Source organism: Lepidochelys kempii, chromosome 14 (genome assembly GCF_965140265.1).
Source record: "Lepidochelys kempii isolate rLepKem1 chromosome 14, rLepKem1.hap2, whole genome shotgun sequence".
Classification (NCBI taxonomy): domain Eukaryota; kingdom Metazoa; phylum Chordata; order Testudines; family Cheloniidae; genus Lepidochelys; species Lepidochelys kempii.
The window spans coordinates 24,056,637-24,127,706 of NC_133269.1; the positions used below are offsets into that span (position 1 = coordinate 24,056,637).

The following is a 71,070-nucleotide window of genomic DNA, read 5'->3' on the forward strand; positions in this document are numbered from 1 at the left end:
AGTGCGGCATTGAGGAGACTCTCCTGCTGTCCCAAAGGGTTTCTGTTCTCCTGCACGGTCAGACCGTGGGGCCGGGTGGCAGAATGGGTAAGAGATGGTTGGTGATGAGTTGGAGGATTCACCATAGAGTTGGCAGCAGCTGCAAATTCTGGAGTCCCTGTGGTCGGGTTACCATGCGTCCGGATTTTCCCGGACATGTCCGGCTTTTTGGGTTTTAAATCGCCCTCCGGGAGGAATTTGTAAAACTCTCCAGAGGGCCGGGATTTCCCTCCCAATGCAGCACTCTGGGGGCAGGGGTTGGGGAGCTGTGCGCTCTGCGGGGGAGCACGGCACTGTGTCTGGCTCCGCACCCCAAACACACTGCTCTGAGCAGCAGGGTAAGGGGGCCGGGGGGCTGGAGAAGGGCATGGGGTCCCAAGGGGCAGTCAGGGGACAGGGAGCAGGAGGGGTTGGATGGGTCAGGGGTTCTGGGGGGAGCCTGTCAGGGGGTGGGCATATGGAGAGGGGTCGGGGAGACAAGGGACAGGGAGCAGAGGGGTTAGATGGGTCGGGGGTTCTGTGGGGGCAGTCAGGGGACAGGGAGTGGTTGGATAGGTGTGGGAGACCCAGGGGTCTGTCAGGGGGCGGGGGTGCGGATAGGGGTTGGAGCAGTCAGGGGCCAGTTGGGGGGGAAGTTCTAGGGGGGCATTTAGGGTGGGGGGGGTCTAAGGAGGGGGCAGTTGGAGACAGGGAGAAGGAAGGCTTAGATGGAGAGCAGGGTCCTGTGGGGGGCGATCAGGGGACAAGGAGCTGCGGGGGTTGGATGGGTTGGCAGTTCTGTGGGGGGCAGTCAGGGGGCAGGAAGTGGGAGGGAGTAGATAGGGGGCAGGGCTACAACTCCCCCCCCCGCCCCCAGAGTGTCCTCTTTTTTGAAAGTTCAAACATGGTAACCCTGCCCTATGGGCCAAGCCTCCACTCCTGAGAGTTCAGGCGAACCTCCCCCTGTTCTCAGGGAGTCTTTGGACAGAGGACTCAGTGTTTCCATCAGGCTGCTCAGTTGCAAATGCAGCCATCCAAAGGTGTGAAGAATGGAAGCGAAAGAGCAAAGCTGGACCCTCCGCTGAGCTCTTGCAATCAAGTGAGCCCAGCCTGGGAGAGAGGAGGGAAAGCTCCAAGGTGTCTGCAGGAATCCAGGGGAGGAGAAATAAATTGCGCATGATGAATCCTACAGGCTTTGTCTTGTGTGGTGAAGGGTTTAAAATGGGTCTAGTTACTATCACATTAAACTTTACAATGGCTGTGTCTGATTGAAGGGCAGATCTGGAAAGGTCAGAGGTCACTCGAGGAGCTTCAAGTCTCCGATTCTGTCCCTATTGCCTGCTTTGACCAGCTGAGCTCAGCCCAACACATCCCTCAGGTGGTTGCAGTGATGAGCTCTTTCCCCCTTTTTCTGGATTAGCCACCAACATGGGGACAGGATACATGTGGCCAAGGAAATGGAGGGGCGTGGGGGTCTCTTGCAGAGGCATGCAGAGAACTTGCAGAGTTGCCTGTTTATGCAGCTCCTCTTGGGGGAGCACGGTAGGGTACCGTGCACGCAGGGGCACCATTTCAAATTTTGGTGGTGGCTGGGAGGATAATTTCACCATGATTCAAAGGGCTACTTCGGCACCTGAAAACTCTAGTGTTTTGGCGATAACTTAGCAAAGAGCTGACAGGAACTCTTGCCAGACTGCTTTCCGGGGAAGACAGCTGTAAGAATGGATCCAGGAAATGGTTCTGCATCTCTGAGCTGTTTGGACACTTCCAGGGAACATTCCAGATGCAAGACAGAGATCCCCAAAGTTATCCTGGGTAACCCTGAGAGACTTATGGAAAACTAGCAGATACCTCATCTCTGCTGTCACTTTGCACTCTAAACTTGGACTGTCCCAACCTGTTCATGTATTTTTCCTGCTTTCACCTCTCAATAACTTTCACAAATAAAAGAAAGAAAATTAAATAAATGACGTAGTGACACTGATATAGAGCCGTAGCGCAAACCCGACCTCCGAGTTGTCCCATTGAAATGGAATTATTCACAGCAGTCATTAAAGTTAAACATGCAGGTTAAAGTGTATCCAGGGCTGAGATTAAGGCCACAGCTTATGAGAGGGGCAGACGCAAGAAGAGAAGAGCGGTGCAAAAACTGAAATAGCACGTGGAACGTGGCCCAAACAATGCATCATGAAAAATAAACTCATCTTGTTATATAGTAGTAGAGCTGGTTCAAAACGGTTTAACACTCACAATGCAACCTTTGAATTAAAAATGCCACTTTGGATTACATTGATCATTTGAAAAGAGTTCCCTTTTTAAAAAAAACATTTTGGATTTCCCTGCCCACTTGAGAGAGAACGTGGAGGTTTTCCCACCAAAACTAAACAGAAATGTGTTCATTAAAAACATTTGCAAATAAGTTTGAAGAATATGGGGCGGGGGGGAACTGGTTTCTTCTTCAATTTTCATGACCCTCCCCACCCCTGCTATTTTTGACCAGTTCTAATTATGAATAAATGTCCGTCTGTCCATGAATGATAAATATGTCTGCTCCTGAAACATTTACAAACAATGGCTCTCCTGAGGAGCACTGAGGTCACATTACGCAGAAAAACACCCAGGCCTGCAGGGTTCACATTCTCAAAGACATAAACCGCCCCAGGACGGGAATGTAACACACCACACAGCGTGACTGGCCCGTTTTGTTGTTGCTGGCAAATTGTGCTTTTTTGAGGTGGGGGGGAGTTATATTTGAAATGAGTTCTTCATCCTCTCCCACTCTCATCCAGGGGTGCTGGAACAGGGGAGACCAGGGCCCACCAGTTTTTACTGGCCATAAGTGTGAGCGACTGGATGAGGGGGGAGAGAAGGAGCAGGAGGGGGGCGGTGTTTTGGGGGCAAGGGGCAGTGTGAAGTGGGAGCTCAGGGAGAAAGGCGGCATGAAGGGGGGCCTCGGAAAGGGACGTTTTGAGGGGGCCGGACTTCGAGGAGAAGGGGTGGCACAGGGGCTGGGCCACAGTTTGGGTGCCAGCAGCCCTCCCACACTTTTAGGAAGCTTTTGTCCATCTTGCCCTCATCTCAAATCAATTTGTTACAGTAAGAAAACTTTGAGCAACAAGGAGACTCAGAGACCCACAATATAACCACTAAAATCCTCACCCGCCCCAAGAGCTGGGCAAACAGAATGTTTTGGTCGCTGACAATTCCAAAAAAAGAGATGGAAAAAAACTGGTTTCAGGTTGAACAAAACTAATTTTTTTCCAAATTTTTGATGAACCAAAAAGCTTTAAAGAAAAAACAAAAACAAAAAACAAAAAAAAACACAGGAACATTTCAAGGGTTGTAACTTTTTGAATTTTTAAAATAAAACTGAAGGACACTTTTTAACAAAAGATTGTTTCAAACTGAAAAATCAAAATGGATTGTTTGGAAAGTGTCTAAACTAAATGCTTCGACTTTTTAAGAACTCGGGGGAGGGTCTGGACATGAACAATTCAGCAGACCGGATATGAATTCGCAAACTGCTGAATCTAAAATAGGTTTAGATGAAAAGTTTTGCCTAGTCTAGTCCCCACTGTTGAGGGGCATCGTAAGAGGGATCAGCTCTTCTAGCTGGTTCCCCAGCCCAAGTCTGTCTCCATTTAATGGGTCCCTCCCCCCACTCCGGTTTAGGGTTGCCAATTTTAATTGGACATATTCCTGAAGATTTTATCACATGACAATTAATCTTTAATTCCTGCAGTCTCCCGGTCATCCTGGAGGATTGGCAATGCTACTCCAGTTTCCTGGGCCACACCCGTGTCCCCACCTAATGGATCCCTTTCTCTGGGTTCCTGGGTCAAGCGTCTGTCCTCCATTAGCAGGTCTCCCTCCCCATTCTCCAGGGCTGGGTCTCGATTCCTGTTTCTGGTTCCCTGGGCCTGGTCCCCATCCCTGTCACGCACTGCGGGGAGCTCAGATTCCTGTGAATCCTGCGGACTTCTAGGCTATTGGGAGGGATGAGTCAGCAGCTTCCTGAAGACGAGTCGCGAGTAGGCAAACACTTTCCCTCTACCTTTCCAAAGCCCACATTCGTATAGTGAGACTAGCACCCCCACCACTGCCACCACTCCACGCACCGTGAGACGATTCCAGGATGCTGGCTCTGAAACTAAAGAGAGAGAGAAAGGCCCCATGACTAAGGGACTCCGTTAAATCATCCCACTGCTGCCATGATTCTCCCAGAAGATGAAGACGTTCCTGGGACACAGTAAGAGCTGAGTTGGGTCGTGTGCACATGGTCACCACTCAGAGCAGCGGGAATGAGATCTCCAGGCTCATTATCCTCAACGGCCAACGTGACGGAGGGAGAAAGGTGAGCCCGGCAAAGCAGCCCCTGTTCCAAAGTCTGGGAACTGTGATTTTTAAGATGCTCCAGGACGGGGTCCCTCAGGTCTTAAGGTTAGAGGGGACGGTTAGGATCATTTACTCCAGCGTCTCCTGAAGCGTGGAGAAGGGCTTGCCATGGTGGGAAGGGTGGGGTTTGAAGATGTATACAAGAAAATGGGGGGTGGGGTCGCTAACACATTGCTGACGGGTGAGGGGCACGATTGGTTTCTTTGCCTTGAGGAGGGGGCTCAGCTTTTAAAAGTTTTGGGAAGAATAATTTAGTCTGAGCCCTGGCATAACCCAGGCAAGAGAACATCGCCTACTGATTTCTGCACCCAGTCCAGTGATTTATGGCACTGACTTGGCATTGAGAGGGATTTTATCATATGCTGAAATCCAGCTGCAGAAGGGAAAGGGCATTAGAAGCTGAAAGACCCCAGAAGTGGCTCTGGTTTTCTACTCAAAATAACCACCCAGGGCTGATTTTCCCCAGCCCAGCACCTTGCAGTCATGCACCCAGCGCCTAGTGAGTGTGGTGTGCAGGCAGGCCCTGAGCGCCCGTCCTGCAAACACATACACACCTGAGCCCTCCCACTGCCATCCAAGGCTACTCCTGCGGATGGAATTAAACACGTGGCTAAAGCGTTTGCAGAGGTTCCAAAGAGCTGAGGCTCTGTGCAAAAGGAACATTACTTCAGTTATTCCAATCTTGGGTTGAGGAGATGCTCCTGCCCTCCCCCTCCCTTCACAGCTGAGTCTCCCACCCAGTGGAATTCTCCAAGGAACTTCGCACTCCAAGAGACAGGGGTGCCTGAAGTGGCCATTAGCCTCTTAAGTCCCTTTGGGAATCCAGCCCTAATCAGGACAAGTCCTCAGCTCCCTGCAGCTCTTCCGTTACCCAGGCCGCACGGTGCAGGTTTCCTCTCACCCATCAGACTTCGTTTTTAAAGGAAAGTTGAGATGCAGGAGATCAAGGTGGTGCTTCCAATGAACAAGTACCAGGTCACCCACCCCATGGGATTCAGCCTCGTATGGTCCTTGCTCCAGACCCCCAACTCTGTGGGTCTCAAGCAGGGGTACATGTATGCCTGGGGCACACAGAGCTTTTCCGAGGAGTAGGTCAACTCATCTAGATATTGGCCTAGTTTTACAACGGGCTACATAAAAAGCACTAGCGAAGTCAGTGCAAACTAAAATTTCAGACAGACACTGACTTGTTCATACTGTTCTGTACGCCACACACGGACATGTAAGTACAATACTTATTTCCAATGGGTTTATTTTATAATTATTTGGTACAAATGAGTCAGCAATTTTTCAGCAATAGTGGCTGTGGCAACATTTGTATTTTCATGTCGGATTTTCTAAGCAAGTCCTTTTTAAGTCAGGAGAAACTTGGGGTACGCAAGACAAATCAGACTCCTGAAAGGGGTGCAGTGGTCTGGAAAGGTTGAGAGCCACTGCCCTAACTCACCTCACAGCCTGGGATGTCTTCTCGACTCACGCTCCGCAGGGAAGTTAGAGATGAAGGACAACACCAGAGCCCAGCTTCCCACTACGGGGAGGGGAAAGAAAGACTCACCCCTGGGCCTTTCCTTGTTACAGGGACCCACAGTGACACGGACTCTCTCTCACTCTGCAGCTTCTCAGGCTCTGCTGATGGGAACAGCTGCAGGTGGATAAAAGGCAGCCAGGTTCTGTCTGAGACGCGTGCCGCGGAGCTCAAATGGATCTGCCAGAAAGAAGCGGCCGTGATAGAAACAGTGCAACTGAGGATCCACATTTGTGTAGCTGTAACGTGAAGTACCCCCTGTTTAGTCTCCTGGGTAGAGCCCTACCAAATTCACCCATCCAGTTTGGTAAATGTCATGGTCATGAGATTTTTAAAAGTCCTTTAAATTTCACAGTTTTAGCTATTTCAATCTGAAATATCACCCTGTTGTAACTGTGTGGATCCCATCCCAGAAGAGGGTCAAGGGGGGGGGGGGTCTCAAGGCTATTGGGGGAGGGGTGTCACGGTATTGTGACCCTGACTTCGGCACTGCTCCTGGCAGTGGAGCTACCTTCAGAGCTGGGCTCCCGGCCGGCAGCCACGGTGCTTTCTGCTGCTGGGGGAGGTTCCTGGAGGTGGCTCTGATCTGGCCCTGGGAGCAGTCCATGCAGGGGACGAGGTCCGGTTCCTCCCCAGCCCAGCCCGAACTTGCAGCTAGAGCCTGGCACAGGGTAGGAGCACCTGCCCAGGACGCTCCCAGCCCTGCCCCTCCCCCGTTTCAGGGTCCAGCACTCAGAGGTTAAAAGGGCCTGGAGCTGGCGGGTGGCGGGGTTCTCTCCTGACCACCGCGCTCGGGGCAGTTGCCCACATCACCCACCCGTAAGATCGGCCCTTCCCCTCCCCCTCCCCCACCATGCCACCCTCAATTCTGCACTGTTGCTGGCAGCAGCGCTGCCTTCAGAGCTGGGCACCAGACCAGCAGCTGCTGCTCTCTGGCCGCCCAGCTCTGAAGGCAGCGTAGACGTAAGGGGGGCAGTACTGGGACATATCTCTCCCTCCCCCCGCAGCCAGATTTCACGGGGGAGACCAGATTTCACAGTCTGTGATGCATTTTTCATGGTCATGAATTTGGTAAAGCCCTACTCACGGGGCGGGACTGGGGCTTTAGGCAGAGCAGAACTCTGGGCGGTGCTGGGACTCAGGTGCCCCACGCAGTCACAGTTCCTCTCCTCGGTCCTCCTCACTGGGCTGGGGCCTTGGGGTGTAATTTTTAACTGCCCCAAACCTGCAGTAAGTTAATACCCTGCAATGCTTCCCAGGGTACCCAGGGCTGGGAGGCACCTCGCCACCACCTGCCCTTTGCCTGAGGGAGCCTTTTCTGTGCCTGCCAGGGGTCAGCTCCAACTCCACTGGCCACACGCACTCGCTGCTGGGCCTGCCGTCACTGCAGGGTAGCAATAGGCCCACTCTGCCCTCAAGCCCTATGAGCATCTCTCTGGAGCGTCCAGTCCCTGGTCCCCTGGCAGGATTCACAGATTCACTATTTCCAAAGGAACAGTAACATCCTCGGCCCCAGTTTACCAGGTCCAGCTCAGATCACTGCTCCACTTAACACACAGCGCTGCCATAGGCTCACAGCGAAATCACACCTCAGTTCAACAAAGCCAAGAGTCAAGTGGAAGTGTTGGAAACAAATGGTTACATATAACAAAGTCATAACATGCGTTCTAGAGCCTAGAGCAAACTAACAAGGTATTCTCCTGTCTAACCAAGTACAGCTCACCCGAAATCCTTGCAGCACTTCATAGCCAGGCAGCCTCGGACCCTTCTTTCTTGAGACATGCGTACTGTCAGTTCGTCTCCGAGGGGACGGATCCAGTAGGTCTCTGCACACCGAGAGAGATCAGGCCGATCCTTTGTCTTTATGCTTAAACACCACAGACAGACACACACACAGCCCCCTGCTGTTAGTTTCTTCCTGTAGATTTCCCTTTTTTGTGGATTTTGCAATCTAATTTTGCACCTGGCTCAGTGCGCAAAGAGACATCCAACATCAGGCACACAATACACAGAGGGCCAGACAGGGAGGTAACTTCAGTTGTCTCCTGTCTGAAAGGAGCATCTGGGGTACATCACCTCCCGTGACCTGCCTTGACTCCAAGACCTTAAGGGCACCATTGTCCGTCTGGAGACACAGCTCCTTACATAGTATCCGTAAAGAGGTCTTGCTCCGATTATGGTGACCATTGGGCTTCTGGCCCTTGATACAGACCTCACATGCCCCCTTTGGTGAACTATTCTGTAGACCACTGGTTCTCAACCAGGGGAAAGTGGGGAACACAAAACCAGGGGAACCAGGGGAACACAAAAAGCATGAGCGAAGTCAGTAGAAACTAAAAATTCAGATTGTGACTTATTTACACTGCTCCTGAAAGAGGTACAGTCATCTGGAAAGGTTTAAAACGACTGATGTAAAGATCACGCCCAGGGGATTCCTGGAAAACCTTCTGTGCTGCCTGCCACTTGGCACCAAGGGGTCCCTGGGTCACATACATCGGTCCCCCAAACTCCATCTCTGGGCAGGCTCAGCTTCTCTCTCCTGCAAGGAGGGAACTGGAGCCAAGGCCGTGCAATAGCACTGTCTGCAGTGTCCTGAGAGAGTGCGCGCCAACCTCAGGGCAGACTGCTGGGAACCAGGGCACAAATACAAACTGACTGAGAATTCTAGACCTAGATTTCACCAACCAAACATGCAGGGTTACCTCCCCCGGCATCCTAACAGCCTAGCCATGCAGTCCCCTTGGGTTCTCCGATCTGTCTCGCAACCCAGGTGAGCCTGCCTTTGAGAGACAGATGGTCTCTCACACTCAGAATCACAACAGTATTCAGGTTACTCCCAGTCCCACAGGCCCAGGCACCGCAGGTGAACTGCACCTTAGACATCACACCAAAGACCACGCACGTAGCCAGTCTTATTATAGGACAATTTATTAAAAAGGAAATAAGATTTCTTTACAAGGCTAAAGCGGGTGAACATACATACGCAACGAAGCTACAAAGTTTCAAAAGGTAACAGAAGCATCTATAGCAGTGATGCTCTGAGCTCGGTGGTTCAGGAGCGAAATTAGTGATCAGCCTTACCCAAAAGAGCCACAGTAGCAGGAATTCATTGTTTCATTTACTATAGTATTACTCATATTTAAACAGAAGGGCAGGGGAAATATTTAGGTTTTTATATAAATGATCGCAGCAAATAACTTAGTGGCTAATAACATAGTAAAAGCATCCTGACTGGTTAACAATGAAATCACAGTGTTTTAATATCAGGTGCTAAAAAGAGCGACAGAAGACTCATTAAAGAGTCACTTGCAGCTCATGAGCCGCAGTCTGTGTATCACTGGTCCATTATAAACTCTGTCCTTTAGGGCTAACCCAGGCTAAGCAGCTGGGGATCTCTTGCTTATGCCTAGAAAACCCTGCCCCCAGCATCAACAAGCTAGATGCAGTTCCTTCTTGTATCCCACCTCCTCCCCTGTGCTCTGAGCTGCTGGAGATCAGCACTTCACACTCCTGAATGCCTTAATTCGCTCTCCTGTCTGCTGATTTACACAGTCACAGAGGCTCCCAAAACAAACGCTCCAATATTACCTCACAAGGTGGGATACAGAGGTCAGAAGAAATGAGATTAATGCTGCAGCAGCTCACAAGCGTTCAATAAAGGCTCAACACACATTCTTATAACGCTAATACCTATCTTAACACACAGATGAGCCAGCCTGATCCCAGCTGTGTATTTCTCAGGGTCCCCTTGAGACATGGGGACTTTAGCATGACCTGGCACCTGGTCTGTCTGTGTCACACTGATCACCTCCCTGCCCTTTTCAAACCCACTGGGCTCCAGGAAGGGAGAGAACAGACATTTCTCCTCTTACGCGTACGTTCCAGGCCCTAGGTGTCACATGAGGAGTGTAACGGGGGTCTACTCCCTTGGCAGGTGCAGCGCTCTTAAAACTAAAAATGGAAAATTAAAACCAGTTTAAAACATTCATGCTTTTATCCAAAGCAATATCTGGAAACAACAACAACAAAAAGGAACTGGAGGTGTAAACCTGTAAACTTCAAAATCAATTGGGTTTCCAAAAGACCCCAAAAACTGACCCATAAAAAAACTTTGTTAAAAAGTTCCTGGGGGGGGGGGGGGAAGGCACGCGGGAATGTAGAACATCCCCCCTCAGCTCTATTCCAGACCACCAAATGGGAATGATGAATATTTTTCAAAGATTCCATAGATAATTTTCTGTAGTGAAAAGCTTCTGTGGGGGAATGTCAGGGCAGTGAAAGCTGAGGCTGGTGCCTTGCCTCAGTTAGGCAGAGCTCCTGGTCCAGCTGAGGGAAGTTGGAAAGGCTGGATTTGAGCCGTTCCACTGGCGGAAAAAGAGACGGCACGGGTTGGGGGACAAGATGTGCAAATAGCATCTCTGGTTTTCACCTGAGTCCACAGTGCTCTGCCCAGTGATGCGCAGAGCATTCCCCGATATTCTGGAAGTGCCCAGATGTGATCTTGTAAAGAGATCAGTCCAGCTTTTCTGGGACTAATTCCACAGTACTCTCCTTACGAGCCCCCTACCACGGCAGCCTCCTGTGCCTGTGTAAATGCATCGGGTTTGGTGCAGATACAGGGTCTCTCACTGGTGCATCGCAAGCTGCTGTCCCCATGCACATCATTCAGATACGCACAGTCTCCTCCTCCTCCTATCGGAAACCTGCAAGACAGAAGCCAGGGAGCTGGTGTCAGGTCAGAGTTGGACATTTCCCTTCAGTCACAGGCAGGGAGAGACGCTCTCGCACAGTGCAGGGAGCTGCTGCACTCACAGCCCCTCACGATTCCCCTTCCTGCACCTGCCACAGGCCCCAACTAGAAAGCGGGCAGTGGGGCAGCAAGGCCAGGAAAGGTTCGAAGATCAACAGATCTCCATAGAGCATATGTGCCGGGTGGGTATTAACCCAGTTCCTACTCCGTCCCCTCCCAGCCCCGCACACCCAGCTGGGTCTGGATGGGCCCCTGCAGGCCCAACCCACCCAAACTGCCCCGGGCGCAGGTTCCAGGTGACTCTCAGCATGGCGAGGAGCAGCAGTAACGCCGCACAGAAGAGCTGGGTCCAGAGCTCCCTGGACAGTTTACATCAGCTCTCGGGCCAGAAGACTGTCAGGACAGGCTGTATTGCAGGGGGTGGCCGGGGTGAAATGCCAGCAGCACAAACCCAGCGGCCATGGGGTGACCCCAGCCACTCACACAGAGCTTCCCGTGAGAGCTGGAGGCCAGCGCTTCCCACCTGGGAACAGGGTGGGATCAAGGCCCACAGGCAAATCCTCCCCCATGGTCCCATCCTGGCTACTCACAGTAGTCATGTGCTGGGCTGGGAGGAGGCCCAGCACTACTCTTTGGGCAGGCCGGGATCTCCCTGCCCTCAGGCCACCAGCCTCTGGCTCGGGGTGAGATCTGTCCCAGAGAAGGGAGAACCCAGCTCACAGCCACCTGAGCAGATGGCTGTGGGTGGCTCCCCCACCAGCATCACCCTGGAAGAGCTCTGAGGGGATGGCAATGATGCACCCAGAGCCTTCTGCTGGGGTGGGCGCCCGCAGGGTGGCAGATTTCAGGGTTAACACCCCACTGAGATGCCTGTTTATGCAGTTTGGTAAATTGGCGTCACATTAGCTATCCTCCAGTCATCGGGTACAGAAGCGGATTTAAATGATAGGTTACAGACTACAGTTCACAGTCCTGCCATTTCACATTTGAGTTCCTGGTCCTGGTGACTTGTTACTGTTTAGTTTCTCAATTTGTTCCAAAACCTCCTCTAATGACACCTCCATCTGGGACAGTTCCTCAGATTTGTCACCTAAAAAGGACGGCTCAGGTTTGGGAATCTCCCTCACATGCTCAGCCGTGAAGACTGCTGCAAAGAATTCATTTAGTTTCTCTGCAATGGCATGGTGCCAGCTGCGGTGTGGACAGACCCCAAACAGGCCTGCTAACAGATGGGCTCATGAGGCAATCACAAAGACAGACTGCTGCTGACATCAGGGCATCCTTGCTGGAATATGTGAAAATATCTGACTGGGATCAAACAACAGGTCATCAACTGACTTGTTTTCTAAGCCTCCTCTGGGCACATTTTCCAGCTTCCCATCAATCGCAAAGGGCTTTTTTAAAAATGCCATTCAGCTGTAAGTACCTAAGACTGGGTCAGACCAATGGCCCATCTAGCCCAGTGTCCTTTCCTCCGATACTGGCCAGCGGTAGGTGCTTCAGAGGGAATGAACAGAACAGGGTCAGTATCGAGTGATCCATCCCATTCACACCCAGCTTCTGGCAGTCAGATGTTTATGGACACTCAGAGCATGGGGTTGCATCCCTGACCATCCTGGCTGATAGGAACTGGTCCAGCTATCCTCTGTGAACTTATCTACTTCTTGTTTGAACAGAGTTATACTATTGGCCTTCACAATATCCCCTGGCAACAAGCTCCACAGGTTGACTGTATGTTGTGTGAAGAAATACTTCCTTTTGTTTGTGTCAGACCTGCTGCCTATTCATTTAATTGTGACAGGTTTCAGAGCAGCAGCCCTGTTAGTCTGTATTCGCAAAGAGAAAAGGAGGACTTGTGGCACCTTAGAGACTAACCAATTTAGTTGAGCAGAAGCTTTCGTAAGCTACAGCTCACTTCATCGGATGCATTCAGTGGAAAATAACAGTGAGTAAATTGATATACACACAGAGCATGTGAGGGAGATCACATCAGAGCTCGTCTGGGGTGATGCTGGTGGGGGAGCCACCCACAGCCATCTGCTCAGGTGGCTGTGAGCTGGGTTCTCCCTTCTCTGGGACAGATCTCACCCCGAGCCAGAGGCTGGTGGCCTGAGGGCAGGGAGATCCCGGCCTGCCCAAAGGGTAGTGCTGGGCCTCCTCCCAGCCCAGCACATGACTACTGTGAGTAGCCAGGATGGGACCATGGGGGAGGATTTGCCTGTGGGCCTTGATCCCACCCTGTTCCCAGGTGGGAAGCGCTGGCCTCCAGCTCTCACGGGAAGCTCTGTGTGAGTGGCTGGGGTCACCCCATGGCCGCTGGGTTTGTGCTGCTGGCATTTCACTCCAGCCGCCCCCTGCAATACAGCCTGTCCTGACAGTCTTCTGGCCCGAGAGCTGATGTAAACTGTCCAGGGAGCGCTGGACCCAGCTCTTCTGTGCGGCGTTACTGCTGCTCCTCGCCACGCTGAGAGTCACCTGGAACCTGCGCCCAGGGCAGTTTGGGTGGGTTGGGCCTGCAGGGGCCCATCCAGACCCAGCTGGGTGTGCGGTGGGGGGGGGGGGGGGGCGGGAGGAGAGTAGGAACTGGATTAATACCCACCCGGCATAAATGCTCCATGGAGGTCTGTTGATCTTCGAACCTTTCCTGGCCTTGCTGCCCCACTGCCCCCTTTCTAGCTGGGGCCTGTAGCAGGTGCAGGAAGGGGAATCGTGAGGGGCTGTGAGTGCAGCAGCTCCCTGCACTGTGCGAGAGCGTCTCTCCCTGCCTGTGACTGGTGGGAAATGTCCAACTCCTACCTGACACCAGCTCCCTGGCTTCTGTCTTGCAGGTTTCCGATCGGAGGAGGAGGAGACTGCGCGTATCTAAACGGTCTGAGTGCGGTCAGCAGCTTGCGATGCACCAGTGAGAGACCCTGGATCTGCACCAAACCCGATGCATTTACACAGGCACAGGAGGCTGCCATGGACGGGGGCTGGTAACAAGAGTATTCTAGAATCTAGCCCTGGAAAAGCCTGACTGTGATTTCTTGTGACCATCACATCTGAGCACTTCCAGAATATCGGGGAATGCTCTGCGCATCACTGGGCAGAGCACTGTGGACTCAGGTGAAAACCAGAGATGCTATTTGCACATCTTGTCCCCCAACCCGTGCCGTCTCTTTTTCCGCCAGTGGAACGGCTCAAATCCAGCCTTTCCTACCCCTCCTCAGCTGGACCAGGAGCTCTGCCTAACTGAGGCAAGGCACCAGCCTCAGCTTTCACTGCCCTGACATTCCCCCACAGAAGCCTTTTACTACAGAAAATTATCTATGGAATCTTTTAAAAATATTCATCATTCCCATTTTATGGTCTGGAATAGAGCTGAGGGGGGATGTTCTCCATTCCCGCCCCCCCCCAGCAACTTTTTAACAAGATTTTTTTATGGTCAGTTTTTGGGGTGTTTTGAAAACCCAACTGATTTTGAAGTTTGCAGGTTTACACCACCAGTTCCTGGTTTTTGTTGCCAGATATTGCTTTGGATGAAAGAATGAACATTTTAAACTTTAATTTAATTTTCCATTTTTAGTTTTAAGAGCGCTGCACCTGCCAAGGGAGTAGGACCCCTGTTACACTCCTCGTGGGACACCTAGGGCCTGGAACGTAGGAGTAAGAGGAAAAATGTCTGTTCTCTCCCTTCCTGAAGCCCAGTGGGTTTGAAAAGGGCAGGGAGGGGGTAGGTGTCACACAGACAGACCAGGTGCCAGGTCATGCCAAAGTCCCCATGTCTGCTATAGATGCTTCTGTTACACAACTAAGCTACAAAGTTTCAAAAGGTATGTATGTTCACCTGCTTTAGCCTTGTAAATAAATCTTATTTCCTTTTTAATAAATTGTCCTATAATAAGACTGGCTACGTGCTCAGTCTTTGGTGTGACATCTAAGGTGCAGTTCACCTGGGATGCCTGGGCCTGTGGGACTGGGAGTAACCTGAATACTGTTGTGATTCTGAGTGTGAGAGATCATCTGTCTCTCAAAGGCAGGCTCACCTGGGTTGCGAGACAGATCGGAGAACCCAAGAGGACTGCATGGCTAGGCTGTTAGAATGCCGGGGAAGGTTACCCTGCATGTTTGGTTGGTGAAATTTAGGTCTAGAATTCTCAGCCAGTTTGGATTTGTGCCCTGGTTCCCAGCAGTCTGCCCTGAGGTTGGCGCGCACTCTCTCAAGACACTGCAGACAGCGCTATTGCACGGCCTTGGCTCCAGTTCCCTCCTTGCAGGAGAGAGAAGCTGAGCCTGCCCAGAGATGGAGTTTGGGGGAAAGATGCATGTGACCCAGGGACCCCTTGGTGCCAAGTGGCAGGCAGCACAGAAGGTTTTCCAGGAATCCCCTGGGTCTGATCTTTACATCAGTCGTTTTAAACCTTTCCAGATGACTGTACCTCTTTCAGGAGCAGTGTAAACAAGTCACGATCTGAAATTTTAGTTTGTACTGACTTCGCTAGTGCTTTTTATGTAGCCTGTTTTAAAACTAGGTAAATATCTGGATGAGTTGATGTATCACCTGGAAGGTCTCTGCATATGGCCAGGAGTACATGTTCCCCTGGTTGAGATGCCTGATAGTCACAGTGGTCTACAGAATAGTTCACAAAGCGGGTTTGCCAGCTCTGTGTCAAGAGCCAGTAGCCCAATGGTCACTATAATCGGAGCAAGACCTCTGTACAGATACTATATAAGAAGCTGTGTCTCAAGACGGACAATGATGCCCTTAAGGTCTCGGAGTTAAGGCAGGTCACAGGAGGTGATGTACCCCAGATGCTCCTTTCAGACAGGAGACAACTGAAGTTACCTCCCTGTCTGACCATCTGTGTATTGTGTGCCTGATGTTGGATGTCTCTTTGCGCAGTGAGCCAGGTGCAAAATTAGATTGCAAAATCCACAAAAAAGGGAAATCTACAGGAAGAAACTTACAGCAGGGGGCTGTGTGTGTGTCCATCTGTGGTGTTTAAGCATAAAGACAAAGGATCGGTCTGATCTCTCTCGGTGTGCAGAGACCTACTGGATCCATCCCCTCGGAGACAAACTGACCGTACGCATGTCTCATGAAAGAAGGGTCCAAACCTGCCTGGCTGTGAAGTGCTGCAAGGATTTCGGGTGAGCTGTACTTGGTTAGACAGGAGAATACCTTGTTAGTTTGCTCTAGGCTCTAGAACACATGTTATGACTTTGTTATATGTAACCATTTGTTTCCAACACTTCTACTTGACGCTTGGCTTTGTTGAACTGAGGGGTGATTTCGCTGTGAGCCTATGGCAGCGCTGTGTGTTAAGTGGAGCAGTGATCTGAGCTGGACCTGGTAAGCTGGGGCCGAGGATGTTACTGTTCCTTTGGAAATAGTGAATCTGTGAATCCTGCCAGTGCCCAGGGGACCAGGGACTGGACGCTCCAGAGAGATGCTCATAGGGCTTGAGGGCAGAGTGGGCCTATTGCTACCCTGCAGTGACGGCAGGCCCAGCAGCGAGTGCGTGTGGCCAGTGGAGTTGGAGCTGACCCCTGGCAGGCACAGAAAAGGCTCCCTCAGGCAAAGGGCAGGTGGTGGCGAGGTGCCTCCCAGCCCTGGGTACCCTGGGAAGTATTGCAGGGTATTAACTTACTGCAGGTTTGGGGCAGTTAAAAATTACACCCCAAGGCCCCAGCCCAGTGAGGAGGACCGAGGAGAGGAACTGTGACTGCGTGGGGCACCTGAGTCCCAGCACCGCCCAGAGTTCTGCTCTGCCTAAAGCCCCAGTCCCGCCCCGTGAGTAGGGCTTTACCAAATTCATGACCATGAAAAATGCATCACAGCCTGTGAAATCTGGCTCGGCGGGGGAGGGGGGGAATATGTCCCAGTACTGCCCCCCTTACGTCTACGCTGCCTTCAGAGCTGGGCGGCCAGAGAGCAGCAGCTGCTGGTCTGGTGCCCAGCTCTGAAGGCAGCGCTGCTGCCAGCAACAGTGCACAAGTGAGGGTGGCATGGTGGGAGAGGTGGAGGGGAAGGGCGGATCTTACGGGTGGGTGATGTGGGCAACTGCCCCGAGCGCAGTGGTCAGGAGGGAACCCCACCACCCGCCAGTTCCAGGCCCTTTTAACCTCTGAGTGCTGGACTCTGGAATGGGGGAGGGGCAGGGCTGGAAGCGTCCCGGGCAGGGGCTCCTACCGTGTGCCAGGCTCTAGCTGCAAGTTCGGGCTGGGCTGGGGAAGAACAGGACCTCGTCCCCTGCATGGGCTGCTCCCAGGGCCAGATCAGAGACACCGCCAGGAACCTCCCCCAGCAGCAGAAAGCTCCGTGGCTGCCGGCCGGGAGCCCAGCTCTGAAGGTAGCACCACTGCCAGGAGCAGTGCCGAAGTCAGGGTCGCAATACCGTGACACCCCTCGCCCAATAGCCTTGAGACCCCGCCCCTTGACCCTCTTCTGGGATGGGATCCACACAGTTAGAACAGGGTGATATTTCAGATTGAAATAGCTAAAACTGTGAAATTTAAAGGACTTTTAAAAATCTCATGACCATGACATTTACCAAACTGGATGGGTGAATTTGGTAGGGCTCTACCCAGGAGACTAAACAGGGGGTACTTCACATTACAGATACACAAATATGGATCCTCAGTTGCACTGTTTCTATCTCGGCCGCTTCTTTTTGGCAGATCCATTTGAGCTCCGCGGCACGCGTCTCAGACAGAACCGTGCTGCCTTTTATCCACCCGCAGCTGCTCCCGGCAGCAGAGCCTGAGAAGCTGCAGAGTGAGAGAGAGTCCGTGTCATTGTGGGTCCGTGTAACAAGGAAAGGCCCAGGGGTGAGTTTTTCCTCCTCCTCCCCGTAGTGGGAAGCTGGGCTCTGTGTTGTCTTTCATCTCTAACTTCCCTGCGGAGTGTCAGTCGAGAAGACGTCCCAGGCTGTGAGGTGAGTTAGGGCAGTGGCTCTCAACCTTTCCAGACCACTGCACCCCTTTCAGGAGTCTGATTTGTCTTGCGTACCCCAAGTTTCTCCTGATTTAAAAAGGACTTGCTTAGAAAATCCGACATGAAAATACAAATGTTGCCACAGCCACTATTGCTGAAAAATTGCTGACTCATTTGTACCAAATAATTATAAAATAAACCCATTGGAAATAAGTATTGTACTTACATGTCCGTGTGTGGCGTACAGAACAGTATGAACAAGTCAGTGTCTGTCTGAAATTTTAGTTTGCACTGACTTCACTTGTGCTTTTTATGTAGCCCGTTGTAAAACTAGGCCAATATCTAGATGAGTTGACATACTCCTCGGAAGAGCTCTGTGTACCCCAGGGATACGTGTACCCCTGCTTGAGACCCACAGAGTTGGGGGTCTGGAGCAAGGACCATACGAGGCTGAATCCCATGGGGTGGGTGACCTGGTACTTGTTCACTGGAAGCACCACCTTGATCTCCTGCATCTCAGCTTTCCTTTAAAAATGAAGTCTAATGGGTGAGAGGAAACCTGCACAGTGCGACCTGGGTAACGGAAGAGCTGCAGGGAGCTGAGGACTTGTCCTGATTAGGGCTGAATTCCCAAAGGGACTTAAGAGGCTAATGGCCACTTCAGGCACCTCTGTCTCTTGGAGTGCGAAGTTCCTTGGAGAATTCCACTGGGTGGGAGACTCAGCTGTGAAGGGAGGGGGCGGGCAGGAGCATTTCATAAACCCAAGATTGGAATAACTGGAGTAATGTTCCTTTTGCACAGAGCCTCAGCTCTTTGGAACCTCTGCAAACGCTTTAGCCACATGTTTAACTCCATCTGTAGGAGTAGCCTTGGATGGCAGTGGGAGGGTTCAGGTGCGTATGTGTTTGCAGGATGGGCGCTCAGGGCAGTCCCTGACGCCAGGGCAATGGGGATATGAAGTGCCGCTGTCTGGATTTGGGAGCCTGCCTGCACACCACACTCACTAGGCGCTGGGTGCATGACTGCAAGGTGCTGGGCCGGGGAAAATCAGCCCTGGGTGGTTATTTTGAGTAGAAAACCAGAGCCACTTCTGGGGTCTTTCAGCTTCTAATGCCCTTTCCCTTCTGCAGCTGGATTTCAGCGTATGATAAAATCCCTCTCAATGCCAAGTCAGTGCCATAAATCACTGGACTGGGTGCAGGAATGAGTAGGCGACGTTCTCTTGCCTGGGTTATGCCAGGGCTCAGACTAAATTATTCTTCCCAAAACTTTTAAAAGCTGAGCCCCCTCCTCAAGGCAAAGAAACCAATCATGCCCCTAACCCGTCAGCAATGTGTTAGCGACCCCACCCCCCATTTTCTTGTATACATCTTCAAACCCCACCCTTCCCACCATGGCTAGCCCTTCCCCACGCTTCAGGAGACGCTGGAGTAGATGATCCTAACCGTCCCCTCTAACCTTAAGAACTGAGGGACCCCATCCCGGAGCATCTTAAAAATCACAGTTCCCAGACTCTGGAACAGGGGCTGCTTTGCCGGGCTCACTTTTTTACCTCCGTCACGTTGGCCATTGAGGACAATGAGCCTGGAGATCTCATTCCCGCTGCTCTGAGTGGTGACCATGTGCACACGACCCAACTCAGCTCTTACTGTGTCCCAGGAACGTCTTCATCTTCTGGGAGCCTCATGGCAGCAGTGGGATGATTTAACGGAGTCCCTTAGTCATGGGGCCTTTCTCTCTCTTTTGTTTCAGAGCCAGCGTCGTGGAATCGTCTCCTGGTGCGTGGAGTGGTGGCAGTGGTGGGGGTGCTAGTCTCACTATACGAATGTGGGTTTTGGAAAGGTAGAGGGAAAGTGTTTGCCTACTCGCGACTCATCTTCAAGAAGCTGCTGACTCATCCCTCCCAGCAGCCTGGAAGTCCGCAGGATTTACAGGAATCTGAGCTCCCCGCAGTGTGTGACAGGCCCAGGGAACCAGAAACAGGAATCGAGACCCAGCCCTGGAGAATGGGGAAGGAGACCTGCTAATGGAGGACACATGCTTGATCCAGGAACCCAGAGGAAGGGATCCATTAGGTGGGGACACGGGTGTGGCCCAGGAAACTGGAGTAGCATTGCCAATCCTCCAGGATGACCGGGAGTCTGCAGGAATTAAAGATTAATTGTCATGTGATAAAATCTTCAGGAATATGTCCAATTAAAATTGGCAACCCTAAACCGGAGTGGGGGGAGGGACCCATTAAATGGAGACAGACTTGGGCTGGGGAACCAGCTAGAAGAGCTGATCCCTCTTACGATGCCCCTCAACGGTGGGGACTAGACTAGGCAAAACTTTTCATCTAAACCTATTTTAGATTCAGCAGTTTGCGAATTCATATCCGGTCTGCTGAATTGTTCACGTCCAGACCCACCCCCGAGTTCTTAAAAAGTCGAAGCATTTAGTTTAGACACTTTCCAAACAATCCATTTTGATTTTTCAGTTTGAAACAATCTTTTGTTTAAAAATGTCCTTCAGTTTTATTTTAAAAATTCAAAAAGTTACAACCCTTGAAATGTTCCTGTGTTTTTTTTGGTTTTTTTTAAGCTTTTTGGTTAAAAAATTTTAGTTTTGTTCAACCTGAAACCAGTTTTTTTCCATCTCTTTTTTTGGAATTGTCAGCGACCAAAAAATTCTGTTTGCCCAGCTCTTGGGGCGGGTGAGGATTTTAGTGGTTATATTGTGGGTCTCTGAGTCTCCTTGTTGCTCAAAGTTTTCTTACTGTAACAAATTGATTTGAGATGAGGGCGAGATGGGCAAAAGCTTCCTAAAAGTGTGTGTGTGGGGGGCTGCTGGCACCCAAACTGTGGCCCAGCCCCTGTGCCACCCCTTCTCCTCGAAGTCCGGCCCCCTCAAAACGTCCCTTTCCGAGGCCCCCCCTCATGCCGTCTTTCTCCCTGAGCTCCCACTTCACACTACCCCTTTCCCCCAAAACACCGCCCCCCTCCCGCTCCTTCTCTCCCCCCTCATCCAGTCGCTCACACTTATGGCCAGTAAAAACTGGTGGGCCCTGGTCTCCCCTGTTCCAGCACCCATGGATGAGAGTGGGAGAGGATGAAGAACTCATTTCAAATATAACTCCCCCCCACCTCAAAAAAGCACAATTTGCCAGCAACAACAAAACGGGCCAGTCACGCTCTGTTGTGTGTTACATTCCCGTCCTGGGGCGGTTTATGTCTTTGAGAATGTGAACCCTGCAGGCCTGGGTGTTTTTCTGCGTAATGTGACCTCAGTGCTCCTCAGAAGAGCCATTGTTGTAAATGTTTCAGGAGCAGACATATTTATCATTCATGGACAGACAGACATTTATTCATAATTAGAACTGATCAAAAATAGCAGGGGTGGGGAGGGTCATGAAAATTGAAGAAGAAACCAATTCCCCCCCCCCGCCCCATATTCTTCAAACTTATTTGCAAATGTTTTTAATGATCAAATTTCTGTTTAGTTTTGGTGGGAAAAACTCCACGTTCTCTCTCAAGTGGGCAGGGAAATCCAAAATGTTTTTTTAAAAAAGGGAACTCTTTTCAAATGATCAAAGTAATCCAAAGTGGCATTTCTAGTTCAAAGGTTGCATTGTCAGTGTAAAACCATTTTGAACCAGCTCTATTACTATATAACAAGATGAGTTTATTTTTCATGATGCATTGTTTGGGCCACGTTCCACGTGGTATTTCAGTTTTTGCACCGCTCTTCTCTTCTTGCGTCTGCCCCTCTCATAAGCTGTGGCCTTAATCTCGGCCCTGGAAACCATTACGTGCATGTTTAACTTTAATGACTGCTGTGAATAATTCCATTTCAATGGGACAACTCGGAGGTCGGGTTTCCGCTACGGCTCTATATCAGTGTCACTACGTCATTTATTTAATTTTCTTTCTTTTATTTGTGAAAGTTATTGAGAGGTGAAAGCAGGTAAAATACATGAACAGGTTGGGACAGTCCAAGTTTATCAGTTCAAAGTGACAGCAGAGATGAGGTATCTGCTAGTTTTCCATCGTTTTCTCTCAGGGTTACCCAGGATAACTTTGGGGAATCTCTCTCTTGCATCTGGAATGTTCCCTGAAATTGTCCAAACAGCTCAGAGATGCAGAACCATTCCCTGGATCCATTCTTACAGCTGTCTTCCCCGGAAAGCAGTCTGGCAAGTGTTCCTGTCAGCTCTTTGCTAAGTTATCTGCCAAAACACTAGAGTTTTCAGGTGCCGAAGTAGCCCTTTGAATCATGGTGAAATTATCCTCCCCCCCACCACCAAAATTTGAAATGGTGCCCCTGCGTGCACGGTACCCTACCGTGCTCCCCCAAGAGGAGCTGCATAAACAGGCAACTCTGCAAGTTCTCTGCATGCCTCTGCAAGAGACCCCCACGCCCCTCCATTTCCTTGGCCACATGTATCCTGTCCCCATGCTGGCGACTAATCCAGAAAAAGGAGGAAACAGCTCATCACTGCGACCACCTGAGGGATGTGTTGGCTGAGCTCAGCTGGTCAAAGCAGGCAATAGGGACAGAATCGGAGACTTGAAGCTCCTCGAGTGACCTCTGACCTTTCCAGACCTGCCCTTCAATCAGACACAGCCATTGTAAAGTTGAATGTGATAGTAATTAGACCCATTTTAAACCCTTCACCACAGAAGAAAAAGCCCTTAGGATTCATCATGAACTATTTATTTCTCCTCCCCTGGCTCCCTGCAGACACCTCGCCTCTCCCAGGCTGGGCTCACTTGATTGCAGGAGCGCAGCGGAGGGTCCAGCTTTGCTCTTTCGCTTCCATTCTTCACGTCTTTGGGTGGCTGCATTTGCAACTGAGAAGCCTGATGGAAACACTGAGTCCTCTGTCCAAAGACTCCCTGAGAACAGGGGGAGGTTCGCCTGAACTCTCAGGAGTGGAGGCTTGGCCCATAGGGTAGGGTTACCATATTTGAACTTTCAAAAAAGAGGACACTCTGGGGGCGGGGGGGGGCAGTTGTAGCCCTGCCCCCTATCTACTCCCTCCCACTTTCTGCCCCCTGACTGCCCCCCACAGAACTGCCAACCCATCCAACCCCCGCAGCTCCTTGTCCCCTGATCGCGCCCCCCCCCAGGACCGCGCCCTCTATCCAAGCCTTCCTTCTCCCTGTCTCCAACTGCACCCTCCTTACACCCCCCCACCCTAACTGCCGCCCTAGAACTTCCCCCCCACCTGTCCCCTGACTGCCCTGCCCCCTATCCGCACCCCTGCCCCCTGACAGACCCCCGGGTCTCCCACACCTATCCAACCACTCCCTGTCCCCTGACTGCCCCCGCAGAACCCCCGACCCATCTAACCCCCCTGCTCCCTGTCCCTTGTCTCCCCCGACCCCTCTCCATATGCCCACCCCCTGACAGGCTCCCCCCAGAACCCCTGACCCATCCAACCCCTCCTGCTCCCTGTCCCCTGACTGCCCCTTGGGACCCCATACCCTTCTCCAGCCACCCGGCCCCCGTACCCTGCTGCTCTGAGCAGTGTGTCTGGGGTGCGGAGCCAGACACAGTGCCGCGCTCCCCCGCAGAGCGCGCAGCTCCCCACCCCCTGCCCCCAGAGTGCTGCATTGGGAGGGAAATCCCGGCCCTTTGGAGAGTTTTACAAATTCCTCCCGGAGGGCGATTTAAAACGCAAAAAGCCGGACATGTCCGGGAAAATCCGGACGCATGGTAACCCGACCACAGGGACCCCAGGATCTGCAGCTGCTGCCACCTCTATGGTGATTCCTCCGACTCATCACCAACCAGCTCTTCCCCATTCTGCCACCCGGCCCCACGGTCTGACCGTGCAGGAGAACAGAAACCCTTTGGGACAGCAGGAGAGTCTCCTCAATGCCGCACTCTTTGCATGGCTTCCCGCGGTCACCGGGAAACACGACTACCCTGCCCCCAGCAGTCTTTCAAGGAGCTGCCGGCGCAGTCACTGGGCACCCACTCGTAATGGTCTCGGGCAGTGGCATTGCAGAGGGAGCTGAGCAGACCGTCCCTTCTGTGACTTCCTGAATTGCGGCCAGGACGGATTCTCCTCTGCGCTAGAGTGAGTCCCTGAGGAAAAGCAGCTGTGGTGGGGGAGGGGGCAAGACAAGCTCTCCCCCTGAGCCCTTGACTAGCAGGCAAGCAGGACTCTGGGAGCCAAGGGATCGGTGTGTGTTGCTGGGAGAGCAGAGCTGGAGAGCAGAAAAGGGTACTGGAGGAATTGTAGAAAAGTCAGTGTCATGGCCGAGTCATGGGCAGCCAGATCTAGTGGGCAGAGGCAGAGTCCACACTCACGAGACAGGAGTCGAGAGTCAGCTGGGTCAGGACACTGGAAGAGCAGAAGCAAAAGACCAAATTGTGTTCAGCACCTCAAGTCAGATGAGTCACCCTGAGTCCGGATGCCGGGAAATCAAGCCTGGGGAGTGGGAGCAGGAACAGCCAACACACGGTCCAGAGGGGGCAGGGAGGAGCTCGGGTGTTCAGACAGCTTCTTGTTCCTGCTGCTGGTTTAAGGAGGTCCTAGGGGCCGATTAGCTGCTCTGGGACTCTGCCAATAGGAGCCTCAAACTGGGTCTGGACTTCGTCAGTCCTAGGTAAGCAGTTTTTCGTAGGCTTCCAGGTGGCGTGCTGGAGGGTGGCTGCTCCCAGGAACCCTGCACACCCGGGTTAATGAGCCATGGTACATGACAGTGAGTGATCTCTCCCCGCTCAAACCTCCTGCACGAAACAGTCTCCAGGGTCCCGGACGCATCCTCTGAGAATAAAAAAACACAGTCATAAGGACAAATAGGCTATGGAACAGGAGCCCCTTCTTTGTTGCAACAGCCCCAAGTGCCCAGAAGAGTGGACAGTTCTTACCTCCAGGACATGCCTGGGATCTTCCATCTAAGCCTCACTGGGACCCCTGTTTCTTGGTCTGACAGGATGAGATCTTCTGTCCCCACTGCTCCGTGCGCTGGGCTCGCTGCAGCACACATCTGTGTAAGAGGCTGGGCCAGAGAGATGTTACAGTCAGGGTCCAGGCAGCCCAGAAGGAGAACAGAGGGTCTGAAACCAGAAGATGAAGCAATCAAAACAGCGGATTCGAGAGAGTGGTTTTGTACCCTACAGGGACATCAAAGAAGGTCTGATAGGAAAGCTGAGATGTTAGTCTGGAAACTGCTAAGGCAAAGATTGTGACTTGTTAAGGTTCAGTTTAAGTCACTACAAAGTATGTTTTGTTTTCTTTGTCTGTTTGAAATTTGTCTCTTTCTCCTGCTTAGTTTCACTTAAATCTCTTCTTTGTTACTGTGCTTCCCAAAGCACCTCAGCGTTGGGTGTTTGAGTGAAGTGTGAGTCTCCAGCCTACCCAACAGGCTGAGCTGTGCCCTGTCTCTCTGAAGGTAGCGAATAATTTCTGAGCGGTGCTGGGCCCAGAGTCCAAGGGCAGTTCACCAGACATCTCCTGTGAAGCCCAAAGAGACCAAAGGAGCAGGAGAGATTCAGGCCCCACTGATCCATGGGAACTTCCCACAGAAGAGGCTACACAGGACTCCAGACACAGCCAGCACGATCCCTCCCACAAGCTGAGCCATGTCCTTCCCCTCCCAGCCCCACAGCTTCCTCCCCACCCCAGCCTCAGGAACCCCTCCCACCTCCCTGCTCTCCCCACCCATTCTCCAATACCAGGCTGTTTCCAGAATGGAAGCAGGTGCGTACCAGAGTTCACTCACTGCTAGATGCTGGCCAGGCCTCGTGTCACCGCTTTCTAGCTGGGCTAGCAACCCCGCTGATACTCACTCTTGCAGTTTGTTGGCTGGGAACTCAGCCCTCCAACCAGGTGACTGGCCTTTACTCCACTCCTTCCTGGGTTGTGCTCCTTCCAAACAAAGTCCAAAAATGTCTTGAACAGAAACAAGGCCTTCCACCCTCGTGGGGAGTTCTGCCTCAGCCTGATTTCGGCTCGGCCTGCCCTTCTTGGGCTTCCATGGTCTTCTGTGTCCCCTTCCTTAGGGACGGTGAGAGAACCCAGTCCTACCCTGGACTCCAAATCCGGTCCAGCCCGGCTGACAGGTTTGCTGAGGGGATGGTGAAACCCTATTGCTGATCAGAAGGAGGTCAGAGTCTGTTCTTTAGGAGCTGAAGGTCCGTTTGTCCTGCTGCGGGAAGTGGAGCTGGAGAGCGGAGATGTTAGGTGAAAGAGACTGCATGATTGAGTTGGAGACTGAGGGATGGGAGCCTCCTCCCAGCAACGCTCCCAGAGAACAGCTTTGAGGAGTTCTCTGGGGAGCCTCCTGCTAGGAAAAAAACAAGGGTGGCACATTGATGGAGATGTCTCTGTCCCAAGGATGGGGGAAGCTCCCAGCCAGGCTATGCAGCAGGGATCCCATTTCTCCCCCAAGAAACCCAGATGCCCAAAGAAGTCAATGGCTCTTACCTCCATGAGGGAATGGGGTCTTCCCTCTCAGCCTCTTTGAGAACTACCACTGCTTGGTTTCCTTGGACAAGGGACCTGCCCCCACTGCTCCCTGAGGTGGTTCAGCTTCTGACTGCACCCATCTGGGAGGCTGTCACACACCCCAGGGCCTAGAAGACACGGGGGGAGGAGGCTCCTCTTCATGTCAGACTCTGAGAGCCCATAGAGGGGCCAAAGGAAGAATAAAGGGCAGGAGATGAAGCTAGCCCTGAGCCTCTGTCCCATCCTCACCTCCGCAAATGTGGAGCTTCCTGAGCTTCAGTTGGGCAGACAGTCTGTCGCCCTGACCCAAAGGTCCTTCTGCGCCATATGCGGCAGGAAGATCTCTGCCTGGGAGCACGGGGAATGGGATGGGGGTGAGATCAAGGAAAGAGGGGAGGGGTATGGGTGGGAGGGAAAGAGCTCCTGCCCCAGATGAAGGAATCTGGGGGGCCGAGGGAAGGACTAGCTCCACAGAGAGGGCAGAGAATTTCTGTGAGTGCTAGTGGCCTCCATATCCGCTTCCACTAGCCCCGCATTTACAGTGAAACAGAGCAGTACCTGCAGCAGGGAGCGGGACTTGCTGAACAGGGAGGGGAACCTTTAAGAGCATCAGACGAGCCACAGCCCTTGCAGCGCCTCAGGCATCTGGTGCAAGTGCCGGATGATGTGAAGCTGGCACATGATCTTGGCTGTGACATCCTCGTGCTGCAGGGGAACGAGAACATGTCAGAGACGGAGACACTCCCCAGGAATCAGGGAGAATTAAGGGCACCTGGAACCAGCACCATCATTTCCACCCAGCAACTGCTCATGTCTGAGTGGTGGATTCACCCTCCTGACGCCCAGGATGGAGGCTTGCTGTCCTCTCCAGTGACCTCCAGTACCAACCCCCCTCCTTGTCGGGTGGGCTCCTGCCACCTCCCCATCCGTGCCCCTGACAGCTGTTCCACCTCCAACCCACCTGGGGAGACTGCTCAAGTTCCTAGAACCCTCTCCTCCACCCCTACCTCCATCCCCACCCAGGTAGCGCAGGGAGGGGGCTCTAGCAGGGTGGCGGGGGCAGAAGGGATTCTGGCAGCAGTGAAGTGGGATGGGGAGAGGTTGAGACTTTTCCCCAAGTCACCCCAGTGACAAAAGCTAAAGCCACAGGATGGCAGCCCTGGTGAACGGGCCAGCGAATGGCGGTAGGATGGGAATGAGGCCCTGGCCCCCACCCCAAGCTCCTGAGTCGATTGCAGCTGCTTACCGTGACCCCCATCAGTTGGTGGGCTTCCCCCAGGAGGGAGTAGACGAGCACCAGCCCAGCCTGGCTGACACGCAACACGGGGTCGTGGATGGCCAGCACTGCTGTCTGCAGGAAGGATCTCTTCTGACCAATGGAGAAGAATTTTCCAAAGACCTAAAACCAAGAGGACACAAGGCTCGAGCAGATTGGCCAGAGCCAGCCTCCAAGTCCTGGCGGTACAATGGCGTCTAGTGCCCCAAAGGGCGGGGAAGAGAGCTGCTGTGGCCAAGGCAGTTCATTCCACAGGAGGCTTTCAGGGTCCCAGGGCTCAGGGAAGCCCCTTTATTAAAAGATCGCAGATGCTTAGGGACCAAAGCCTCCATTGGCTCTTTCGGAAGGCAATTTATGGCAGGGGCCAGGATGGGCTGGAAATAGATCTCTAATGTGTGTGAGCAGGCCCACTCTGCTGTGCAGGGGCGACAGAGACGACAGGGGACCCTGTGTTGCTTCCAGCAGAGAGATCTCCTGCACCTCAGCGGCTAGAGGAGTGTATGTGGGGGGACGTAGGGAGGGGGTTGGAGCTGACAGACCAAAGGTCTCTTCCCCGCAGCTTAGTGATTTCTCTCGTTGCTGGGAATGGCCTCTGCATCTCCTTGGTTTCTTCACAGGGAATCCAACCTGCAGCCTGACAAGGACAAGGAAACTCATGGCCCAGTCCCCATCCCAGACACTCCTCGGAGACTTTTCTTCCGCGACAGCAATTCAGCTTGTGGGAGGCGGGACAAGCTCACACAGTCTCTCTCACGGGGCGTCTGTGGAGCAGCGTTCTGTCGATGCCCTTGTCGATCCAGGAGCCGCTCCAGGGCCTCCTCTGTGATGTTGTGGCAATCACCCATTTCACCTTTGACTCCAGGCTGGGGACACTGTGTTACGGTGTGTTCGAAGGATTGGATATTCTCACCACAGTTGTGAGACGGGGGCGGGAGGGGAGTGTCTTTGATTTTCTACTTGTGCAGCAAGTAGCCGCAACTTGGGTCAGTGACAATGTGCTTCTTTGGAACAGTGGCTGAGGTCCAGATACTCTGCCATTCCCTGGCCGGGTCTGGAGACATGAGGGGGGCGCATGTGGTTCATATTGGCTCTGGAGCTCACTATGTCCCCTACCCAGTTCCCAGGTTGGGGCATTCTGCTTCCTGACCGGCAATGGAATTGGGCAAAGCCCACCTCCTTTCTCTGCTTCTACAGGGTGCAGGGAATTAAACAAGGGTCTGATCAAGCAATCGTGACTGACTGATTCAGGGCTCTCCTCTCAGACACTTGGGGATCAGCCAGGGGGACAAGGAACAGAGAGACACCCAGAGCCATAATCCTATATTAACTCACCCACCCGGGGATCCTCCTTATGCCATGGAGCAATGCAGCCATGTAAGACACTCAAATCACGGCAACTAGCGAGATTCCAATGTGGGACCTTTAGCACCAGCCTGTCCCACTGGTTGCTGGATGAGGAACTCTGAGCTGGAAATAAGGAGTGGGCTCTTTTCCTGTCTCCAGGAGGCATCCACTGCAGGGAACCCAGCCAGCCACACTCCCTGAGCTGTGTCATGCCCTGGCACAGTGCCCTTACCTCCCCCACTCTGGCTGTATTTTTGTAGCCCAAGAGCCTTCTGTCCTGGTGCCAGTCATAGCACCAGAGATCTTCTGCATCATGTATGGTCAGGCCTGGAAGAGAGAGAGAGAGACTTTTCTCCTCATTCTGGTTGCAGTTTCTGTGTCCTTCCAATCCCATTGGTGGCTCCACAGTAGAGTGGAGAAGAACAGAGGCAGAGAGAGACTTGTCCTTCAGCCTGGGTCAGTCTGAGAGAAATGGTCTGGGGTCCCATTATCCACCTGTGGTCACTCTCAGTCCCCTATTGGGTTCTGTGTCCCAGCTGGGTTCCTTACCCCTCTGTTGGAGCAGCAGCTGGTAGAGCCGATAAGTCCCCTCCCTGGCCTGCCGGCTGATGTCCTTGTCTGGATCGCTGACAAACAGAGCCAGCTGGGCCACATGGTGACCCATCCTGGGGAACTCGGCAGAGATCTAATGGAAGAGAGAGGAGAGGGGACTCCATCAGCATGTTCCTGTCAGCTCCCCTGGGCCAGAGGGCTCCTTCCCCTTAGCTCCTCTGCAGGAGATGCTGGGGGAGAGGAGCTTGAGATCGACCCTTCATTTGCTCTGCTGCCAAGGGAGCACAGAGCTGCTTTGGGATGCCAAGCAGGGGCTGGAGCATGGGCCCCTTAAAGGCCCAGGGGCAACACTGAACCAGGACAAGAAGAACTTGACTCAAGCCTAGCTCAGTCCCTGCTCTGACTCTGCCTCCCCATGAAGAACCCTCCTAACCCACAGCCCCGGGAGCAGCAGATCCTGCAGCCCGCTGGAGCCAGCCCGCCTCCGCCTGGAGCCAGCAAGCTGGGTTTGGAGGTCACTTACGTCAAACTCAGGGAGGGTGACTGTGTATCTCAGCAGGGCTGTGCTGCTCCTGATGGCCCTGGCTCGCTCCTGCGACACCCTGGACACAACCCACAAGTTGATATCCTGTGGGGAAAGGAGGCAGGTCAGACTCAGTGGCCAGGTGCACCTGCTTTGCAAATGAGCCCCCCACGCCCCCAGCCCCAGGGGCCTGAGACATTCTGCACAGGGGGGAATATCTGAGGCCTTGATGGCATAGCTTTAGAAAGGGATTCTTTCCCCCAGGACACAGCTTGTACCCTGCAGGTCACAACTTGTCAGCGTCTCTCTAGATTCGGACAATGTTCGGGGTCGGGGCTGGTCCCCTCCTCCCAGAACTCCTGATTCCTGAACAGTTCACCAGAAAGGAGACTGAACCCTCGGCCCTTCCCTGCTACGAAAATCTTTGGGCGGATGGAGGGAGTGACTGAGAACACAATCCCCCCAGGAATTTCAGAGCAGATCAGAGGGAAGGGCTGATTCCCTGGGATCCTCCTGTTTCTCTAGGAAGGAGCGTGTGCCTCTTCTCTGAGAACCATCTCCCAAATCTCATGGGGTGTGTGTGTTGGAGGGGTGGGGGAAAGGTGGGTTTTCAGACTCTCACTCCCCAAGACAGCCAGGAGCCGTGTGGTTAGTGCTCAGCAGAACCAGGCAGAGCTCTGGCTTGAAGTCCCAGCTCCTTCCTTTGTCCCTCAAGAAGGAAGGACCTGATACTGCTTGCACTGACCTCCCCAACCAAGGACGGCCCACTGGGGACCCAGCTAGGAGGACACAGTAGAAAATGGATCTTCCAGTCTCTCCTTACCAGTCCTCCAAAGAGTTCAGGTGAAATGGGGCTCACCTCCAAGATGAAGTGGAGCCTGTCTGTGTCTGGGGACTCTGCCAGCAGGTTCCCCAGCATGGCATCCAGGACCTCTGGGATGACTTTGTGCAGAGCCTGCAAAGCATGGGTCAGAGTTAGGAAACCTGGGCCTACACCTGACACAGGATGGGAAGAGGGGTCTCTGGGAAGCACTGGGGAGACTCCCAAACACATCTCCTGGACTCTCTCCTTCACATCCCACTGCAGGCAATTCGCAAGAATTGATGACCCCTGGACCTTTGATCCATGAGCTTAGCAGGTCTTTGCAGAGGGTCTTGTAGGCAGAAGAGTATGAAACAGCCAAGTTGCTATGGATGGAAGCTGGGCTTCTGGGCAAAACAGGGCTTATGAAAGAAAGAAAGAAAGAAAGAAAGAAAGAAAGAAAGAAAGAAAGAAAGAAAGAAAGAAAGAAAGAAAGAAAGAAAGAAATCCCCCAGGGAGGGGCAATCTCTTTCCTGCTGGAGGCAAGGATCCAACCCTGCAGCTTGTTCCATCTCCGCTACCCCACCCCTAAATCTGGAGCTCCAGCTAATCAAGGGAGCAGGGACCAAGGACCACTCTGGAAAAGTAAGAGGATGGAGGAGGAGGAGGTACCTGGATGTCGGTGGTGTCCTTCTCTGTGCCCAGGGTGAAGACGGAGTGAAGGGCAGCTCGCAAGAGGTGGGTCTCTAGGGCTGGCTCCAGGGCAGGTTTCATGGTGCTGGCAAGAGAGAGGAGCTGGTATTAGACTGTGCAGTACGGGGGTGGGACTGTCTCCAACAAGGACACCAACCCACAGAGATAGAGGCACAGGCTGGCGAGAATGGGAACTGAGGCACTGAGCTTGAGAATGACAAGGCCAAGGCGTCCCAGACAAACAGTGGCAGGACAGGAATAGCTCCTGTTCTCTGGAGCCTGCTGCCCCTCCTGTATCTGAGCCCGGGAGTGAGCCCCTCCCCAAGGCCCCTGTCATGTTATGGGAGTGAAAAGAAGAGCCCCACCAGGAGAGAGTGACCCTTCCCACCCCACCATCTCTGCCAGAGGCACCAGGCACCAGAGTTTCTGTGTTTGGTTTTTGGGAGGGGGGTGAGGGGGTGAGAGAACCTGGATTTGTGCAGGAAATGGCCCAACTTTATTATCATGAACATTGTGTAAAGAGTTGTCACTTTGGATGGGCTATCACCAGCAGGAGAGTGAATTTGTGTGAGGGGGTGGAGGGTGAGAAAACCTGGATTTGTGCTGGAAATGGCCCACCTGATGATCACTTTAGATAAGCTATTACCAGCAGGACAGTGGGGTGGGAGGAGGTATTTTTTCATATTCTCTGTGTATAAATAAAGTCTGCTGCAGTTTCCACGGCATGCATCCGATGAAGTGAGCTGTAGCTCACGAAAGCTTATGCTCAAATAAATTGGTTAGTCTCTAAGGTGCCACAAGTACTCCTTTTCTTTCTGGAAGAGACAGTGACGGTGACTCCCAGCCTTGGGCCTGAGCAGCACTGGGGTGAGGGGAGCCGGCGGGGTGGGGGGGTGGGGCTGTCTTGGTACCAGAGGTTGCCCACTGCAGCCAGGGAGTGGGCGAGGACGGTGCTGGGTGACGAGTCATCGGGTAGCTCCTCGATGAGCTCCTGTGAGACGCGAAGGACACAAAGGAGCATGTGAGATTCAGGCCCGACTGACACCTCCCAGTGAGGAGATGACACAGCCAGTGCCCCACATGGCCAGAAGGATCCCCCACCACCTCCCACTCCTACGATTCCTTCCTGCCCATCCGACTTGCCCCCTTCCCGGATTCCTGCCCAGCTCACTCCCAATCCCCTTCTCTCCTCCTCCCTGTCAAAACTGCCCCCATTCAGCCCCATCCCGACGACCAAGCTGGGACCATGTGATTCCTTGTCCCCCACTCTCAGCTGCCCCCCAGCCCCACAATTCCCCCCCTCCCTCCAGTTGCCGTATGGAGTGTCTCACTCACCACGATCCTCTTCACCACAGCCGCCTTGCAGCAGCGCGGCTCCAGCGTGTCCTCCCCTCTCTCCCGTGCAGCCAGACATGCGGGGTAGATGGCCTGAAGGAACAGGAGCTGCTGCCCCTCATCCTGGACCCACCAGGAGTGGGGTATAGTGACAGAGAACCTGTTAGCGAGGGACCTTCCTGCCCTACCCACACCAGCTCCAGGGCTCAGGCCTCAATGGGGGATTGTGGGGACCCACCTATTCTCCAAATCCCCCACCACTCCTACGCAAGCAGGATCAGGAACTGGGACAGTGCCTGTCGGGGGAGACGACCTCGGCTCTTGTGGGACAAACACCCCAATCTGGGGGTCCCACATAATGGATGTAAAAGGGCCCCATTAGGGGTGGTGGATCAGGAGGGACAAGACCCTCGGTAGGGGGTGGGGATGCTGGGAAGGAACAGGGCAATCTTGGTTCCAGCCCAGGTGGGGAACATTCATACCTTTTCTCTGCACTGGAGCTGCTCTCGGATGACCTTGAGAGCAGCTTCATCTTTGGCCACGTCCACCCCTTCCTCCTGCTCCGAATCCCGGGGGGTCCCTGCACCAGGGAGGGAAGGACAGGGGTGTGGTGGGCAGAGCAGGATTCAAGACCCCCCTTCCCACCTCAGGCCCCCAGGGCAGATCAGGCCCCAAACCCCCCTCTCAGGGATGCCTTCAGCCCCCAACAGCTGCCGAAGCCCACAGCAGAGCCCCCCTCCCCTGCCCAGGACTCCAGGGGAGGTGCCTGTTCCCCCCGCCCGGAGCAGCAAGGACCAACTGGCAGCAGCTCTTCACGCCCCCACCCCCAGGTCCCCGTGCGGAAGGGGCAGCTGTGTGACGGCTGCTGCTGTCCGTGGGGTTCGCAGGGCTCAGGCCAGACATCTGGGCTGGGGACCCCCCCCTGTACCCCTGGGAGAGCGTCTGGGCCCAGGGTGTTCACATCCCGTCCTCAGCCCTCCCGGAGCCCAGCCCGGCTCCTCACCTGGAACAAAGCAGTGGCGCCCGTCGGCCTGGCTGCTGCCAGAGGCCCAGGTGCTGCCGCTGTCCCAGGCTGAGCTGCCGGTGCTGGGACAGGGACCTTCCCCCTCCTGGCCGGCGGGGGCTGGAAGGGCCTCAGAGACCGGGCAGGGCGAGGCCTCCTGATGGGAAGGAGGGCTGGGCTCCTGGGGCCGCTGCTGCCCACACAACCAGCCCCAGAGCCACCCTGCCCGGCGCCCCTCCTGGGCTGGGTCCTGTCTGCCAAACCGCAGCCTGGGCCAGCTCCATTGGGGCCTGGTCGGGGCCTCTCCCAGCTCGGCGCCTGCGCCGGGAGCCGGGGTCCTTTTCCAGAAGGCCGGGCACTTCCGCCGTCTGGCCTGGATGGGACCTGCTTCCCTGCCAGCGGGGACGCAGGGCTTGCTCTGCCCCTTGGGAAGACGGCAGCTGCTTCCCTCAGGCTCTGGGGCCACGTGCAGAGCCTTCCTCCGCAACATCCGCAGGAGCCTGGCCATCCTGGAACCGAGCGGGGAGCAGGGGTGAGTCTGGGCTCAAGGCAGCCTCTCACTCCTGGGCCTTTTCCGTCCCTCCTCCTCCCTGCTCCAACCACAGCCGCACCCTCTGCCCCCACAGGAGTGCAGGGAGTGCCATCTACACACACGGGCAGGAGTTCATTGCATGATCTGCTCCCAACGTTCCCCTCGTAATCCCTGCTCCTGCAATAGCCAGGAAGTCTCATCCTTTTCCAGCAATGGGGTCAGTCCCAAAGACCATTGGTTACTCTGGACAAGCAGCCCCCTCCTGTCGTCCCAGGCCACTCTCCCGCCCAGGCTAGAGAAGGAACAGAACCCAGGAGCCCGGACTTCTCCTGGGAAACCATTCTCCACATCAAAGTCACAAAGACCGTAAGCACAGGAAGACCAGAGCCCTCCTCGTTCCCCATTGATTTCCAGGCTCAGCAGCTCACAGGGTCTGGCCCAGCTCAGAGACTCTCAGCCTGGGGAACAGTGTCCCACAAGGGAAGGGCTGGGAGCCCCTTTGCTGGAACCTTTCCAAACACACTGGAGACGGCTCTGAAGAAGCCCCTGCCTGGCCTAAGAGTGAGGGGCTCTTGGGGGCTGTTTGCAAAGGAAATCCCCCTTTGGAGATAGTCTCTCCCCCTGTTTCTGCCTCTCCCCAGACAGACAGGGGAAGACACCGAGGAACCTGAATGCCACTCACTTGCTCTCAGTGATGGTATGATGGATGGCGGATGTTCAGGGTCAGCAGACGTCCGTCGCCCTCCTCCTCACTCTCCAAGCCCAAGGCAGGCTGGAGAGGGTGGTGACCTCAGGAGTTTCCCTGCCCAGCCAGCAGGCAGGGTGATGACACGAGGGCGATCGACTGGCTGTAAAAACAAGAGTCTGTCTGATTGCCAAGGGACGGAGAAACTCAGCCAGCAGCAGGGGGGTGCAGAACACGGCCCTAGGGCGGAGGTGACAGCGCCTCCAGGATCCTGACATCCCAGCACTTTACCCACCTTCCTGGAGCCTCCCAACCCTGCTGGGCTGTAGCGATGGGACCTCAACCCGACTGATAGCAAACGGGCGTCACCTACCAGCTCAGGGTCACATTGAGTGTCAGAGCCATGGATGGACCCCTTCACTAACCACTGCCGCACACTCCCTCCCACAGCTGGCAATTGCAACCAGGCCCTAATGGCTGGTCCCCCTGACTTTGAGAGGGAGGGTCACTCCTGCTTCCATTGCTGCCTCTTGATCTGTGGGACTTTGGGCAAGTTGCTCCCCCTCTCTATGGCTCTCTGGGACTCACATCCCTGAATGGGCTTTAAAAAAGACAATGGTTAAAGTTTGGCCCCAACTAGTTCTTGTTTCTCGAGACTAGCCATTTTAGCAAAGTTTAGAGTTCTTGACATTCAGCACCTGGAAACATTCCTTTCTCCTTCGCAGACGGCCTTAACATCCCTTATCTCACCCAGGCTCCCTGCTGCCTGGAGTTAGAGAATTGACCCTGTTCCCATTGGACCTACCCAAGGTGTCACACAGCAAAGCGGTCACGGAGCCAGAAAGAGAACACAACAGTCTTGACTCCTGTTCTAACAGACAACAACCCCCCCGGAGGCAGTGATAAAGTCCAGGAAATAAGGTGTGAACATTTGCATGGAAACCGTTTTCTGTCAGAAAATCCATTCAGACGAAACCACTTTGTTTCTTGAAAGCATAACAAGTAGGATGAAAATTCTCTGCAAAAATATTTGTTTGCAAAACAAGAGCATCTCCTCTCCGTCACAGTGCATTAAACTGTCTCGTCGTACACAAAGGGGAGACACTATGCTCTAGAAAATTAGATGAGATGCTTCAGTCTGAGCTAAGTAGTTGCTGCTCTTCACAATTTCAAAACAATAAAATAGAAATGAGATTGAATATTAGGTCATAATCTGCTATGGCTCAGTGTGATAGGACACCCCCTAGTCTGCACTGCTCCAAGTGACACTCTTCAGTGCATCCCCAGCATCCACCCATGGTGAGGTAGGTGGGAGAGGATTGTTATTTGTACTTGACAGAAGGAGAAACGAAGGCTGAGAAAGGAGCGGGGACTTGTCTTAGCTGATGCAGCCAGTCAGCAGCAGAGTTGCTCTCAAATGAGCTACAGACCAACAATTGTTCCTAGTAATTATTCAGCAATTATTTCAGAAGAATTGGAATGTTCGAGAGGATCATGAACTGCTCCGAGACAATGAATGGAGAGCAGCGTCAACATTGGTCAGACATCTAACTGGTTGTGACTTATTTGCTTGGTCATAAAAGAGAACAACAAAGACCAGAGTTTCCTCCCTGTCAATAGCCCCCTCCTCAGCCAATCAAGGTTGATACTTTGAGGAGTGGGAGGCTAAGGGTTCTCATCAAATAGCCCAAAGAATGGCCCTGGTCACCACCAAGGGGATCACTCTCGGAGCACTAGTCCAGTCTCACCTCTCTGTGAGGGCCTCCCACAACCCCCCCCCCCCCAGCCTCCTCTCCACACACAGAGCTCCTGGTGGTGGGAGGAGAACAGAGGAAAAGGACAAAGGAAGCAAGAAGAGAAAGGTAGGAGGGACAGAGGAAAAGGGAAAACAAAAAGGAGAAACCCCAATGTCCCCAGTAATTCTAAGGGACAAAGTCCTAGGTCGGAAATAAAATACTGCCCCCACAAGCTAATGTTTTCCTTTCCTAAAAATCAGCCGGCACCTGATGGATCAGACTGAACAGGTTCCAAACCTCTCCGAGGCTCTTACCTTCTCTACAGGGAGGTCTGTTTTCGAGCAAAACCACAAAAAGAAAAGGAGAAAACTCCGAAGAGGGTCCTCCTTGCGCTCACGTACGTGCAAGTGAATTCTCTCTCAGTCCTCCAGGAGAGACCTCGAGAAGGAGACGTGCTGAAGCAAAGCCACAGGGATCTCCGAGGTTGCCCCTGTCCTGCTCCCCTGTCCTGCCTGGCTGATGTCAAGATCTCTCTGTGAGGTCATCGCCTCCCCACCACCTTTGTCCAATAGGCTGAGGTCCTGCCAAAGGCCCTTGTGATGTCACTGCCACACCCACCCCTCTGCTGCAGTGCTGATGTCCTGCCCCTGTCCAGCCACATTGGATGTTTGAGCTGCTTCCCCTGGATCACCCCTCTCAATGAGCATTCATTGTGGGCTCAAGCCAAACACAGTAAAACATCAGAGGCTTCTCCCTGTGCTACGCTCAGTTTTTCATAAATTAGCAGACTTTATGGACAGAAGAGACAATTAGAGCATGTCTTCTGACCCTCTGCATATCACATGCCTTCTGTAGAGCATAGGAGCTAGTTTTTGACTACACACCTTCCAGAAAGGCATCTTGTCTTCATTAGAAGACATCAAGAGCTGGGGAATTCCCACCACTTCCCTTTCTAGTTTATTCCTTTGGTGATTCATCCTCACGGTTGAATATGTGTGCCCTCTTTCTCATATGAATTGGTCTCTTTTGAGTTTCCAGCCACTGGGTCTTGTTATGCTTTTCTCTGCTAGATTAATGAGCCCTTTAATACCCGATATTTTCTCTCCATGAAGTCACTTCAACACTTCAATGATGTCACCTCCCGATCTTTTTTATAATCTAAACAGGCTGAGCTCTTTCAATAGCTCACTAGCGTCTGCCAGGAAGGGAGTCCCCACAGAGGGACACCGTAATCTCCCAGGGCGGGAAAAGGCTCTCACTGCCATTTCTTAACCTCATGGGGTATTCTCCTGTTCTGCCAACCCCACCCCTATTTAAGCATCTCCAGGTGCCTGAGGGAGCAGGAACCAAAGGCCATCCTGCATCTGGGACAGAGATGGAGGTTGATGACCTACCTGCCCATGGTGACCATGGTGCAGGACAGCCCTCAGGACATGCGAATGCAGCTCCAGATCTGGGAGCAGCTTCCCTTTGCTGGCACGAGACCTTGCAAGTTGAGGGGGTGAGACAGGCACTAACTTTTGGAAACCCTCAGTGGGATCAGAGGGTAATGGTTTGTAGAAAGTGGTGTTGGACAGCTTTACAAAAACTAGACAAGAACGGTGCATGTTCCAGGGCAGCTCCAGTCCTGGTGCTGTCAGTGAGACGTGTCCTCCCAGCCCTGCCTGACGGGTCTTTCTGTTTCAGAATCTCATTGTAACTGCAAGAAAAGCCCAACCTGTGGAGTTGTGGTTGCACTGAGAGTTGTATCGTCTGCTTTGATCGCTGCCATCATTGCTCTGGCAGGTGAGTTCCCAGCTTCCGCCCTGCTCCCTTCCCCTCCATCTACAATCTCCGTGCATCCCATTCCCCGTGACCTGCCACGGTCCCTCTCTCCTCCCGGCCTGTCTGGCTTCTGCCCCTGGGACAGAGGATTCCTGGGGGATGTTCCTCCCCGACCCTCCTCCTGCTCCCTCCCAGACCCCTGCACCTGGGCACTCTCTGTGTCGGGACGATCTGACTGACATTAGCCCCGCCCCCCCCAGCCCATCTCTGAGCACTTTGGGTCCAAGTCACCTTTGCCACGCGCCGTGAAGCAGTCCCTGACCAGGGTGTCCAGTGGGACAGGGTGCAGTGCAACCCTGAGCCCTTTGCCTTCCCTGTGTTGCTCTGAGGTTACCAGCCTGGCCTTCCTGGATCTTCAGGTCACGCTTGTGGCCGGACGGCAGGTGCTGCCGTGTTATTGAAAGGAGCCGTAGAGCTCAGTCTAGACCCCTCCACCAGCGCAGTGTGAAAACCCCCCAATCGCTGAGCTTGGCCATGAAGGGTCCCTTAGCACCATTCACTCCCCCAGGCTGCCCAGACAGCGTGTGCTCGTGCAGAGGGCTTCTGTTTGCCGTGAACATGAACCCTGCTGTATCCCCCCGTCGTCTGGGGCAGGGCGTGCTGGAGGCTGTTGGGGGTGGGATTTCTCTACTGCCCTGGGATCCGATCACTGGGCCCCAGGAGGGTTTAGCAGCTGGCAGAGGGGATTGAATCCAGGTCTGTCTGCATTAGGAATCCTCTGTGCCGATGTCATGACATCCGTGCCGTTGAATTGGGGCAAACCGCTAAAGGAGACTCACCGCACTGGTGCACAAAGCAGCTTGCCTTGGTGCAGTTCGCTGCAGGAAGTTACCAGAGCGAGCCGCACTGCTCCAGCGCATCTCCAGGAGGTGTTTGCCCTGATGTCACTGCGTCACTGTGATTATACGGGTGCAGATTGCTCGGATACAGAGGTGAATTAAGTTCCATCATTCCTGGCCCACAGTGCAACAGGTCACTTCCCGTGGCTGTGGTGTCTGGCGCCCCACTTGTGGCTTTCATGTCCCTGAGTGAAAGTTCCCACCTTCTTCTCAATTGTTCACCTGCTGTTTGTTGCGAGGTTGAACATCCAGCTGTTGATCTTGTGCCTGGGGTGAAATGCTCTGAGCTGTGTCAGTCCCTCCCAGGCTGGGAGTGTCCCTGGAAGCCTTCTTGCCAGGCAAATTTACTGTGACAAACATCTCCCTCACCCTGCGTCTGATTGCCGTGGACCAGCCCCAGCTGGGGGTCCCAGTAGGCTTGGCAGGCCGGTCAATTGACTGCCTGTTTGACCTCAGTCAAATAGTGTCAAATACTCCAGCAAGAGCCCTGGGGGTAGGAGGCAGCGTGATTTTTGATTGCGTCTTGCAGCCTCACTTGTGTTTTTCAGAACTTGGTTTCAATGTTTCACTTTTTAATCTGAGTTAAAATAACTCAGTTCAATAATTTTTTTAAAAATTAGGCATAAGTATCTACCTTAAGCTAAACCTACTGGAGACAATGACGTCTTGCTCTTTTTTTGTTACTGTTCTGATAAATTGGTATTTTAAAATATTTGACCATTGGTTTTTTTTATGACACATTTGAGGTACCAGTCAAATGCCCAATTCTAGGTGCAACTCTTACCCTCCATGTGACTGTCTCATTCTCAGTGCTGGCGTCTAAGCTTTCATCAGCTGATCTGTGCCCCCCTGCTGGACCCTCGTGCCCAGACAGCTGGGTGGGATACCGAGGGAAACGCTACTATTTCTCCGAGAGGGAAGGGAGCTGGACCGACAGCCAGAGCCCTGCTCTGCACCGGGTGCCTCCCTGGCTGGGATCGACAGTGAGCAGGAAATGGTGAGAGACTCTCGAATTGCCAGACACTGGCCTTGGCTCAGCGGCGGCTGCTACAGTAGGACCTGGGCTCTGCCCCCTCCCGTGCTGGGAGGCCGGAGTGAATGAACTTCCAGCGGCTGAACGCCAGCCCTGGCTGGGCCCAGGGCCCTATTGTCTGTGTGTGATCACGAGGATTGGCCATTCTCAGCTTCCCCCTCCCCAAATAGGGAGACAGCCCCTCTCTAGGGCAGGGCTGGCTCAGGCATCTACTGGCTGCGGGAGTGGGACTGAGAACCCAGCCAGTACTCCTGTTTGGGGGAAGGGAAAAGAGCAGCCAGGTGAGGCTGTGGGGGGTGGGGTGGGGTGGGGGTGGGAACCTGTCACATTGACCCCTCCCACTTTAGCTTGACTTGCTCCCTCCTCCTACCCTGCTGTGGTGAGTGGGGGCTGCTCTGTGAGAAGAGACGTCTCTGCAGAGAGTTCAGACCCAGCAGCAGCCCCCAGACCAGGGGGACTTGGGGTGTGGGTGACTGGGAGCACTGGGGCCGGGCTGCTGTGTGCGGTGGGAGCGTTAAGACTGCCCGGGTGGTCTTGTGCTTTGCAAGAGGGAGGGGAAAATCCCCCCCCCCCGAAAATAAACTGAGCGCCCTTCAATATGCGACTGGGATTCTCTGCAGCACAGAGCCCTGGAGGGGCGGTGTGGGGAGCACGGGAGCTGGGGCTGATACCTGCTGTCCCTCGGCTTTCTTTAAGGCGTTCCTGCTGCGCCATAAGGGTGTCTATGACCATTGGATCGGCCTCCGGAGGGAGCAGGGTCAGCCCTGGACATGGGCCAACAGCACCAAATTCAGGGACCTGTGAGTCTCTCTCACCCCTCTGGACTAATTCCCTGGGCTTGGGGATTCTGGTGTCTGAGCGGTTTGAGCTCAGGTAGATCCACCATTCAGTGCTAGTGAAACCACCAGACACGACCCTGGTCCGTTCGCGTCCTGCGTGTATCGGAGACCGATGGGAGCCGGCGTGTCCCTGAACTCTCGGCTCCTCCCCGCAGCACGGTGCTGGGCCGGAGACAGAGCCCGCCATAGCCAGAGGTGCCCTCGCAGCGTGCTGGGATTTCAGCTGGGACACTCGCTGTTCTCCCCCAGCCCTCTTCAGCAAGGTCCCTGGGGTGTCTGACCCCCCCCCCCGGGGAAAGGAGGTAGCAGGGAGCTCAGGTTAACAGTGGCTGCTAGAGAGGGCAGCATGCCGAGCAGTGCATGGCAGGTGCAGGTCCCGCTGGGGATTGCAGCCGGCAGGTTTGAGTGACTTGGCTGATGAGGCCTCTGAATCCGCAGCAGGGCACCGATGTTAAAGGAGCCTGCGGTTCACAGGTGCTGGACGCCTGGGGCTCCCACTGGAATGGGGTACAGTAGTGATGGCTGCCCAGCCAACACCCCGCAATGGGTTTCAGTGGGCTCCAAGTGTGATCACAAAACCTTGAGCCTGGAGCAGGGTTTGAACCCCGGAATTCAGCACTAGAAGCATGAGCCTCTGCCATAGGAGCGAAAGAATCCACTTCTTTAACTGAACCCCCCCCTGATTGATAAAGCTCTTATGCAGGCCAGCCATTAGAGGGGGATGGAGACCCCCCACTTCCCTGGTCTGGTTTACTTCAGTACTTTGAAAACTCAGGCTGTTATGGCGCTGGGTCAGGGCTCCCCAATGGACAGTCCCCATTCTGCTGTATTGGACCCAACCTTTGGATCCCACCTGCTTCCAGCCTCACTGGGTCTGAATAGCCACCAGACACTGTCCTGAGTTCGGGCCTCTGTGGCCCTCTCCTGGGGTACAGACTCCCTGTCTGGTTCCCTCCTTAGGAGGTGGGACCCTGCAGATCAGCTGCTGTAGGACCCAAAACCAGGTCTGAACCCTCCCAAACCTCCCAAGAGGCATGTTGTCCCTAGAGCTCCACCCTCTACTCCAGAGGAACTCTGGGAGGGTCACGGGAGGGTTACAAACAGGGCACACATGCTTTCACAAAGGAACTTCTTCAACACTCTCTTTTTCCCCCATCCCCAATGGAAAGCTCAGGAGTTATAGATCAATGGAAAAGGAAACCCCTGAATGCAATTTCCTCTTTCAGTGTCATCTTGGTTCTGCTCCGTGTGTTTCAAGGAGGGGAGATTCCTCCTACCCCCCGCTTTTCCTGCTCGGTCGTCTGATTCTGGTGATGGTCTACCCCTCTTGTTAGAGGACCGGTCCCTTTTGACAATCAGTCTAAGAAATTCTCTCCATCCTGCTGGGGACTTTCCATTCTCCAGCACCCCTGTGGGCTGCTCAGCATAGAGGGTCACAAACAGTCAGTGGTTCTGCAAAGCCCCCGCTGTCCTGAGCTCTGCTCCTGAGGGGCTGGGAGAGTAGCTGCTCCGCACTCAGGCCTGCACTGTGGAGAATGGCTCCCCTGGCTGGGACTGGTGTGAAATGCCTGGCCTCTGCCTGACTGCAGCTCCCTGGCTTCTGTGTTGCAGGTTTCAGATAAGAGGAGGAGGTGACTGCGCGTATCTGAACGAGGAGAAAGGGGTCAGCAGCTCACGGTGCTACATGGAAAGACGGTGGATCTGTAGCAAACCTGAGGTGTATGTGATGGGAAAAGAGACTGCACTGGAAGGGGGCTCGAAATGAGACTCCTAGAAGTGACACTGATTCAACTCACACCTACTTGAATGAGCCAAGTCCCCATTCGTCAGCCTGGCCAGGATCTCAAAATCAGGCAGCAGGGCCCTCAAGCATTAAGTGTGTCTCGTTTAAACTGTGGATTCTTCGTATGTGCCTTCTGCTTTTGAACCTTTAAACTCAGGGTCACATTGTCAAGCTTTTCTCTGCAGCTGAGAGGGAGTGATCTCATGAGAAGGAGTCTCAGCCACACGCTGGGGAAATGAGAGAAGGGAAGGCCTTGTTCGTTTAGACTCCAGAACAGCATTTCTCAAATGCAGCCACCAGCTGATTGTTTTGCAGCCACAAGAGCCTCCAAAGTGCCCCAACAATCGCTGAGATGTTAGGTATTAAAGGTGCCTTCTAAATGCCATAAATCCTAATGCGCGCTCCCTTTTACATAGTACCATGTCGGCAGAGCTGAGCTACATCGGTGTGGTTTTCTTCGAAGTCGCAAAGTGTATTCTTTGGCTAAGAACATAAGAAGGGCCAGACTGGGTCAGAGCAAAGGTCCATCCAGCCCAGTATCCTGTCTGCCGACAGCGGCCAACACCAGGTGCCCCAGAGGGAGTGAACCTAACAGGCAATGATCAAGTGATCTCTCTCCTGCCATCCATCTCCACCCTCTGACAAACAGAGGCTAGGGGCACCATTCCTTACCCATCCTGGCTAATGGCCATTCATGGACTTAACTTCCATGAGTTTATCCAGTTCTCTTTTAAACCCTGTTATAGTCACAGCCTTCACAACCTCCTCAGGCAAGGAGTTCCACAGGTTGGCTGTGCGCTGTGTAAAGAAGAACTTCCTTTTATTTGTTTTAAACCTGGTGCCCATTAATTTCATTTGGTGGCCCCTAGTTCTTGTGTTATGGAAACAAGTAAATAGCTTTTCCTTAGTCACTTTCTCCTCACCACTCATGATTTTATAGACCTCTAACCACTGTGTTTACATCTCATGTTACTGTAGCTCTGCAAGTGGCTATGGGCCATCTCACTGTGTGGTGTTTGGGTAGGTTGCGATTGTTCATGGAGAGGGGGGGGAGGTGAAAGAGTTAAAAATGTGACTGGGTATCAGAAAGTATTTCAAATAATCTAGTGCCAGAACATGACCTTGAATGTGACAGCAGGTGGCTCCTCTGGGACCTTCTGCGAAGAAAAACAAAACATAGAAAGAAAAAGGAACACTTCAGCACCAGGGGGAAAGGCAGTTTCCTGTGTTTCTGAAGCCACCCGATTCCGTTTCTGAGCAAGTTGCAGTGTGCGAGAGAAATTCATCAAATTGAAACGTATGTCGTGCAACGTCCCTACAGCACTCGTGCAAGGGAAGTTGAACCAAATTACCACGGTGAGTTTCAGAGGCGCAAGCTGTTAAATGATGCAAAAACCAAGCTGAAAAGACAACAGCAACGGCTCAGATTTTGTTGTTCCTATTATCATTATTATTATTACTGGGCTAGGTGGATTGGGTTTTTTTGTCTGTGAAAGAAATTTTGGACATATTGGCAGATACATTCTCTCATTATTATTTGGACTTCTCTTATGTAAAGGATTTTTAAATTTAGTTCAGAATTGTTGTACAGCCCTCCACCTTTGACCAAAAAAGCAAAAGAACAACAAAAAAGACAAGACTGCGCAAAGCACTGGTTTGTTCTGTGTTTAGGTCCAGTAAAGATAGGACACAACTGTACCTTATATTTATTATTGAGTCTGCAAAAAATCCCTATGTAAATATGCACATGTAATTTATTTGTTTGTTTTTCCTACAGTTAGTTAAGTATTGTCAGAGCCGCATGCTGAGGCTGCCAAAAATTTGTGAGAACCCCGGCTCTAGAAAGTGTGAGGATTTGGTTTTCTATGTAACCATTACTTTCCAGTATTTATTCACTCTCGCTTGCATCTCTGTTCTTTGATGATAAACTCGTTCCTGTTTTCTGTATATCTAAGTGCTGGGTTCTCAATAGAGTGGTTGGCCTGAATTGAATCTTACAAGCTGCTGTGGACCGTGCCTGAGGGAATAGAGTCACAGTTCTGCGTGTGCTCAGTGGAACGGGCTGAGCACTCCCGAGGGATGCTCAGAGGCTTTGGGGGTGTCGATCGCAAACCTGTACACAGAGAGCGAGGCCTGCAGGGGGCTGGAAGGTCAGGCCTGCGCTGCCAGGGGTGGTGGTTTGAGAGAGCTGACCCATGGCAGGCCTGGACAAGGCTCCCCCAAAGGTGCCTCGTTTGCCTGCTATGAATCGCTCAAACGGGCACATGTCCCTGCCTCATTCCACCCCTGCACCCCCCAGGTACAACCCGCACAAGGCATTCTGCCAGGGGCGAGGAGAACTCGTGAGCTTCTGCCCTTCCGTCCCATTCCTGCTGCTTGCCCGGAGCTAGGCTGCCTGCGATGGGTTTTCAGTGTTTGCTACTTTCAGGGGGTTTAGCGTGTGAGTGGCTGCGGGAGGGGAAAAGAGAGTCGGAAAGTTGTATCCCGAGGGTTTAGGGAAGCATCAACCTCCACCGTCCCATGAAAGCCATGGCAAATCAAGTATGTGAGGCGGTGCAGGGCGGTAGTTCACACTCCACCACGTATGTCAGCCTGCAATGCAAGGAGGGGGGTGCACCAGACATCTCTCTTTTCCTTGCTCGCCTGGACCCAACCCCAGTGATGATAGGGGGGATTTCTGGTTGGCTGTACCGGGCCTGCTACCCAGCAGTGTCTTGAGCCCACTCCCGGTGAAAATTCTCACCCTTAGTCTCACAAATAGGGTGCAGGCCGTATCAGGCCATACTGGGGTTGGCATTAGCTCCGCTCACCACAGGGCCTTAGGCAGCAGACGGTTCAGATACTCAGTTGGTTTTAAGAGCCATGGCAGGAGAGGGGAGGTAGGAGCCCCTTAAAACTATATTGGGCACAGACAGGCTCTTGGGAAGTTTGATTTGTCCCATGGCCCCATCCCCACTCTGCCCCTTCCCCCAAGGCCTCACCCTCGCGCCCCCTCTTCCTGCGCCCAGGGAGTCAGCGCCCACAGCAGGTGTGCAAGACTAAGTGATGCGCGTGTGTGTGACAGAGAGAGAGAGAGAGAGAGAGGGGTTAGATAATTTCTGTATTGATAAACGCAAGAGTTCAAAATGAGTCGGGCCTCAAAACTGTGAGACCCACTTAAAAATCATGAGACTTAAAATACTAAATGCAGAGTTTTTTATTTCCTGGTTTGCGAGCCTTTGGCGGTCATGGTTTCTAGCATGCTCTGCAAGGATTAAAGACTTTGTTTTGTCTGCCCTCCCTAAGAAAACCATGAGAACTGAGATTCTGGCCTGCTGACAGGACTCTAGGAGCTGGGGTTTTAAGAAAAACACCAGATATCATGAGCCATATAAGGGGAGAATGGGCAGTAAGTTACAGCTGGTTTAGAGAAAGTGCAACTCCCTAGAAGTCAGAAGGAAGCAGACGAGGAACTGTGTGTTGGAGGTGTATCTGAGTCCCGCGCCCTCCTGGTGTAACGTGGATTATACTCTGCTTCTGCCTCCCAGCTCTGGGTCACCTAACCTGGAGGGGAGGGAAGCCCAACCCCAATGGAACAGGGTCGAGCAAGAGAACTTTTGTGATGGTTGGGTGGGTGCAAGACAGGAAATCCCTTTGCAAAGGATTCCTTTGCTCCTCTCCGTGCTCTGCTTTGCCGTGCACGTCTCCTGTGCTCCTTTCCTTTGTGGTTAACTCTCCCCTTCAGGCAGAGGTGAGAACTTTTAATAGAAGTCAGGGTATTTTTGTTCTACTACACAGACTCTGTGCTGGTGAGGGGGAAAGTGTTGCCTCATAGATGTGCCCCCGGGAGTGTTTAGTTTTCTCAGATTACTGGCTGAGGGCTTGAGCCGGTTCTGTTTTGAGTTGTTAAGGGAAACCCCTGGAAACTAAACCACGCCCTTGTTGCTGCCGACACCACCTGGAAGAGGGGTTACGTAGCTACAGCCCAAATCCTTCGCCCAGAGCAAAATTTTCCCTCAAAAAAAGTTGGACACATGTTAACCTCTTGTTAAATGTACCAGGGAACCCCCCTCCCCACATTTCTCCCCAAGTCCAGCCGCAGCCTCAGCCCACCCCCGTTGCACACACTAATGTGCCCCCTGCCTGGCTCCTTTGTGCCCCCGGAGACCCATCGGGGGATCCGCACAGTGCCGGGCAAGCTGCACCGGCCAGGGCTCAGCTCAGCGGGGTCAGCGCCCAGAGATCCTCACTGGTCACAGTCTTTCCTGATCTTGGGGTGGGGGTACTCTTGTGGGGGCAGCTCCATGGCCCAGCCAGTGTGGAACCAGGAAGAGTAGTGTCGTCCCCAGGGGGAGCCAGCAGGGCCGGGGCAGAGAAGGGTGTACAGTTCCGGGGCAGGGCGGCAGGGGGGCCCAGGCCCAGGTGAGTTCAGTTTTGACAGCTGGAGGTGGTGGTGCAGGGTACGGGGAGACTGAGGCACATGTGCCGGGCTGGGCTACCTACACTCAGAGCCCTGGGTATACACAGAGAGGCTCAGCCTAAGCAATTGCTTGGGGCCCCCAGCAGCTCAAGGGGGGGGGGGCCCTAGTCCCTTTTTTTATTATAAGAACTTGTCTGTTTTAGTATTGGGGGAGGGGGCAAAAGACAACTTGGGGGGAGGGAGAGGAAGGGATGGGGTGGGTCAGAGCCTCTCCGCAAGCTGGGGAGAGAAGGAGACAGACAGACAGACACACACCCCTCCCAGCGCCTGTATTCCCACTTCCACATTGTAAGGTGTGGGGGGGGGGGAGGAGAGAGGGGGCAGGGCCTCAGGGGAAAGGGTGGTGCAGGGGGCGGGGCCCCAGTTCGGGCATCAGTGCTCCCCCCCCCCGCCCCCCAACACACACACTTTTAAGTACTTCCACTGCCCCGGAAAGCCGAGTGTGGGGGGGACTGGGCTGCCGCCCCTCCCCAGCCAGGCTCTCCCCAGCAGCTGGCTATGGCCGCTTGCTCCCTGCCTGGGGCCTGGCTGCCCAGTCTCTGTGGCACAATCGGTTAGCGCATTCGGCTGGTGGTTTGAGCCCACCCAGGGACGCGGACCTGCTTTTGGGGGGTAGGGATAGCCATAAGCCCGGGAGGCGGCGACACAAGAGCAGGGAGTGCTGCGGGATCCTGAGCGGCTGGAGCCTCTGCTCTTCGCCCGCTCCCCGGGGGCAGACAGCTGGGTGCGTTGTTGTACCAATAAAATAAAAACCAGCAGGATCTTATTAAAGGGAAAAAGGCAAAATACCACATTTACTGTGAATACAGAAAGAATCATAGTAAGCAGTTAGTTATAGTTATAACATTCCATTCAATCTCATATTTATTCACACATTCATTCATACAAACACACACACACACACACACAGGTTCTGCAAGGTTGTTATCATAGTTACCAGCCTTAGAGTTGCTCATGCCAAGCCACTGGCCAGGTGGCCTGGACATGAGGAGGGAGCAGGGCCTTGTCAGATGCTCATCTGATGCTCCTGGAAGTTGGTTTGCAGAATCAGACCCCCAAAGTTCTCACTTTTTAGAGTCTATTTTTACAGGAATTTCTTCCTATGCCAGTCTATGGGAATTGCTTCATCATGCTGTTGCTGAATCAATCAGCAGATAGCACATTCCTGACAGCTCCAGGATGTTATCTTGTTCTTTGGTTCTCCCATTCCTGAGGCTGTTGGGTGGATTCCAGTCTGCCCTCCGGGGGGGTCCTCTGGTTATTTCCACTTGACGCCTTCTTCAGCTGATGGACACTGGATTCTTAGGCTGGCACCTCCCTGATCATTCAGTTATTATCCACACCAAGCATCCATCCACATACATCCTCTATCTGTATTTTAATCACAATTGTTAATACAACAAAAGGGCGGGGAGTCTCTGGTTGCTGTTTCTGTTGTTAGAGTATTGCTTTGAGTCTCTCTCTCTGTGAATTGCTTTGAGAACAGACTCTGTCTTAGAATGTACTAACACAGTTAGCAGCTTGCAAGTTTCACACATAGAGGGAGAGAAACAGTACCAAAAACCAAGAGACCTCTTAATTAGTAATACCCTGGAATTTAAACTCTGGGGAATCAAACTCATTTGTGATTTTAATACAGAACTTCTTTAATATGATCCAACATAATCCCCCTTTTGACACTAAGATTTATAATCGTCAGTGTCACTTTCTATGTAGCCTATTCAAGAGAAAGTACTGTGAGGCAATTTGAGTTTGTGATTCCAATTCATGCCACATACATGATCCTAGTGATGTATCTTTACTACAAGGTTCTGGGGCAACAGGCAAGGTGAGGCACACCCACTTTTGAGGAGTCCATTCGGTACAACCTCTAGTGTCCAATAGCTTCCCTCCCTCCCCAGCCCACTGGCTCAAGGTCCAGGGTAGCCAAAAGGATCCCATGTGTAATATGGGGAGTGGGTTAACCTTCAATACCTTTGCCTCCAGGGACTGTTGGTGTGCAATTTTGACAACAATTTCTCCCATTAACAAGTCTGGTTTACAATACTGGAAACATATTGCATCCATTCATATTGATAAGTGTCAAACAATGATCTCTTTCTTTTTTAACAAATGCATCAAACCCTTAATATTTCCCAATATGACCCAGAACATTTTGTGTTCCAAAGTAGCTAGTGCAAGTATCTGCATTTCAGTGCATCCCATAGCTATGGCTGTGTAGTTTCCTATTTCTAATATTTTTTTTTCTTATGGATAAGCCATGTGGTAGTATTAAGCCATTACTAAAGATTCCATCGGCCTTTTAGGTTACCCAGACCAATTTGGACCAAGTCTACATTGGCATGTACTTGTTTTTGTATCAGGCTGTCCTGTAGCTGGGACAGAAAGCTTAATTTATTTTTAAGTTCCTGCAGGTCTTCAGCATTCTTTTTTTAAACACACAACAGTGCTAGCAACAAGACAAAACACAAGACAAAACATAGAACACAGAACACAATTTCTATTGTGACAGTAGATTCATGGTATTGGGTTGCTTTTCAGCTGGCATCAGCTTTTCCTGATTTTCTGAAAGACAAAAAGAACATGTTTCTACCCCTTTTGGGGTGGCAGATTATTGCTTAAAATATTTCTTTTACAAATACCCTTGCTGATTGCAGACAAAACAGAGAAATTGCCCCCATATTTTCCTGTTTTTGTTCTATAGGCAGGCCAGGTTTCAATGGCTTTTATCTTTTAAGGGTTATGGGGAAATTATCCGACTGTTTAGTCATTAAATCCCTGAGTTTTCCTTCTTATACAGCAGACCAAGTTTATAATGTTTTTCTTGCTGTGTTAAGCTTTAAGTTTTATTTACAGGTAATAACTGAGAAGCATCATTACCATACGACCTTAAAGGATTTTTCCAAAAATCATACACACTATACGTTGTTACAGGGATACTTATTATCATTAAATTTATTAAAATTATCTTGTTATCCCATGCCTTTTATTTAGACAATTTGTTTGCTGACCAGGTATGTCCTTTATCTGCAGCTCCTTTGTGCTGCTAGTTCTTTCCTTCCTTTATCATTTAGGTAATTTGCATTTTCACAGAAACTTCCTGCTTTTGGATTTAAAGCCATCAGCAGCTCAGAGACTCTATCTTAAAAGGGACACAATCAACTTTCACCAGAGTTTTGATTACTTTTAACTTCTGCTTCCAAAACACACAGCAATCTGAAAAAGAAAACCCAACCTATTGTGGCTCCCTTTGGAGCCCTAATAGCATTTTAATTAAGTAGCATGGTATGTTTGCATTTCTTTTGCCCCTTCTACAATATACCCTGCACATGTTCTGGGGCAAATGCACATTCCTTCCATAGTTTAACTTCTATAACATTATCCAGATCCATTTTTACATAAGGTGTCACTATTTCTTTTTTTGCTTACAGAGTTTTCATGTACCTTTATCAAAGTGACAGTCTGATTACTCAGAGCCATTTTAAGACTCAGTGTTTCTAACATTGCTTCTTTTTGTTTTGTGCACCTCACCCCTGCTGTTGCTTCAGAGAGGCACTGTCTTTTTTTAATTTTTTTTTACTACAACTCTCATCTGCTATTTTGTTACAAAAACAAACAAACAAAAAACAAACAAACAAAAAGAATCCAAATTTTTTTTTTATATTCTCCTGATTTTGACTGCCCTGCTGCAGCCACAACTTTAAAACATTTTAAATTTTGTAAAGCATTGAGTTACCTTTTAAGGGTTAAATGCCAAATCCCAAAGCCAAACAACACTAATTACCTGTGTCTAGCAAAAAGGTCTGTCAGTTTTGCAACTTTGAATTAAAGAGTCAAATGGATTTTTAGTGGCATTATTTAAAACAAAAACAAAACTAACTGGTCCTTAGAACTTTACATATTTACACACACACAGACAGATACATACACGTTTTCTTTTCCTTAACATCCCTTCCACACTGCTCTGTTTTTTACATCTTACATTCCCTTTATACATTTGAGGCAGTTAAGTTCCAATAGAACCCTCTTATGTTCTTTTAGCAAATTTGACTAAATTGTCCAGTCAAATGATTTTAATCAGATAGTTTATTTTTGCCTGGCTAATTTACAGACATTCCTTTGGAAAAGGGCCCATTTTTCTTTCAGAATGGCTGCAACCAAGAATGCTCTTTCTCTAACACTTTTCCTTTTTAACATTTTCATAAAGTTTAGCTGCTTAATTCCCTCCAGCCTCAGCAGAGTTAACTTTTTTTTTTAAACTCTCTTTTCTCTTTGTAATTATGCCTGGGGGTACCGTACATAGGGCCTTCTCCCCCTTTACCTGTGTCCCTCTAGCCTCTGCAGAGTTAACTTTTTCACTCTTTTTGTATTCCTGGAGTGCCTCTTTCACTATTTTCAGTTGGCTTTGGGTATTTGTAGCCAGCACCTTCCAATTGTCTGCTCCCTTTTCCATTTGTGCCTTTTCCTCTTTACATGAAGACAAGCGGAGGGAAGAATCCTTACATGCCTCCCACAACAACCAAATTGCTGCTGCATCTCTTTTGGCAGCACTAGAAGGTTTGTATATGAGGATATACTGAGCCAATCTATCCTCTAGGTCCGAAATAGTGCAGACATCAGCTAGGGCTTGTTTAGTCCAAGGACTGTGCCCAAATTTTTGAAGGATTTGTTTACAAGGTGTAATTTCTTTAACAAAAGGTGAGGTTGCAGTTCCTTCTGACTCCATTCCTCCCTCTGGTACTGGCTTACCCTGTTTTCTTTTAAACATCTTAACATGGATATTTCAATCTCTTTGTCACTGCTGGTATTACTTAGCAAGTGACACAGCCTAGATTCTGAAATCATAGCTTAATCTATGCATTTTTCCCCTGCTACCTTCCCGGAGGCCAGCAGGTCCCCTGCTACCTTCCCAGAGGCCAGCAGGTCCAGTTAACCTATTTCTCCCTGCTACCTTCTCGGAGGCCAGCAGGTCTGGTTTAATCTGTTTTCCCTACTACCTTCTCGGAGGCCATCAGGTCCCCTGCTACCTTCTCGGAGGCCAGCAGGTCTGGTTTAATCTGTTTTCCCTACTACCTTCTCGGAGGCCAGCAGGTCCCCTGCTACCTTCTCGGAGGCCAGCAGGTCTGGTTAACCTAATAGAAATGCCTAGCTCACTAGAGCTGGCGGTGTGCACACCAATATTTACAATAACTGAGGTTTTTTACCAATATTCCCCCTTTCGCAATTCTCCACCAAAATGTTGTACCAATAAAATAAAAACCAGCAGGATCTTATTAAAGGGAAAAAGGCAAAATACCACATTTACTGTGAATACAGAAAGAATCATAGTAAGCAGTTAGTTATAGTTATAACATTCCATTCAATCTCATATTTATTCACACATTCATTCATACAAACACACACACACACACACACAGGTTCTGCAAGGTTGTTATCATAGTTACCAGCCTTAGAGTTGCTCATGCCAAGCCACTGGCCAGGTGGCCTGGACATGAGGAGGGAGCAGGGCCTTGTCAGATGCTCATCTGATGCTCCTGGAAGTTGGTTTGCAGAATCAGACCCCCAAAGTTCTCACTTTTTAGAGTCTATTTTTATAGGAATTTCTTCCTATGCCAGTCTATGGGAATTGCTTCATCATGCTGTTGCTGAATCAATCAGCAGATAGCACATTCCTGACAGCTCCAGGATGTTATCTTGTTCTTTGGTTCTCCCATTCCTGAGGCTGTTGGGTGGATTCCAGTCTGCCCTCCGGGGGGGTCCTCTGGTTATTTCCACTTGACGCCTTCTTCAGCTGATGGACACTGGATTCTTAGGCTGGCACCTCCCTGATCATTCAGTTATTATCCACACCAAGCATCCATCCACATACATCCTCTATCTCTATTTTAATCACAATTGTTAATACAACAAAAGGGAGGGGAGTCTCTGGGTGCTGTTTCTGTTGTTAGAGTATTGCTTTGAGTCTCTCTCTCTGTGAATTGCTTTGAGAACAGACTCTGTCTTAGAATGTACTAACACAGTTAGCAGCTTGCAAGTTTCACACATAGAGGGAGAGAAACAGTACCAAAAACCAAGAGACCTCTTAATTAGTAATACCCTGGAATTTAAACTCTGGGGAATCAAACTCATTTGTGATTTTAATACAGAACTTCTTTAATATGATCCAACAAAGGGGGGCAAAATAGGCGGGTAACCTGCAGGAGCTGAAGTTGCCTCCCGAGACAAGAACTCCGCTGCTGGGCAGCAAATCATGAGTGCGGATTGTTTTGGGGTGGAAGGGGAAGTGGTTTTTCCCTGTCATGAGGGAAGACGTCTCCGTTGGTCCCCAGGGCAGACTTTGTTTCTTTGTCTTTTAACTGATGGGCCAAAGAGTCCTAACACCCCCTCTGAACTTGCATCCTGGCAGCGTCGCGTGTCTCAGCCCGCCATGTGGGGGGGTCTGGGGCTGACCCTCACTTGGGGTCCCAAGTGAGCCCTGGGGATGAGGCGCTGAAGGACGGGATCTTAGTGGAGGGCAGCTAAAGAGATTTTATTCTAGCAAAGCGCCAGCTCTCTGCCTGAAGCACCGATCTCCTGCCTGCTCTGAAATCCATCCACTGACTTGGAGCCTTGACAGTTTGTGTGCCTCGGGGTGGGGGCCCACAGGGCCATTTGGACAAGGGATTTCTGAGATCCCCTCCTCCCCCAAACAAAGCCTCCAACCAGCTAAAGTTGACCTGCTTTCCTTACAGCCAGGGCTGAGATCAGTGCACCAGGGTTTTAAATGCATCCGACACAGTGAGCTGTAGCTCCTGAAAGCTTATGCTCAGATAAATGTGTTCGTCTCTAAGGTGCCACAAGTCCTCCTGTTCTTTTTTTAGATGGCTGAGAGTTCTCCCAGCAGAGTGCAGGGCATCCCCCAGCCCTTTCGGGGAGATCAAATGACCACGTTATGAACCACTTTGATTCTAGGTTGGCCGGCTGCTGAGCCGGTGTGAGACTCACACGCCAAGCAAATCACACTGTGCCCGTGCAGGGAGAGAGGGGAAGGAGCTTGAAAACTAGTTATGACCCCAGGGGGAATGGTCCAGCCATTGAACCGCAGTGGGCACCATGAATTCATGCAGAACAGGTCCATCCATGGGTATGAGCCAAGATGGGCAGGGATGGTGTCCCTAGCCTCTGCCAGATGCTGGGAATGGGCAAGAGGGAATGGATCACTTGATGATTCCCTGTTCTATTCATTCCCTCTGGGGCACCTGGCCCTGGCCACTGTTGGAAGACAGGACACTGGGCTGGATGGGCCTTTGGGCTGACCCAGTGTGGGAAGTCTTATGCTCTTAGGAGTTCAAATCCAAGCCTTGGTAGGAAATCTGTATCTTAAAAAAAGGAGGCATCTTGCTCTAATCTGCCTCTCTCCAAGGGTTTTTTTTGGGGGAAACTTAATCCAAATACAGCAGAATACTCAGAAGGTGCTAACTCTGTCTTTGAAATGACAATGAATTCCACATGCAAATGCTTGCTGGGAGCGGAGGGTGAGAAGGACGGAAGAGTGGCTGGGAATAGGGGCAGAGAGGGGTTGAGGTTGGGGGCTAGGTGAAGTGGGGCACTGAGAAGGGAGGAGTGGGGGTGTGGGATGGGGACTGGGGGAGAATAGGAGCAGAGGTGTGTGGGCCATGATCTGGCACCTCCCAGCCCATATATGGCTGACACCCCCATGGGATCTGGGAGCTGGAAGGCCTTGGCCTGTCCTTGAGGGTTCTGAGCCTGTTTCCCTAAAACTTCCCATGTGTGCCTGTCCCTTGTGCGAGTGGCAGGATCTGGGGGAGGGGAGAGGGCCCTGGCCAACTCTGTAGTTCTGACCCCACCCTCTGTGCCCTCCATCCTCATGTGAGCATGGTTTTGGGGGACCATTGCTTTTGAGGGAGGGTCCTGAGTCCCCTCCCTCCCAATGATCCTCAACCCCCTCATGTGAGCTGGGCTCTGTGGGTCCCTGCCCCTCTGGGGGTGTCTGAGCACCTCTTCCTGCACCCCCTGTGAGCCAGTATGTGGGGAAGCCCTACCACTGTGGGTGTGGAGCGGAGAACAGGCATACTGGGAGCATGCACCAAGAACACACCGCTGACACCAGGGTGAGGAGCTGAGTCCGGGCACGCTTGGTGCATATCCCAGGCTCTCCAGCAGTGGGGATGAGAATATCCACGGCCATGAATGGAGCAGTTCCAGAATATCGAGTTCAGCAAATTTCAACCACCTAAAAGCCAGGAAATACAGGTACGTGCCCAGGTAGCCGTAACTCTGCCCTCTGAGTGATGTCCCAACAGGTCCATCATACGCTCACACTCGGCCTTTTCACTGTCATGGGCAGGAGCTGCCTCCGCTTGCCGAGTGCTCAAACACTAAGCATAATCCCTGCACAATACTGCACATGTGAAATGTACCAACCACTTCCCACTCACTCACTGGATACCATCTAACCTTAGACTTTCCCTTACCCACCATTCAACCCACAGCCTGCTCTGGCATCCCACCTCACTGCTGCCAATCCCCATGGCAAGACCCCCCAGTGCCTTGCTACTGAGACAACATACACAAGTTTGCAACAAAATGAGGCAGACTGGAGCCTCAAGGTACAAGGCTTCCTGCGCTTTGATGGGGTGGGGGCAACCCCTGGTTTCCTCGTAGCCCAGTCACAGCTCGGACACTCCTCAAACTAACGCCTATCACCTCTCTCGACCTGCCCCACCCTTCAGTACAGCTACAGGTCCCACAGTGAGTGCAGCCGCTGTACATGCCAATAATCCCAGTGCCTATTGCCTGCTCCAGGGAGCAGAGTTGAGGTTGCCTGGGCATGGACCGTAACTCTGTAATTCCCAGGTTTCTGATGCTTGAGTTTTGCTGATGCCCACGTCTTGGAAGGGAAGGAGCTGTCCCTGCCTGGCAAGCCGGACCTCTGCCTGCATGAAGTCTTTGCTGTTTAACTGATTTCAGATTCCTGCCCCTGGTTGGAGCTGAATTCACACTGCTGCGGGGTGGCGGGGGGGGACAGTCTCTTGGAGCCCCACAAGACTTGTCCATCCCAGCAGCCTTTCAACCCTCTGGCTCTCTTTCTGTGCATGCTCAGTGTAGTGCAGGGGTCCTCAAACTGGGGGTCGTGAGGTTATTATGTGGGGGTCACGAGCTGTCAGCCTCCACCCCCAAACCCTGCTTCATCCCCAGCCATTATAACAGTGTTAAATATATTAAAGTGGTTTTCAATTTATAACGGGGGGGTGCACTCAGAGGCTTGCTGTGTGGAAGGGGTCACCAGGACAAAAGTTGGAGAACCACTGGATAATCCATTTGGTTCTTGGGCTGGAGGCACAACCCTAAAAGGAGACGCACGCGCTTTTGCTTCTCGTGTTCTCCGTTTTGCTCCGGCTGGTGGGGCTGCAGGGGTCCCAGGCTGGCTAGGGGGAAGGGAGGGACAAGGACCCTGGGCTGGAAGCACTGGGAATGAATTCTCAGCCAATCAGATTGTGGGGCGTGACACCAGGAGCATGGGCGAGGGTATGAAGCCAGAGAACTGGGTGGGGAATGGAGCGGCAACAGCTCCGGAGCCCAATGGGGTGGCATTGGGACAGGGGTGCTTGGGAGAGATACCACTGGTCACAATCCTGTAAGTGGGGAGTGGATGAACACGAGTAAATGTCACCACGTGCCTGAGGGATCCCAGCAGGCCAAGGCCAAGGACTGAAGTGAGATCCCTCCATCTGGTCCCTCCAGGGCATGGTGAGGGGATATAAGGGGGGAATCCTGATATGGGGACCCCACAACCGGTTCTAAACAATGGAGGCAATGTCGTGACTGACAGGTCTGGGAGGAACTGTCCGAGCTCCCCTTAGAGAGAAGCTTGCCACGTTCAGACAATCTGCATGGGGCCAGGAGGTGACCAGCCCTGCAAACCAGCTGCCCAGCCACTCCAGAGGGGCCTGATCCCAACCCAGCGCTCGCCCGGAGCCCAGATGGATCCAGCAGCTTCTCCCTCTGCCGGGGCACCGCAGCCCACAGGGCATCTTCATGGCAGGGATGGGCCTGGCACAGCCCCAGGTACCGCGCTTCTCTGCCCGGGACAGGGACAGGGAGAGGCTAAACACGACCCTGCAGGGCTGAGCAGCAACAGGTGCAACTGGCTGGTCCCTGTGCGGATCCCCCCATTGGGATCTGCTGCACCTGCTCTTTGGGGGCAGGGAAGGGGCCCTATGGCCAGGCAGGGGGCGCAGCTGTGTGTGCAATGGGTGAAGGGGATGGAGTTGCGGGGGAGGTTGTGGGAACTGGGGTGGGTGGGATGAGGGATTTCACAACAGCTGTAACGAGTGGACTGAAATGGTTCCATTGACTTTTTTTTTAGGAAAAATTGGGTGTTTGATTAAAGGCAAGTTTTTGTGGAAAGTGTCGGCTTTAATAGAAAACATTCACTGTCTTCCTGGAAAATTCAAAAACCAAAAATTGTTCTGTTTTCAATCATTCTGGACTAATTTTTTCTGATTCTGGTTGAAGATTTTGGCGGGGTTGACCATTTTTGTCGGACCTTTTTCTTGTTCTAGCCCTCCTGGCTGTGGAGAAAAGCTTGAAAAGGTGACCCCTAAAGGCTCCACCACCAGAAGATCAAGAACAGAACCCAAAGTTGTTTTCAAAATCTCATCTTGTTTCAGCCAATCTGATGGTTTTGGGGGGCTCTGACTTGTGATTTTTGTTCACTGGGGGTTGGCCACATGGGCTAGAACCAGCTTGGCCAGGATCCAGATGTTAACCCCAGTGTAGAGGGCCCTGGCAGTGGCCCATACCCAGCAGCTGTGGGGGACAGGAGAGAGATTTGATGTGTTCCCTGAAGTTCAAATTAGCAAGAGAAGCGGCCGGGGAGATGCATTATAAACTGGGGGATCAGTGACATTCAGGACGAGGCAACATTGAAAATACTCAGCAGTGTTACAGTTACTTTGCTCTGACGCTCTCAGCCCTGGTGGAGCAGAGGCCCTGGCCCTTCCCTGAACACACCCACAGATACCCCTGCAATGGGGGTCCAGAGCTAGGAGAGGGGGCAGGGGGACCCCTGGGCACCAACTCCTCACCGCACTCTCCTCTCCCTGTTCTCTCTCTCTCTCTCCAGATCCAGCCAGCCGGAGCGGGGTGGAAGCTCCTCCCGCCCCACAGGGACCCCTTGCTGCAGCTGTCGTGAGTAAGTGTTGGGGAGCGAACCCCTCTGCCAGGCCGGGATCTCGGTGTCTGGGGGTGGGGGGATTTGCTGGGGGGTGTCTCTGTTCTGCGCTCTCACAGCCCCGCTTTCCTCTCTCTGTTAAATCTCCTGGGGTGGGATCCACCTTCCACCCCTCCGCTGACCTGCCTGTGCCCCTCTCCTCTCTCTGCCAGGCCCCTGCCTTCGCTTGGAGCTCTCGCCGGGGAGGGGCTGCTGCTGCTGACTCTGCTCTGAGCTCTGCCTGAGGCTGGGGGAGATGCACTCGGCTCCTGGAGGGGTCAGGAACCGAAGGTAGAGAGCATCTTGCAGGGGTTCCTGTTTCAAACAGATCGCTGCACCCAGGGCCTGTTGCACTGGGAGAGCCATCAAGGGCCTGATTCTGGGAGCTGCCTCCTCTGTGAATCGGCCCAGAGACGCCTGGGAACTAGTTCATGGTTTGAGATTGTCTAGCTCGGCATTTGTCCAACTGGGAGTCCTGACCCAAAAGGGGGTTGCAAGGCTTTGGCGGGGGGAGGGAGGGGTCAAGAGATCACAAAAATATTCTCAGGGGAGGGGGGCAGGAGGGGAAGAGGGCTGCAACAGCTGCCCCTCTCCAGCTGCCCAGCTCTGAGGGCAGTGCCCCGCCCGTAGCAGCCCAGAAGTAAGGGTGGCAATACCATGCGTATGTTTCTATGAGTCCGTACAGTAACTTGCTATGACTGTTTGGGGGTCGGGGGTTGTCATACCCTGAAATACTTTCAAAGTGAGGCCAGCAAAACCAAAAGTTTGAGAAGCCCGGGTCCAGCTTATTCTGATACCTGTTGCTCCCAGCCTTCCCCCAGCTGGTTTTATAGAGCTGGTGAGGCTCTTCCTCCTCATCTAGTGTCCGATGATAGTAAAGCAAGAGGGAAAAAAGTGATCCAGGCAACTACAGACCCATTCATCTAAGCAAAAAGAAAAGGAGGACTTGTGGCACCTTAGAGACTAACCAATTTAGTTGAGCATAAGCTTTCGTGAGCTACAGCTCACTTCATCGGATGCATTCAGTGGAAAATACAGCGAGGAGATTTATATACACACAGAACGTGAAAAAATGGGTGTTATCATACACACTCACTTCAGATGAGCTATTACCAGCTATTATCAAGGTGGGCCATTTCACTCTCACAAATCTTGGGAGACAGGCCAGTACTTGACTACAGACAGCCCCCCAACCTGAAGCAAATACTCACCAGCAACCACACACCACACAACAGAACCACTAACCCAGGAACCTATCCTTGCAACAAAGCCCGTTGCCAACTGTGTCCACATATCTATTCAGGGGACACCATCATAGGGCCTAATCACATCAGCCACACTATCAGAGGCTCGTTCACCTCCACATCTACCAATGTGATATATGCCATCATGTGCCAGCAATGCCCCCTGCCATGTACATTGGCCAAACCGGACAGTGTCTACGTAAAAGAATAAATGGACACAAATCAGATGTCAAGAATTATAACGTTCATAAACCAGTCGGAGAACACTTCAATCTCTCTGGTCACTCGATCTCTGACCTAAAAGTTGCTATATTACAACAAAATGACTTCAAAAACAGACTCCAACGAGAGACTGCTGAATTGGAGCTAATTTGCAAACTGCATACAATTAATTTAGGCTTGAATGAAGACTGGGAATGGATGAGTCATTACACAAAGTAAAACTATTTCCCCATGTTTATTCCCCCACCCCCACCCCCCACTATTCCTCAGACGTTCTTGTTAACTGCTGGAAATAGCCCACCTTGATTATCACTACAAAAGGATTTCTTCCCCCCCCCGCCCCCCGCTGGTAATAGCTCATCTGAAGTGAGTGTGTATGATAACACCCATTTTTTCACGTTCTGTGTGTATATAAATCTCCTCACTGTATTTTCCACTGAATGCATCCGATGAAGTGAAGTGAAGTGCATCCAACTATACTCTTAGCCCAGCAGAAGAATCTGTCCTAACTCGGGGCCTCTCTTCTGCCCCTGCACTTAGTCCCTTCACCTGGGGATAGGTTCAGTTGCGCTACTACCCCTTTCATGGCCATCTCACCCTGGGACAGCCTGAAACTGGAAACCTGACACAAGCTCCTAAGGTTGTTCTGTGCTTAGCCCCTATGGCACAGCTGGGCCGGGCGGCCTTTTCTCACTGTGCTGTGTGGAGCAGGTTCTAGGCACTAGGGATATGAAGAGGCTCTCAAGGACTAATTCTTGAAAATCAATATCAATGAACTGCAACCCAAATAAAAAATCACTGCTGCTAACATTGGTGGGTGATAAAATAGTAGCAGAGTGGTAACTAATGATGAGGACAGGGCAGTGACACAGAGAAATCGGATCCCTTGATAAGCTGGACCCATTCAAAGAAAACAAGTTTGAAAATAACCAAAGGAAGGGTCCTAGAGCTAGCAACAAAGCATGCAGGCCACACCTACAGAGTGGGGAAGTGTATCCAGGAAAGCACTGACTGTGAAGAGGATTTCGGGGCCATGCTGGGCAAGCCATTCAACATGAGCACCCAGGGTGATGCTGTGGTGAACGGGGCTAAAGCCATCATTAGATGTATGAAAAGAGCAGTGAGGCGCAGAGGGAGGTGACACACCGTGAGGAAGACTGATCACGGAATCCTGCATCCAGTTTTGGCGTCCACCTTTGAAAAAAGATTTTGAAATATTGGAGATGGGGCAGCAAAAAGCAACGAAACGTTTTGAGGGCTGGAGAAAAATGCCTGCGAATGAGCTATTGAAAGAGCTCAGCCTGTTTAGATGATAAAAAAGATCGGGAGGTGATGTCATCGAAGTGTTGAAGTGACTTCATGGAGAGAAAATATCGGGTATTAAAGGGCTCATTAATCTAGCAGAGAAAAGCATAACAAGACCCAGTGGCTGGAAACTCAAAAGAGACCAATTCGTATTCGAAAGAGGGCACACATATTCAACCGTGAGGATGAATCACCAAAGGAACAAAGTAGAAAGGGAAGTGGTGGGAATTCCCCACTTCTTGATGTCTTCTAATGAAGACTAGATGCCTTTCTGGAAGGTGTGTAGTCAAAAACTAGCTCCTATGCTCTACAGAAAGCATGTGATATGCAGGGGGTCAGATGACACGCTCTAATTGTCTCTTCTGTCCATAAAGTCTGCTAATTTATGAAAAAATGAGCGTAGCATGGGGAGAAGCCTCTGATGTTTTACTGTGTTCGGCTTGAGCCCACAATGAACGCTCATTGAGAGGGGTGATCAAGGGGAAGCAGCTCAAACATCCAATGTAGCTGGACAGGGGCAGGACATCAGCACTGCAGGGGAGGGGTGGGTGTGGCAGTGACATCACAAGGGCCTTTGGCAGGACCTCAGCCTATTGGACAAAGGTGGTGGGGAGGCGATGACCTCACAGAGAGATCTTGACATCAGCCAGGCAGGACAGGGGTGCAGGACAGGGGCAACCTCGGAGATCCCTGTGGCTTTGCTTCAGCACGTCTCCTTCTCGAGGTCTCTCCTGGAGGACTGAGAGAGCATTCACTTTCACATTCGTGAGCGCAAGGAGGATTCTTTTCGGAGTTTTCTCCTTTTCTTTTAGTGGTTTTTCTTGAAAAGAGACGTCCCTGTAGAGAAGGTAAGAGCCTCGGAGAGATTTGGAACCTGTTCAGTCTGATCCATGAGGTGCCGGCTGATTTTTAGGAATGGAAAACACTAGATTGTGGGGGCAGCATTTTATTTCCGACCTAGGACTTTGTCCCTTAGAATTACTGGGGACATTGGGGTTTCTCCTTTTTGTTTTCCCTTTCCTGTCTCTCCCTCCTTTCTCGTCTTCTCTTGCATCTTTGTCCTTTTCCCCTGCTTTCCTTTCACCAACCAGGACCTGTCTGTGCGTCTGGAGTTGGGGACGGGCGGGGGGGGGGGGGGTTGCACTCCAACTCTCATTGCGGGAGGCCCTCCCAAAGACATGTGGCTGGAATGGTGCTCTAAGAGTGACTCCCTCAGGTGGTGACCGGGACATCTGGTGAGAACTCTCAGCTTTCTGCTTCTCAGAGTCTCAATGCTGATTGGGGGAGCTTGGGGCTATTGTGAGGGAGGAGGCTCAGGTCCTTGTTACCCTCTTTTAAGACCAAGGAAATAGGCCACAACCAAATATGTATTTGATTGCTCTTGCCGCTTTTCTCCATTCATTGTCTTTGAGTAATTCACGATTCTCTCTCTAATGGGCTAGTTCTTCTAAAATACTTACTAAATAATTAGGTTTCAATAAAGTCAAATGCAACCCCATACCTCCAGTAACAAAGGAGTCAGGCGGCACCCTACAGAATTGGGGACAATCCGCTGGAAAGCAGTGACCCTGAAAAGGATTTTGGGGCCATAGTGGACGAGCTGCTCAACATGAGCTGTCAATGTGAAACTGTGTTAAAAAAGGTTAAAGCCATTCTTGGCTGGATAGAGTAGTGAGGATGGAAAGGGAAGTGAAGAGCATTGGTGAGACTGATGTTGGAACGTTGAATCCAGTTCTTGTGTCCACATTTTGAATATTATGTTAAAACAATTGGAGAGGGTGCAGAAAAGATTCATAACTGAGTGATGGCGATGATGCCCTATAATGAGACATTGAAAAACCTCAATCTGTTTAGTATATACAAGAGAAGAATGAGAAGTGAGTTGCTTGACTTCATGGAGAGAAAATGTTGAGTATAAAAGGGTTCTTTTATGTCGCAGAGAAAGGCATGACAAGACCCCATGGATGGAAGCAGAAATCAGAAAAAGTATAATGACAATAAGACCCAGATTTGTAAGAGGGTGGTTCGTCATTGGCACAAAGAACCAAGAGAAATGATGGCTTCTCCATCTCTTGATCTCTTCGAATAAAGACGAGATGCCTTTCTGGAAAAGGTTTGAGAAAAAGAAAAGCCCAGCTCTTCTGACATACAGGAAGCCTTAGGATACGCAGGGGATCAGATTAAATGCTCGAACGGTTCCTTCTGGCCATAAAGTCGACTAACTTGTGAAACCTAATTGTGGCCTGGGGAAGAACCTCTGTGTTCTACTGTGTAGTCGGTGTCACCCCACAAAGAAGTGTCATTGAGTGGGGTGATCCAGGGGAAGCAGCTCAAACATCCAATGTAGCTGGACAGGGGCAGGACATCAGCACTGCAGGGGAGGGGTGGGTGTGGCAGTGACATCACAAGGGCCTTTGGCAGGACCTCAGCCTATTGGACAAAGGTGGTGGGGAGGCGATGACCTCACAGAGAGATCTTGACATCAGCCAGGCAGGACAGGGGTGCAGGACAGGGGCAACCTCGGAGATCCCTGTGGCTTTGCTTCAGCACGTCTCCTTCTCGAGGTCTCTCCTGGAGGACTGAGAGAGCATTCACTTTCACATTCGTGAGCGCAAGGAGGATTCTCTTCGGAGTTTTCTCCTTTTCTTTTAGTGGTTTTGCTTGAAAAGAGACCTCCCTGTAGAGAAGGTAAGAGCCTCGGAGAGATTTGGAACCTGTTCAGTCTGATCCATGAGGTGCCGGCTGATTTTTAGGAATGGAAAACACTAGATTGTGGGGGCAGCATTTTATTTCCCACCTAGGACTTTGTCCCTTAGAATTACTGGGGACATTGGGGTTTCTCCTTTTTGTTTTCCCTTTTCCTCTGTCCCTCCTACCTTTCTCTTCTTGCTTCCTTTGTCCTTTTCCTCTGCTCTCCTCCCACCACCAGGAGCTCTGTGGGTGGAGCGGGGGCCGGGGGGGGGGGTTGTGGGAGGCCCTCACAGAGAGGTGAGACTGGACTAGTGCTCCGAGAGTGATCCCCTCGGTGGTGACCAGGGCCATTCTTTGGGCTATTTGATGAGAACCCTTAGCCTCCCACCCCTCAAAGTCCCAACCTTGATTGGCTGAGGAGGGGGCTATTGACAGGGAGGAAACTCTGGTCTTTGTTGTTCTCTTTTATGATCAAGCAAATAAGTCACAACCAGTTATCTGTTTGACCAATGTTGACGCTGCTCTCCATTCATTGTCTCGGAGCAGTTCATGATCCTCTCGAACATTCCAATTCTTCTGAAATAATTGCTGAATAATTACTAGGAACAATTGTTGGTCTGTAGCTCATTTGAGAGCAACTCTGCTACTGACTGGCTGCATCAGCTAAGACAAGTCACTGTTCCTTTCTCAGCCTTCATTTCTCCTTCTGTCAAGTACGAATAACAATCCTCTCCCACCTGCCTCGCCATGGGTGGATGCTGGGGATCCACTGAAGAGTGTCACTCGGAGCAGTGCAGACTAGGGGGTGTCCTATCACACCGAGCCATAGCAGATTATGACCTAATATTCAATCTCATTTGTATTTTATTGTTTTGAAATTGTGAAGAGCAGCAACTACTTAGCTCAGACTGAAGCATCTCATCTAATTTTCTAGAGCATAGTGTCTCCCCTTTGTGTACGATGAGACAGTTTAATGCACTGTGACGGACAGGAGATGCTCTTGTTTTGCAAACAAATATTTTTGCAAAGAATTTTCATCCTACTTGTTACGATTTCAAGAAACAAAGTGGTTTCGTCTGAATGGATTTTCTGACAGAAAACGGTTTCCATGCAAATGTTCACACCTGATTTCCTGGGCTTTATCCCTGCCTCCGGGGGGGGGGGGGGTTGTTTTCTGTTAGTTAGACCAGGAGTTAGGACTGTTGTCTTCTCTTTCTGGCTCCGTCCCCATTTTGCTGTGTGACACCTTGGGTAGGTCCAATGGGAACAGGGTCAATTCTCTAACTCCAGGCAGCAGGGAGCCTGGGTGAGATAAGGAATGTTAAGGCCGTCTGCGAAGGAGAAAGGGATGTTTCCAGGTGTTGAATGTCAAGAATTCTAAACTTTGCTAAAATGGCTAGTCAAGAGAAACAAGAACTAGTTGGGGCCAAACTTTAACCATTGTCTTTTTTAAAGCCCATTCAGGGATGTGAGTCCCAGAGAGCCTAGAGCGGGGGAGCAACTTGCCCAAAGTCCCACAGATCAATAGGCAGCAGTGGAAGCAGGAGTGATACCCCCTCTCAAAGGCAGGGGGACCAGACGTTAGGGCCTGGTTCCAATTGCCAGCTGTGGGAGGGAGTGTGCGGCAGTGGTTAGTGAAGGGGTCCATCCATGGCTCTGACACTCAATGTGACCCTGAGCTGGTAGCTGAGGCCCGTTTGCCTAGAGTAGGGTTGGGGTCCCATCGCTACAGCCCAGCAGGGTTGGGAGGCTCCAGGAAGATGTGTAAAGTGCTGGGATGTCAGGATCCTGGAGGCGCTGTCACCTCTGCCCTAGGGCCGTGTTCTGCACCCCCCTGCTGCTGGCTGAGTTTCTCCGTCCCTTGGCAATAAGACAAATTCTTGTTTTTACAGCCAGTCGATCGCCCTCGTGTCATCACCCTGCCTGCTGGCTGGGCAGGGTAACTCCTGAGGTCACCACCCTCTCCAGCCTGCCTTGGGCTTGGAGAGTGAGGAGGAGGGCGAGGGACGTCTGCTGACCCTGAACATCCGCCATCCATCATCCCATCACTGAGAGCAAGTGAGTGGCATTCGGATTCCTCGGTGTCTTCCCGTCTGTGTCGGGAGAGGCAGAAAGAAGGGGAGAGAATATCTCCAAAGGGGGATTTCATTTGCAAACAGCCCCCAAGAGCTCCTCTCTCTTAGACCAGGCAGGGGCTTCTCCAGAGCCGTCTCCAGTGTGTTTGGAAAGGTTCCAGCAATGGGGCTCCCAGCCCTTCCCTTGTGGGACACTGGTCCCCAGGCTGAGAGTCTCTGAGCTGGGCCAGACCCTGTGAGCTGCTGAGCCTGGAAATCAAGGGGGAACGAGGAGGGCCCTGGTCTTCCTGTGCTTAGGGTCTCTGTGACTTTGACATGGGGAATGGTTTCCCAGGAGAAGTCCGGACTCCTGCTTCTGTTCCTTCTCTAGCCTGGGCGGGAGAGTGGCCTGGGACGTCAGGAGGGGGCTGCTTGTCCAGAGTAACCGATGGTCTTTGGGACTTACGCCATTGCTGGAAAAGGATGAGACTTCCTGGCTATTGCAGCAGCAGGGATTATGAGGGGAAAGGTTGGGAGCAGATCATGCAATGAACTCCTGCCCGTGTGTGTAGATGGCACTCCCTGCACTCCTGTGGGGGCAGAGGGTGCGGCTGTGGTTGGAGCAGGGAGGAGGAGGGACGGAAAAGGCCCAGGAGTGAAAGGATGCCTTGAGCCCAGACTCACACCTGCTCCCCGCTCGGTTCCAGGATGGCCAGGCTCCTGCGGATGTTGCGGAGGAAGGCTCTGCACGTGGCCCCAGAGCCTGAGGGAAGCAGCTGCCGTCTTCCCAAGGGGCAGAGCAAGCCCTGCGTCCCCGCTGGCGGGGAAGCAGGTCCCGTCCAGGCCAGACGGCGGAAGTGCCCGGCCTTCTGGAAAAGGACCCCGGCTCCCGGCGCAGGCGCCGAGCTGGGAGAGGCCCCGACCAGGCCCCAATGGAGCTGGCCCAGGCTGCGGTTTTGCAGACAGGACCCAGCCCAGGAGGGGCGCCGGGCAGGGTGGCTCTGGGGCTTGTTGTGTGGGCAGCAGCGGCCCCAGGAGCCCAGCCCTCCTTCCCATCAGGAGGCCTCGCCCTGCCCGGTCTCTGAGGCCCTTCCAGCCCCCGCCGGCCAGGAGGGGGAAGGTCCCTGTCCCAGCACCGGCAGCTCAGCTTGGGACAGCGGCAGCACCTGGGCCTCTGGCAGCAGCCAGGCCGACGGGCGCCACTGCTTTGTTCCAGGTGAGGAGCCGGGCTGGGCTCCGGGAGGGCTGAGGACGGGATGTGAACACCCTGGGCCCAGACGCTCTCCCAGGGGTACAGGGGGGGGTCCCCAGCCCAGATGTCTGGCCTGAGCCCTGCGAACCCCACGGACAGCAGCAGCCGTCACACAGCTGCCCCTTCCGCACGGGGACCTGGGGGTGGGGGCGTGAAGAGCTGCTGCCAGTTGGTCCTTGCTGCTCCGGGCGGGGGGAACAGGCACCTCCCCTGGAGTCCTGGGCAGGGGAGGGGGGCTCTGCTGTGGGCTTCTGCAACTGTTGGGGGCTGAAGGCATCCCTGAGAGGGGGGTTTGGGGCCTGATCTGCCCTGGGGGCCTGAGGTGGGAAGGGGGGTCTTGAATCCTGCTCTGCCCACCACACCCCTGTCCTTCCCTCCCTGGTGCAGGGACCCCCCTGGATTCGGAGCAGGAGGAAGGGGTGGACATGGCCAAAGATGAAGCTGCTCTCAAGGTCATCCGAGAGCAGCTCCAGTGCAGAGATAAGGTACAAATATTCCCCACCTGGGCTGGAACCAAGATTGCCCTGTTCCTTCCCAGCATCCCCACCCCCTGCCGAGGGTCTTGTCCCTCCTGATCCACCACCCCTAATGGGGCCCTTTTACATCCATTATGTGGGACCCCCAAGATGGGGGTGTTTATCCCACAACAGCCGAGGTCGTCTCCCCCGACAGGCACTGTCCCGGTTCCTGATCCTGCTTGTGTAGGAGTGGTGGGGGATTTGGACAATCAGCGGGTCCCCACAATCCCCCATTGAGGCCTGAGCCCTGGAGCTGGTGTGGGTGGGGCAGGAAGGTCCCTCGCTAACAGGTTCTCTCTCGCTATACCCCACTCCTGGTGGGTCCAGGATGAGGGGCAGCAGCTCCTGTTCCTTCAGGCCATCTACCCCGCATGTCTGGCTGCACGGGAGAGAGGGGAGGACACGCTGGAGCCGCGCTGCTGCAAGGCGGCTGTGGTGAAGAGGATCGTGGTGAGTGAGACACTCCATACGGCAACTGGAGGGAGGGGGGGAATTGTGGGGCTGGGGGGCAGCTGAGAGTGGGGGACAAGGAATCACATGGTCCCAGCTTGGTCGTCGGGATGGGGCTGAATGAGGGCAGTTTTGACAGGGAGGAGGAGAGAAGGGGATTGGGAGTGAGCTGGGCAGGAATCCGGGAAGGGGGCAAGTCGGATGGGCAGGAAGGAATCGGGGGAGCGGGAGGTGGTGGGGGATCCTTCTGGCCATGTGGGGCACTGGCTGTGTCATCTCCTCCCTGGGAGGTGTCAGTCGGGCCTGAATCTCACATGCTCCTTTGTCTCCTTTGCGTCTCACAGGAGCTCATCGAGGAGCTTCCCGATGACTCGTCACCCAGCGCCGTCCTCGCCCACTCCCTGGCTGCAGTGGGCAACCTCTGGTACCGAAACAGCCCCACCCCCACACCCCGCCGGCTCCCCTCACCCCAGTGCTGCTCAGGCCCAAGGCTGGGAGTCACCGTCACTGTCCCTCCCAGGTCACCTCCCAAGAGTGGCGCCTCTGGCAGAGATGGTGGGGTGGGAAGGGTCACTCTCTCCTGGCAGGGCTCTTCTTTTCACTCCCATAACATGACAGGGGCCTTGGGGAGGGGCTCATTCCCGGGCTCAGATACAGGAGGGGCAGCAGGCTCCAGGGAACAGGAGCTATTCCTGTCCTGCCACTGTCTGTCTGGGACGCCTTGGCCTTGTCATTCCCAAGCTCAGTGCCTCAGTTCCCATTCTCGCCAGCCTGTGCCTCTATCCCTGTGGGTTGGTGTCTGTGTTGGCGACAGTCCCACCCCCATACTGCACAGTCTAATACCAGCTCCTCTCTCTTGCCAGCACCATGAAACCTGCCCTGGAGCCAGCCCTAGAGACCCACCTCTTGCGAGCTGCCCTTCACTCCGTCTTCACCCTGGGCACGGAGAAGGACACCACCGGCATCCAGGTACCTCCTCCTCCTCCATCCTCTTACTTTTCCAGAGTGGTCCTTGGTCCCTGCTCCCTTGATTCACTGGAGCTCCAGATTTAGGGGTGGGGTAGCAGAGATGGAAGAAACTGCAGGGTTGGATCCTTGCCTCCAGCAGGTTAGAGATTGCCCCTCCCTGGGGGATTTCTTTCTTTCTTTCTTTCTTTCTTTCTTTCTTTCTTTCTTTCTTTCTTTCTTTCTTTCTTTCTTTCTTTCTTTCTTTCTTTCATAAGCCCTGTTTTATCCAGAAGCCCAGCTTCCATCCATAGCAACTTGGCGGTTTCATACTCTTCTGCCTACAAGGCACTCTGCAGAGACCTGCTAAGCTCATGGATCAAAGGTCCAGGGGTCATCAATTCTTGCGAATTGCCTGCAGTGGGATGTGAAGGAGAGAGTCCAGGAGATGTGTTTGGGAGTCTCCCCATTGTTTCCCAGAGACCCCTCTTCCCATCCTGTGGCACGTGTAGGCCCAGGTTCCCTAACTCTGACCCATGCTTTGCAGGCTCTGCACAAAGTCATCCCAGAGGTCCTGGATGCCATGCTGGGGAACCTGCTGGCAGAGTCCCCAGGCACAGACAGGCTCCACTTCATCTTGGAGGTGAGCCCCATTTCACCTGAACTCTTTGGAGGACTGGTAAGGAGAGACTGGAAGATCCATTTTCTACTGTGTCCTCCTAGCTGGGTCCCCAGTGGGCCGTCCTTGGTTGGGGAGGTCAGTGCAAGCAGTATCAGGTCCTTCCTTCTTGAGGGACAGAGGAAGGAGCTGGGACTTAAAGCCAGAGCACTGCCTGGTTCTGCTGAGCACTAACCACACGGCTCCTGGCTGTCTTGGGGAGTGAGAGTCTGAAAACCCACCTTTCCCTCACCCCTGCAACACACACACCCCATGAGATTTGGGAGATGGTTCTCAGAGAAGAGGCACACGCTCCTTCCTAGAGAAACAGGAGGATCCCAGGGAATCAGCCCTTCCCTCTGATCTGCTCTGAAATTCCTGGGGGGATTGTGTTCTCAGTCACTCCCTACATCCCCGCAAGGATTTTCGTAGCAGGGAAGGGCCGAGGGTTCAGTCTCCTTTCTGGTGAACTGTTCAGGAATCAGGAGTTCTGGGAGGAGGGGACCAGCCCCGACCCCGAACATTGTCCCAATCTAGAGAGACGCTGACAAGTTGTGACCTGCAGGGTACAAGCTGCATCCTGGGTGAAATAATCCCCTTCTAAAGCTCTGCCACCAAGGCCTCAGATATTCCCCCCTGCACAGAATGTCTCAGGCCCCTGGAGCTGGGGGCGTGGGGAGCTCATTTTCAAAGCAGGTGCACCTGGCCACTGAGTCTGACCTGCCTCCTTTCCCCGCAGAATATCAACTTGTGGGTCGTGTCCAGGGTGTCGCAGGAGCGAGCCAGGGCCATCAGGAGCAGCACAGCCCTGCTGAGATACACAGTCACCCTCCCTGAGTTTGACGTAAGTGAGCTCCGACCCCAGCTTGCTGGCTCCAGCTGGTGGCGGGCTGGCTCCAGCGGGCTGCAGGATCTGCTGCTGCCGGGGCTGTGGGTTAGGAGGGTTCTTCATGGGGAGGCAGAGTCAGAGCAGGGACTGAGCTAGGCTTGACTCAAGTTCTTCTTGTCCTGGTTCAGTGTTGCCCCTGGGCCTTTAAGGGGCCCATGCTCCAGTCCCTGCTTGGCATCCCAAAGCAGCTCCGTGCTCCCTTGGCAGCAGAGAAAATGAAGGGTCGATCTCAAGCTCCTCTCCCCCAGCATCTCCTGCAGAGGAACTAAGGGGAAGGAGCCCTCTGGCCCAGGGGAGCTGACAGGAAAATGCTGATGGAGT

The 71,070-nt window shown here is 52.6% G+C and overlaps 1 pseudogene; it reads left to right on the forward strand.

Moving 5' to 3' along the window:
- Positions 1–27,198: 27,198 nt before the first annotated feature.
- On the forward strand, positions 27,199–42,829 carry LOC140898033 (C-type lectin domain family 2 member D-like; annotated as a pseudogene).
- Positions 42,830–71,070: the final 28,241 nt, after the last annotated feature.